At 36.2% G+C, this 71,612-nt stretch overlaps 4 protein-coding genes across 9 annotated transcripts; 3 read left to right on the top strand and 1 right to left on the bottom strand.

Annotated features, from left to right (window-relative positions):
• The first annotated feature begins 14,457 nt into the window (after positions 1–14,457).
• Positions 14,458–20,912, top strand: LOC142627629 (putative alpha,alpha-trehalose-phosphate synthase [UDP-forming] 10). Of its 2 annotated transcripts, none has more exons than XM_075801506.1 (5): positions 14,458–14,737; positions 15,034–15,091; positions 17,619–19,679; positions 19,767–20,040; positions 20,148–20,912. In XM_075801506.1, exons 3-5 carry the CDS (start codon positions 17,704–17,706, stop codon positions 20,469–20,471), a joined length of 2,574 nt encoding a protein of 857 aa, XP_075657621.1. In that variant the 5' UTR covers positions 14,458–14,737; positions 15,034–15,091; positions 17,619–17,703; the 3' UTR covers positions 20,472–20,912. The 2 variants fall into 2 exon arrangements, with proteins under 2 accessions (XP_075657621.1, XP_075657622.1); XM_075801507.1 differs by having other exon boundaries at positions 14,670–14,737; positions 15,008–15,091.
• Positions 20,913–29,826: 8,914 nt separating this feature from the next.
• On the top strand, positions 29,827–30,435 carry LOC142629093 (uncharacterized protein At4g02000-like). The gene has a single exon (XM_075803081.1). It carries the CDS (start codon positions 29,827–29,829, stop codon positions 30,433–30,435), a length of 609 nt encoding a protein of 202 aa, XP_075659196.1.
• A 5,251-nt stretch (positions 30,436–35,686) lies between these two features.
• On the top strand, positions 35,687–39,873 carry LOC142629828 (uncharacterized). 4 transcript variants are annotated; one of them, XM_075803866.1, is made up of 8 exons: positions 35,756–36,154; positions 36,275–36,355; positions 36,475–36,651; positions 37,705–37,875; positions 37,996–38,208; positions 38,288–38,376; positions 38,911–39,398; positions 39,473–39,873. In XM_075803866.1, exons 1-8 carry the CDS (start codon positions 36,067–36,069, stop codon positions 39,495–39,497), a joined length of 1,332 nt encoding a protein of 443 aa, XP_075659981.1. In that variant the 5' UTR covers positions 35,756–36,066; the 3' UTR covers positions 39,498–39,873. The 4 variants fall into 4 exon arrangements, with proteins under 4 accessions (XP_075659978.1, XP_075659981.1, XP_075659980.1 ...); XM_075803865.1 differs by having other exon boundaries at positions 39,478–39,873; XM_075803863.1 differs by having other exon boundaries at positions 35,687–36,154; positions 38,911–39,873.
• Positions 39,874–49,593: 9,720 nt separating this feature from the next.
• LOC142628191 (uncharacterized) lies at positions 49,594–54,861 on the bottom strand. 2 transcript variants are annotated; one of them, XM_075802232.1, is made up of 6 exons: positions 54,715–54,861; positions 54,374–54,550; positions 52,802–52,978; positions 51,245–51,442; positions 50,382–50,479; positions 49,594–50,306 (listed from the first exon to the last, which is right to left on the bottom strand). In XM_075802232.1, exons 1-6 carry the CDS (start codon positions 54,776–54,778, stop codon positions 50,199–50,201), a joined length of 822 nt encoding a protein of 273 aa, XP_075658347.1. In that variant the 5' UTR covers positions 54,779–54,861; the 3' UTR covers positions 49,594–50,198. The 2 variants fall into 2 exon arrangements, with proteins under 2 accessions (XP_075658347.1, XP_075658346.1); XM_075802231.1 differs by having other exon boundaries at positions 49,594–50,302; positions 54,715–54,859.
• Positions 54,862–71,612: the final 16,751 nt, after the last annotated feature.

Genomic DNA, 71,612 nt, shown 5'->3' on the forward strand with positions numbered 1-71,612 from the left:
TGTTTACAAAAATTTATTAACAATATTTATATACTCGCTTGTTCATAAATAAGTTTTCCAAAATTAAAATTAGTAAAACCCTACCTAAAATCTACTATATCACAAGAAATATTAATTTGTTTTGTAAAAAATAATGTTAGCAAAATTTGATACAAACACTTTATTATTAAATTTGCATCCCAAAAAAAATGATAAAATGGATTTTAATTAAAATTAAAATATAATAAATTAAATATATATGTTCTATAATTATTTAAAATAAGTAAAAATCTAACTTGTTTCAAAACAAGTCTTGCTTAAAATATTTGTCTTAAATCTCAAATTATACCGAGTCCATTGTATCATTGATGTCTCCATTGAAAAAGTTAAGAAATACCACTTAACCTAAAGGTCATTAACTGTTACGAATAATTAAGGGTGACATTACCATGTTTTGAAGTTTTTTTTTTTTAATGGTTTGAGAATTATGTTTTGAAGTTTTAAAAACACATTGCAAGTTCACCATAAATAAAGAAATAGGTTAAAATGCAAAAATACCCTTTATGGTTTGGATCAGTTGCAGAAACACCCATTTTTATTTCAATTCTTCCTTATAACTTCTTGGGATTTTCATATCGGCCAAATTATACATGATACACACTTTTGTTAGCTCTTATAGATGAAAAAAATCATATAACCATCACACGATTACATTAAAAAGACTCACACACACACACACACATATATATATATATTCATACCACTAGTTATGTGATTGTTATATGATTATTTTGTCCATAAAAACTAACAAAATTTTATTACATTGGTCAATTTAGCGGATATGAAAATCTGGGCATTTTTGCATCTAGGCCTAAAGAAAATATGAAATTTTTTTTTTTTTGTTGAAAAAATGTGCAATTATAAACCATAAATTAATGACCAAGCACATCATATGAACCCATTAAACCACCATGCACAGAAAGGAATATTCCCAAATGCCAAATGCTTATTCGCCATTTGGCAAAATGGGTAGGTAAACAGAACTTGCTTTTTATAGTGGCCCAACCCAAACACCAATTTACAATACACGTTCCAACCCCAATTCTAAATCGTGGACCAACTTTTCATTCCCAAAAAAAAAAAAAAAAAAAAAATCATGGTGGAGTACTATTCAAAGTTTTATTTTGAAGCATGCTTTCATTTTTTATTTTTTTTTCAATTCTTTAGTTATTTATTTTGTGATTGGTGGAGAAGGGTGGTTGATTATTTATTCAAAATATATATATTTTTTTTAAAACACATCCAAACCAAAAAGATAAATAAATAAAAATTTGCAAAGCAAAAGAAATATCATCAATATTCGTGAAAGATACGTTTTGAACATTCTGATTGGGCACTGTGGGTCCCACTCAATAGTTTTTGGATAAGGACGAGAGCTCTCAAACCCTCCCCTGTCCAATGCCTTCTTTCTTTTTCTTTTTCTTTTTTTCTTTTTTTTTTCTCGACCCCGCCAAACGCGGCGACCAGATAAATACAGGCACACACGTGGGTCCTACTTTCTTGTTAGGATTTAGAAAACAATTATACTACGTATTAAAATAGTCATGGGAATGGTATAGAAAAAAGGGATCCGGTTGTTAGAAAAAAAATATATAGTTATTTTTTTCATCTTCTCTTAAAAAAATTTATAAAATTGTGAAGTCATAAAAAAAAAATAATAATAATAATTAATTCATGTAAAAGTAGTGGGCTAAAAGAGTTGACCAATTTGGCATATTGTAAAATTATATAGCTTAATTTGGTTGATAATTTTTAATATTTGTAATAAAGATATCTATAGTTCAAGTCTTCTTAGTTAATACCGAGCTTTAGATTGAGCCAAGTTAAAACTCACATATAATCTAACTTGTGTATACCAGAAACCCATCAACACTATCAAATTATAATAAATAAAGAGTCATGTTAATTAGTGGGTCGAGATGAGAATCCGTATAAACTTGTTTACTTAAATTATGTAAAAAAATGTGGGTTTCAGTTAACTCAATTAGTAAAGTCTCTGATGGTTGAATAAGAGATTTGAGATTCAATTCCCGTCTACACCAAAAACTAATTGATATCTTGATCTGATAATAAAAAAATATCACCAAGAACAAATGCTATAAGTTGAAATTTTCTCTTAAAAAAAAAAATTTACGTAAAAAAATGTTAAATTTTTCGTTTGCATATCAATTTTTTAAGGTGATCCGTAGATTTTTTGTATAGATTTTTTTATTTTGGAGCTAAAATATAGTTTAGAAAAAAGAAAAAGAAAAAGTATCTTTCATTATCTCTCACGTGGTTATCACGTGGAGTAAAAGGGGATCAGGGTCAAGATCGGATGACGTGGATAAGTAGGGGTGGGGGAGAAAGAAGAGAAAGTGTTAACTGTTAACACGTGTTACAAATGTCCGTACAGGGTGGGTTCGTTGGGACGAGGAAAATGGTGGGAGAGAATTGAAAGGAAAAGTAAATTAAAGTCCGCAAATCCTTGTCTTGTCCCAACGAAGTTCGATTTTATCCACTTTGAAGAGTGTGATCGCAAAACAACCCTCCTCTGTTCCATTCAATCACAATCCCATGCCACTACTTACTTATTAATTGATTTATTACCTCAATGACCCTTCTTTTTATTTTCTCAAGCAACCATAATTTACTATTAAAATAAAGATTAAATGGAGTAATGAAATAATTGATTAAAAAAAAAAAAGGAGTAATGAAATAATTGTGGGTTTTTTTTAATAAACATTTTTCGAGTAGTTAATTATTTTCTCGAGTGTATGTAGTCTTTCATTCTCATATGCACCAGATTATTATATAGAAAAGTTCTATGAGACATACACAGAGAAGGGAACTGTGTTGCCCATAAACTTGCTAGAATGGCTGTTAGAAGTCCTTTTCTTGCTTGGATGGAATATGTTCCTCCTGATGTCCTTGATGTTTACCAACTTGATCTTTTAAGGCTGCAATAATATACTATTTACCCCGGTGGGGATTTCTTTCAAAAAAGAAAAGAAAAGTTCTATGAGAGTGACATCAAGATGTTGGTCAGAGCAAAAAGTTTCGGACCCAAAATGTGGTTGTTTCTATCTTTGTATAAAAATGTCATTGCTAAGAAAAGTGTAGATGATGACCCAAAATGTGGTTGTTTCTATCTTTGTATAAAAATGTCAATGCTAAGAAAAGTGTAGATGATAGGCATGAAATAGTAGTTCAATTGATTAGAATTTAGATTGCGGAATCTTTATTCAAACTCCATGTTGATTAATTACCCACAAACCCATCTCTACTCCACCGCAATGAGAGATAATTCCATGGCGTATCTACTCATACATGGTACTCCTACATAGTTATAATTATACAAGAAGGAAAATAAAAGACATTATGATAACATCATCGTTATTTTATCAAACCTTGGACTGTTCTTGAAACCAAACACATCAAGCTTTTTTTCTTTTTCTTTTTCCTTTTGTGAAGTTAAATCAAGCATTTGATCCCCTTTAAATGGTTAGATTGGACTTCACCTTTAACAAGGGTTCATTTATCCCTTATTGCTTAACTATTTAGAATAAACAAACAAAACGAAAAAAAAAAAAAAAAAAGGAAAAGGTGTCTACAAATATGACATATGAATTTTGGACATGATTGTCAATTTAGTTACTACTTTTTGATTTGAACAACTTAACCTATAAAATTAAGTTTATGAAAAACTAACCATTGGTTTATTATTTCCTAATATTAAAGTCTAAGAAATTTAATCATGCAATGTGTATGTAGTTTATAATATATCATTAATAATTTTGAATCACAATGTGACATATAATCACCTATAACTAGATTCTCAAAAAAAAAAAAATCTACCTATAATTAAGAGCTAGTTTGGCCTCATTAAACTAAGAGAGTCAATCTCGTACTAGAGGTTGTACCGGTTTGACCAGTGGAATGGTATATTTCGGTACCAATCAATACTGGTGTACCGTTTCGGGTTTATCGTTATTTTTTATATTTAAAAATATGTGTGTGTGTGTGTGTGTGTATTATAATAAATATAAAAGTTTACCATTAAACATTACCTCAATCCAGAACAAATTATTCATGGATTTAGATTTTAGCATCAATTAAAAGAAAAAAAATCACAATATAAAAAATAGAAAGCTTAATTGTTTATTGCATACTAAGAAAAAAAATAATATTAATAAGTTACCATTCTGCCCTTACAAAAATTCAAAAATTACAACACTATAAAAATAAAATAAAAAAACTTTTTTTTCTGTACCGCCAGAAATTGGCTAGTATGGCCGGTATTTAAACCGGTACAAAACGTTAGCATTTTGATACCGGTATACGTACCAGTACAGTATCAACTACACTGCATTAAACATATCACGCATGACTCACAAGGCAATAGAATTATGTGAGACAATTAAAAAAAAAGTGCATAAAGAGAGAGAGAGAACATCCTTGATAGTCACCAATTAGATTGAGCTAACTAGTGATAGTGGAGCCCCTCTAAGAGCATCAGCAGTGAGTGTGGTATATGCCAAATATAAGGTGCATTTGGCATTTAGACTCAAAAACTGCTCAGCAATGAAAATGGCAAATTGGCAAAGGCCAAAATTTTTTTGCCATATAGCTACAGTACCATCGTAAATGTAAGATGGTACTGTAGCTAAATGGGATAAAAAAATATAATTTTTTAATGCCCTCCTCCTATTTATTTACCCGGGAATTTCTCTCTCCTCTCTCATTCTTTCTTTTTTTTTTTCTCTCTCTTCCTTCTCTCTTTCTCATTTGCTCTCTACTCTCTTCAAACCCAAGACTCTCTCTGATGACCCTCTCTCTCGCCGATGACCCTCTCTCTCTGATAGTGATTTCGACGAGGCATCGGTGCTCCGATCCCTTTACCGATTCACTCAACCGACGAGGCATCGGTGCTCTGATGACCCTCTTCAAACCGACATTCTTGCATGTGTAGATGACCCTCTCTCTTCAAACCGACAAAATCAACTTCCTTCAAGCTTCCCAGTGGCGAATCTGCTTCCTTCAAGCTTCAACAAAATCGAGCTACCCAGTGGCGGTTGGGTTGCGTGGTTTGTGTGGGTCAGGTGGGTTGTGATTTGTGTGGGAGTGGGTTTCTGGCGGCGGTGGGTTTGTGACTGATGTGGGCATGGGTCAAGTGGTGCAGCGGCGGCATGGGTTTCTTGTTTTGATTTGGATCGGAGATCGGAGATCAGTGAGTGATTTGGGTTTTTACTGGTGGAGATCGGCGAGTTGTGTGGGTTTTTGGCGGTGGTGGGTTTGTGACTGATGTGGGCGTGGGTCAGTGGTGCAACGGCGGCGTGGGTCGGTAAGTGGGTTTTCGGTTTTAATTTTGATTTTTGATTTAGATTTAGAACGATGGTTTCTAGTTTGTGAATGATTTTTGGTTTCTGGTTTCTGGGTAGTGTGACTGAGAAGGTGGATGGTGGACGGTGGACGGTGGACGGTGGTGGTGTGACTGAGAGAAGGTGGACGGTGGTGGTGGTGTGACTGAGAGAAGGTGGATGGTGGTGGTGGTGTAACTGAAAGAAGTTTGACAGAGTAATTGAGAAATATTTTTATATTATTATTTTTATATTATTTTAATGTGTAGTATGGTAAAATAGAAGATTGGATGTTGAGGAATTGTAAAATTGTATTGTATAATTGATAAAGTAACTTTTTGAATGGTAAAATAGGATAGAATTAGGAAAAATGAATATGGATGCTCTAAGAGCCCATGTGTGTCATGCTAGGAACCTAAAATCCAAGTTGGTGCTTGAAATCTTGACCCTAACTCAAAAGTACTATGTCTCACTTGTTTGCCATCTATATGAATTTTTAACTAAAACTTTAACATAATTAACTCTCTAAACCTCGATAAATTATATGGTATTTATGGTGTACTACATTATTTGTCCACCATTTCACTCAATTTATGATAAAAAAAAATTTAACAAAAACTAACTTCCTTGTTAGACTAACTCGGTAATTTTAAGTAGGTGATAATTTTTTAATAGAATAGTAGACAAGTAACGTGATCCACAATAATTTCTCCAAAAACTCACAACTTAATAGGATTTACCTTTAGATGCATACCAAAGTGTTTCCTGTCAGATTGGTAAAGAATTGGTGTCACAAGTTGTCATACACGCCTAGTGCAGGTTCTTAGACAATCTAGGGTTTGTTGGACTTTTCCTCAAAGACAAGTGAGAAGGAAGATGAATGCCGTAGAAGGTGATTAGATACGACCACCCTCTCACCTGAGTAAAGCAATGACCACAATATATACCTCCACCCTAAAACAATGTTTAATATATATATATATATATATAATATACTAAGTTGACATTTACATCAAAATCTAAATACAATATTTATAAAAACTAATTATGTGTATAAAACTACCATAATAATAAGTATATATTATATTTTAGGTGACATCGTACAAATGTTTTTAATACTACTTTTGGAAGAAAGTTCAAAAATATCCTATGATTATATCCTCGTGATAAATTAAATTAAATTCTTATAAATATGTCACTTTGAATATTATATTTTCGTTTATGTGCTAAATAAAACCTTATATTATATTTGCATTTGTGTGCTAAAGAAAACCTTAGAGCATTAGCATTGGGGGTGTTACACCGCTCCAAATTGTAATTTTAGAACGTCCAGTAGCCCCCAAAATCATGTTTATTTTTTTACTATTATTTTTTGTTGTTGAGAAAATCATGTTTATTTGGATAGGTACAACTTTGCTATAATTACTTCTTAATTTTAGAAGTTATCGTAGCAGCTGTTACTTCTTTTTCTATTACTTTTTTTTTTGTTCTCTCTCAACCTCTCTCACTCTCTCTTCTATATCTTGTGCCTCTCTCTCTTCATCAGAACACCATATCAAAGCAAGCCATCAGAGCACCAATAGATTGGGTCACCTTTATTGGATCAGTTCACCGGATCAACCACTTTAGTGGTTTTAGACCAAGAGAAAGAGATAAATAGATTTGGGGAGAGAGAGAGCAAAGTTTGTCTCCAAACTAGTTTAGAGAGAAACCCTACAAACTCATCATATATATTTATATTGAGTGTGAATTTTGAAAATTTAACTGTTAGATTGCATGTTCTTATTACATGCATAATGCTTACAAAATTTCAAGAAAATCAAAAATCAATTGCTATGTCATCAAATAAATATTATAATTTCAAGATTTTGTAATCTAAAGTTGTATATAAAAATTAAGTTAATTGATCAAATAGTAAATAATATCCGATTTGAACGAAATTTGATATGTATGTTAAGAACGTAAGGAACATGAAATTCAACGGTTAGATTTTCAAAATTCACACTCAAAAAAGAAATATATTAGAAGTTTGAAGAGTTTCTCTCCAAACTAGTTTGGAGAGAAACTTTATTCAGAGAGAGAGAGAGAGAGAAATTACTCCCTCCGTCCTATTTTTTTTGTCCTGTTTGAAAAAACAAACTTTTTAAGAGAATATCATTTATTGTCTTGTCTGCCTTATAGAAATGAATAAACTTACACAACTACCCTTAAATAAATTTATTAGTTTTTTTTAATGAGTTATTCTTAATAAAGCAACTAAAAAGGTGCCCCAATTAGATTGATTTTTTTAAATATTTGTTAGTTTTCTTTTCAAATAGTTTTGAAAATAAAGTAGGGATATAATAGGAACATTAGTAAATTAATGACTTTTATTTCTAAAAACAAGACAATATTTTGGGATATCCTAAAATGGAATAGAGGACAAACAAACTCAGACGGAGAGAGTAATAGATAAATGAGATGTTTGGTGAATTGTAAAGTTGTATTATAAAATAAATAAAATAGTTTTTTAGAGTAAAAAATGAAAAAAAATCATATACTAATGCTCTTAGATACAATTGTACTATACTATATAAAGTGATAAATTTGAAATTATGATGTTTAATTTGTCTATAATATTTTTTTTTCAATTTTTTTTGTATTTTTAAATTTATTCTTAAAAAAATAATCAAACAATTATGTGGGGGCAAGACTAAGGGTCCGTTTGGTTGGAGGAGTGGAAAAGTGAGAGGATGGAAAATTGTGAGAGGATGGAAAAGTGGAATGATAGAAAAATATTTGGTTTTTCCTCTTGTATGTTTGGTTGGAGGGGTGAAAAAATAGAAGAGTGGATAACTCTTTTGTTTGGTTGGAGAGAAAAATTGAAGGATGGAAAATGTAATTTATATAAATTGACTATTATACCCTTGTTACATAATATGTGAGGGGTAGGTGAGAGGGCATTTGTATAAAATGGATTTCTCATCACTTTTCCCTCCTCATTTTCCTCCCAATTTGGGATAATAAAAAAAGTGGGTCCAGGGGGGAAAACTTTCTCCCATCTTTTCTGTCTCTTCTATTTTCCTTCTTTAATCAAACAGTAAAAAAAAACATTTTTCATCATATTTTCCTCTTCCTATTTTCTATCCTCTCTATTTTCATCCCAACCAAACATTCCCTAACTATAATTTTGTAAAAAGAAAGTTGTTAAAGATAAGATAGAGAGTGAGTGTAAGATAGAGGGTGGAAAACTCTTTTGTTTGGTTGGAGAGAAAAATTGAAGGATGGAAAATGTAATTTACATAAATTGATTATTATACCCTTATTACATAATATGTGAGGGGTAAGTGAGAGGGTATTTGTGTAAAATGGATTTCTTATCACTTTTTCTTTTTCATTTCCCTCCTAATTTGGGATAATAAAAAAAAGTGGGTCCAGGATGTAAAACTTTCTCTCATCTTTTCTGTCTCTCCTATTTTCCTTCCTTAATCAAACAGTAAAAAATAACATTTTTCATCATATTTTCCTCTTCTTATTTTCTATCATCTCTATTTTCATCTCAACCAAACATTCCTTAACGATAATTTTGTAAAAAGAAAGTTGTTAAAGATAAGATAGAGAGTGTGTGTAAGATAGAGGGTGGAAAACTCTTTTGTTTGGTTGGAGAAAAAAATTGAAGGATGGAAAATGTAATTTATATAAATTGACTATTATACCCTTGTTACATAATATGTGAGAAGTAGGTGAGAGGGTATTTGTGTAAAATGGATTTCTCATCACTTTTTCCTTTTCATTTTCCTCACAATTTGGGATAATAAAAAAAGTGGGTCCAAGAGAGAAAACTTTCTCTCCTCTTTTCTGTCTCCCCTATTTTCTTTCCTTAATCAAACAATAAAAAACAGTACTTTTCATCCTATTTTCCTCTTCCTATTTTCTATCTTCCCTATTTTCATCCCAACCAAACACCCAACGGTAATTTTGTAAAAAGAAAGTTGTTAAAGATAAGATAGAGAGTGTGTGTAACATAGATGGTAGAAAACTCTTTTGTTTGGTTGGAGAGAAAAATTGAAGGATGAAAAATGTAATTTATATAAATTGACTATTATACTCTTGTTACATAATATATGAGGGGTAGGTGAGAGAGTATTTGTGTAAAATGAATTTTTTATCACTTTTCCCTCTTCATTTTCCTCCCAATTTGGGATAATTAAAAAAAAAAAAAGGTTTAAGAGGGAAAACTTTCTCCCCTCTTTTCTGTCCCTCCTATTTTCCTTCTTTAATCAAACAGTAAAAACCAATATTTTTCATTCTATTTTCCCCTTCCTATTTTTTATCCTCCTTATATTCCTCCCAATCAAACACTCCCTAACGGTAATTTTGTAAAAAGAAAGTTGTTAAAAACAAGATTGAGGGTGTGTGTAATAATTCGATGAGATAAGAGACTCCAAAATGTGAACACGCTAAAGCTAAATGCATACATATCCACTTGAGAGTTGAGAGAGAGGGAGTGTTGACAGCTAGGAATTGCTGCGGTCGGACAGCACCGTGCTGTCCGGATCCCGCTTGCCCAGTTATCAACTTTTCATTACTTTCATTATTTATCTCTCTCTCTATTTGAATTTTTGTTTTATTCTTTTATTAATTGTTATAGACTTTGGGTTTGAGGGTTCAAATTCAATGTCTCCAAAAAGTACAAAAAAAAAATAAATAATAATAATAATAAATAATAGTGAAAAATTCTTTCACGTTTGTTGGGAAAACCAAATTCGTACCTTAACTTTACCTAGCTGTCACTTACTATCACACAGCTCATCTTATCCACTTCAAATTTTTTTATTATTATTTTAATTTAATATTATTATCCACTTCACTCTATTACCCCTACTGTTCTTATCTATTTACATTTTTATAATTTATAGCATCTTCCTTTCGAGGGCTTTGGTATATTCCTTTTTTTGGGCCAAAGTTAAGGCTAACCTAATTAAGAAACGTATATTCTATAGCTTATCCATAAAGTAGCACACATTTTAAATATATTTTTTTATGAATTAAAATATTTGATCTACTTGATTTTTTTCTTATTAAACTAATTTGAAAAAAAGCTGCTTTGGAACTTATCTTTTGATGTTAGGCTTACAACTTGCAATGCACATTAACAACATTCGTGTGCAAATCTCTTTAAAAGTTTCTTACCTAGGAAATTCTTTGGAAATTTTTTTAGAAACGGAAAAATGATAAAACAGTTTATATTTTTGAAATCAAAGACACGTTTGATTAGATGAAATTAAAAATATAGTTTTTTGAAGAAAAAAATTAGAAAATTCTAAAATATGTTATTATTCAGATTTGAACTCTAATGCTAACTCATTAAATAAGACAGATTCATTAAATTAAATGTGTGTTTTCATTAACTTTTGAAAATTAGAACCTGAAAACAGTCTTTTGCATATTTTCAGTTTCCTTTACAAATTGAGTTTTGAAAATAGTTTTGTTTTTTGTCCATTTTGAGTTACCTAACAAGTTTTTTAGTCTCAAAATTAGAAAATTATTTTTGGAAACAAAAAATAAGGGGAAAAACAGTTACCAAACATACCTAAAGAAAATTGTTTTTTCTTTATATTCCCAAAAACAAGTTTTTGAAAATAGAAAACAAAAACTGTTACCAAACATATCCTTAATTTTTTGACAAATTTTTTTATATTTTCTGCAAAAGTAGTGTCAAGATTTTTCTAATATAGTTTATTAATAATTGTTTGAAAAACATTTGTTAATATCACGCAGATGATCTATTTATTTTTTAAACAAACGGTTTCTTAAAAAACATATTTCATATATATTTTTTTTTGGTGTATGATAGGATGAAACACGTTTTATGTGGTCAACGAAAAAAACCCAATAACGAGGAAAACATTTCCTATTTTTTTAAGAACAGACAAACTTTTTTGAAACGTCACATACTCACCTTCATTGTCACACCCCCAATTATGTTAAAAAGCTAGGTGTGGTGATTGTAAATTATATGCTATAATGTACTAATATTTAAAGAAAGAAACAAACATTATCACTATTTGATATAACGTAGCTATCAATGTTATTGTTAAACCGTCAAGTTAAGAAACAGAAACCATGATAAACTTGTGAACGTCATGAATTGATGAGCTTTTCAGTTATATATAGTGTTTTTTCCCGAGGAATATTGTCGAGTATAAATGCGGAAAAATGGTGAATTCCTTTTTAAAATTTGCAATTTGTAAATGTTTGATGTATTATTAATATTGTCATTGTCATTGACATGAGACATGACATAGTAATTTCCTTTTATAATTTGTTATAAAACACATAATATTCTTAATAATAAATACTATTCCGTTTTTGAAGGAGTTGTTTGAATAATAAAGTGTCTCCATGCATAAAGCATTACCATTCAAAGGGTCACTGATAGTGATGGCGTGCGCATGGTCTAGCTAGAATTTCCTATCATGTGCTAATAAATTAATATACCAATATTATAAGATACCTAGCTATATCTCTTTCCAAAAAAAAAATCTATACACTTTTCTTCACTATTGCAGATCAAAGATATATATTTCTCTCCCCCCCCCCCCCCCCAAAAAGATAAAATATACATAGGCTTGAGCTAGGGTTAGGTAAGAGTAATATAATAAAAAAAAAAGTTTAAAAGAAAAACTTGTTGTGTATTTGTATTAGTTTAATTTCTTGTTAGTTTGTTTTATTAATTTTTTTTATACGATACCATTTCAACTTTTGACATCCACTCCACGATAATTACTCTTTATTATCAGTTCTAAAATACCAATTGATTTTGAGTGTATGCAGGTTTAAACTCTGTATCTTTTATTCAATAATTAAAAATTTGACTAGTTAAATTATCTAGAGTCCACTTACTTAAAAAATAAGTTGAGTAAAAATTTGACTATACCTATGAAGAAAATAATAATAAGTTATACATTCGTAACCGAGTCAAATATAAAAATACTACAGCTACTACAAATTTTACTATATAAATCTTATAGATTGATATGTCAATTTTTGAATTAAAAATTGTATTTATTATATCATTTATGTGATATCAACAATATTTATTATCATATCAATTTGTAGTTGTTAACCAAATCAGCTAAGGCCTAAGGGAAAAAAAAGAAGTAAAAAACTAATTAACCTAAACACATCCATAGGAGGGCTAATAATCTCTGCCTATTCGTATTTGACCAAAAGTTTGTTGACTATCCAATTAAATATATATACGTAGGAATACACTAACAAATAGCAATTAAAAAAGTAAAATATTGGAGGATAACGTTATTTAATTATAAAACTCATCTCACCATTTAAAATATTAGGTAAATTAGGTTAAGCCAACCACCCTCATCACACCACGAGTTTTCTCATAATTTCCTCTTATAGCTAAACAAAATTACACTAATTCAGCAACACTTAACTTTACATTCTCTCTCTCTCTCTCTCTCTCTCTCTATATATATATATATATATATATATATATATATATATATATTTTTTTTTTTTTTAACTTTACATTCTCTAGCCTAACTTTTAACTACAATAGGCCCTTCCTAAAAAATAAAAAAATACAACAACAATCTTGTAACTAAATTAGTTAGTATTTGTTGGCATTTTCAATAGTAATATTCATTATTCAAATTCTCATTTTCCAATGATTAAAAAAAAAAACATTATCTTCTACATTTGTCCGTAAAATTATGCCCATTACGTTTCCATAACATCTTGTTACTTTGAACCCAAAAGTAGTAACAAACAATAAATGTTGCCTGAATTTGCTTACTGTCTACTTTTATATACTAAAACATGCAAAATATAAGTAATTTATCTTCGATCATACCCATATTGATTCTTTCTTATCTAATTATCCACGAAAGTGTATTGATTCCATTTTACATAGTTGACTTTTAAAACATATATTTAATAAGATTTGTATCTATATAGATTGTAAATAGATTTGAATGTGTTACTATCAAACCAAAAGAAAATGTTAGAGATATAATTTTTTTTACACAAACTTTTATAAACTGATGATGTGATGAATGATTATTGGTAAATAAAAAAATGATGTTATTAGTTTAAAATAAAAAAATGATGTTATTGGTAAACCTAGATGAGAACTACTAAGAAATTGGCTACAACAACAATTTGTAAAAATGTTGTAAAATAGTTTGTAACTGCAGCATTATTTCAAATCAAAACACTATCTTAGATTAGATTTCACCATGTATATCACATGTAAGGTATTGATTTAAATTATTAATACAATGACAAAATAAAATTTAATCATTTCAAAATTAATAGATAAGATATTTTTTTATTGTGTTTAGATAAAATATTAAGAATTATTCAATGTAATTATCTTAATAATTCTAAAGGATTTTAAATTTAATCCAATGTTTCAAACCTAAATTCCTTATTTGATGAAAAAAGTTTTATTAGTTGAATTGATCAAATGGTCTTGTTAATAGGTACACTTAGAGTAATTGTTAAATAAATCATGTTAAGAAAGTCTTGACCATAATTTTACAGAAAATAGAAAAAATTGTAAAAAAATTTAATTATTATTTTTTAATAAATTTTTTTAACAATATATTCTAATGTTCTTAAAAAATTCGTTAACTTGCCTCAAAATCGAAATTCACAAACACATTAGAGTGGTAACGAGATTCAAAGACATAACTTTTCAAGTCTTGAAGACATGCTTATAGTCCATTATTCCAAGATTAAAGACAAAGACCAATTAAACAATGGACACAAGTCAAGGCCCCCAACTTAAAAATAAAAAAGAAAAAAGAAAAAAAGGGCATTATAGTAATTTCAACAAACAAGTTGGGAAAACAAATCCGGAAACTTCTCCGAAACCGAAAAGCCAAAAACTCAAAAAGAAAAAAAAAAAAGAAAAAAAAGAAAAAACCCAAAAGTATTTGCGGTAAAGCTTATCCCAATTCCCAAACCCTCCCCAATAGAAAATTAGCAAGTAAAACCTTTTCCCATATATATATATATATACACACACACACACACACACACACACACACTCACACATAAACGTATAAAATTTCATTTTCCACATTTACTCTCTCTCTCTCTCTCACTTTCTATTTATATAACAAAACAAAAAACAAAAACAAAAACAATCCAACGCAGCCTCCATTCTCTTCTTCTCAAACCCAAAAAAAAAACCTCTTTAAAAAAAACAACACTCTCATATCCAAAATCGCCGATTATTTTTTTAACCGTCTTTCTCCGATCGCCGATTTTCTAACCGCTTCTCCATTTCTTTTTGTTGTTGTTTCGCGTGCGTTAAACCGTTGAAAGAAGCTCGCCTTTATTTTTTGGTACGTGTTTTTTTTTTTTTTGTTGTGTTTTTGAGTTTGGAAATTTTTCTTAAGGACTTGTTTGGTTGTCGAGAAATATGTTTTTAGAAAAGAAAAGGAGGAACAATAAGGAGAAGAAATTTGACTATTTGATCTCAGCTGTTTTTAACTGAGAACAAAGAGTGACAAGAGACTTTCACTTCGTTTTGTTTTTTTTTTTTCTTGGCAACCAAACATGGCTTTTGGAGCGATATTCTAAGTGTTTTTACATATTGATATGTATATATATAGTTTTCTCTGTGGTGTAATTTTGGCAGGAATTTTGATCAAATTAAAGGCTTGAGAAAATTCGAGAGCGGCTTGAATTTGTTTCAGGTTAGGATCTTTGGATTTTTCAACACCGTAACGTATTTTTTCTTTTAGATCTAGAAGGTTTTTTTTTTTTCTTTTTTTGGTGGTGAATTGCTCTCACAGTAAAAAAAAAAAAAAAACTGTGCTATTTATTTCTGTATTTTTAGTTGAGAGATTTATCGTATTTCTGTATTTATTTCTTGTACTTAGAGACACTGTTTGTTTGGACGGAAAATACTTTCCGAGAAAACTAAATATTTCTTATTGCTTCACAAAAGACTTAATTTTGTGAAAGATTTCAAATAAGGCTTCTCTTTATTTGAATTGAGCCATAATTCAAATTTAGGACTTTCAAAAGTGAACATGAACCTTAGAAGATTCTCTTGTCCTTCCTTTTTTTTTTTTCTTAAAAAAAAATTATTAAGTTCAATTTGGGTGAGGAATTGTTTTTGTGTTTCTGTTTTTAAAAATTTGTTAATAATGGTTAAAATCACTGTTATGGTCACATATGTTAGTCTGATTACTGTGTAACACTCTCAAGATTGCTTGTTTTGAAGCATTGGTATTTTGTTTGTTTGTCATCAGGGATGATTAGGGTTGATGATAAAAATAGTAAATTTTGAGTTTTAATACTCGTGCGCAATTGGGTATATTATCGATAGTAGATTGTTATGCTTCATACCCAAGTAAATGTAGAAGTAGTTTTAATTGGATGCATTATTGCATTTATGAAATACTACCTAATGATAACATTTGGCTGCCTTTTAAAACCTTCTGCTATATATTTGTATGAATTTTGTGCCTTTTTTATTCACAGTTTAGCTTTGTTTCACATATTTTGAGGTTATCATACTTGTTTCTTTCCACTCTTCAAATTATACAGTGGGGGGTGCTAATATATGCAATGGGTTCTCAGTGATCATTATACACCTTTCTCTGTCCCTCTCTCACACGCATACGCATGCTCCTATCTCCCCCCCCCCCCCCCCCCCAAAACCCAATTTTTGAGTATGCCAAAGTTCTTTAGAGGAAGAGTGATATCTATTTTTGGTTTACACTGTATTAGAAGTAACACTACATCTCTAATTTAATTTTGTTATTATTAGAAATTTGGATCGTATTTAACATGGTAGAGTGTATAAGCAAGCTTCTAATTCTATATGCATTGCTATGGAAGTTAGAATCTATCAGTTTGTCATCATTGTGATAGATGTATGGTTTAACTCTTATGTATGGATATCATTTAAGTCAGGAATTATTCAGGAACTTGTTAGGATTATACTGGAGAAGATTTTAGCATGAATTTGATAAGCAAAAGGGATGCCAATAAATAGGGGTATGATTTATGCAAGCTAGTGTAGACCAACCGAATCCTACTCAGACTTTGGACAAGCTTGGGTTGGGCCTAGGCACAAACAACCCAACGGGCTAGGGTTGTGGTCCACACAACCCAACCCTAGCCCAACCCTTAAGTCCAGCCCATAACCCAATATACCAGCCTATAATTTAGATGACACAGGTTTTTAGATGTACCTCATATTTGTAATAATTAAAAAAAAGTTGTGTTTGATGAACACAATTTTAGTTCCATATCTTCGTAGCTCTTTGATATGATTGAAAATTTTCTATTATAATAATTTTATGGGATTAAAAAATTAATGATAATTAATGTCATTTTAAGTTAATTTTCAGCTATGCACTAACCTACTTGCCTTAGCCTGATAAGATCGAAGATCAACCCAACCCAATCCAACATTACAGTCTGGCCCAATCCTAGTCTAGTCCAACCTGAGCCCAAAATTTCTCAATGTAAGCTGGTTATGGGCTGAATTCTACAGGCTGAAGGCTGGGTTGTGTTATGGCTTGAGGTTATGGGTTGTGATTTGGCTTAGAATCATATGGTTAGGACCATCTAGATTTGTGGTTATTTCTCTGACTTTACTTTTAAGTTTCAAGAAATTAATGAAGATGTTATGGCTTGCTCATGAGTTCTCTCTCATATTCTTTTTTCACCTTTTTTTTTTTTTTTTAATATAAGTATCTCAAATTCTATTTCTATTGTGCTTAAACATGTGTGCTTTTGATAAATAGGTTGAATGCCCCTCTGTTTTTATTTATATTAACATCTCTCTGTCAGACTCATGTTCATAATTGGTTAAGCAAATTGCATTATACCCTATTCGTTTTGAGATGATTTGTCTGCTTCTGATGGAAAGTCTATATATGCTTTAAATACTTCTAGACCATCTAATTACTTTTCCTTCTTTCCTGAAGTCAAATGGAATTTCTCTGTGTGATACTCCGCATGTTAGCCTTTTAGCAACTAAAGCTCCATATAAATATATATAAAAGTTTTTATTAAATGTAATCTCTGGAAGTACATTATTGGATGCTGCCAGTAAATGATTAAAAAGAAAGCTCTTGTTTGAAATGAGCAGCCATGCAAAGTGTGAAACCAATTTCAGCATGGCATTCAAATTATTTTGATGTTTTTATGGAGTTGTATTTCCAACAATTTACTGATGTGGTCAAACCCATTCCTCTTTTATAGGTTTGTGGACAGCTGAGCCAAAAGTCTCTGTTGGGAAGTGTTGTTCTGCATGAGTTAGTAGAAAGGACTCTCTCACTTGTCATTAATGGCATCAAGATCATGTTCAAACTTTTTTGATTTGGCTTCTGGAGACCTATTGGATATTCCTCATACCCCTAGAGTTCTTCCACGGGTAATGACTGTTCCAGGAATCATATCTGATGTGGATGGTTATGGCAGTACTGATGGAGATTCAGATGTGTGCCGTGAGAGGAAAATCATAGTAGCGAATATGCTACCTTTGCATGCCAAAAGGGATGCAGAAACTGACAAATGGTGCTTCAGTTTGGATGAGGATTCTCCTTATTTACAGTTGAAGGATGGCTTCTCTCCTGAAACAGAAGTACTTTATGTGGGTTCTCTTAAGGTTGAAATAGATGCTACTGAACAAGACGAAGTTGCACAAAAACTGCTGGATGATTTCAAGTGTGTGCCTACATTTCTGCCCCATGACCTTCAGAAAAAGTTTTACCTTGGGTTCTGTAAACAGCAACTTTGGCCTCTTTTTCATTATATGCTACCCATGTGCCCAGACCATGGTGATCGCTTTGACCGCTCGGTTTGGCAGGCCTATGTTTCTGCAAACAAAATATTTGCCGACAAGGTTATGGAAATAATTAATCCTGAGGATGATTGTGTTTGGGTTCATGATTATCACTTAATGGTTTTACCAACATTTTTGAGAAAGCGGTCTACTCGAGTTAGGCTTGGATTCTTTCTCCACAGCCCATTTCCATCATCAGAGATATACAGAACTTTGCCTGTTCGGGATGAAATTTTGAGGGGACTGCTAAATTGTGATCTAATTGGTTTCCATACATTTGATTATGCACGCCACTTCCTCTCATGCTGCAGCAGAATGTTAGGCCTGGACTATGAATCAAAGCGGGGACACATTGGACTTGATTACTTTGGCCGCACAGTTTATATTAAAATTCTTCCTGTGGGCGTTCATATGGGACGGCTTGAATCTGTGCTGAATCTTGCTTCAACATCTGCCAAAATTAAAGAAATTCAAGAACAATTTAAGGGGAAAAAGGTGATTCTTGGTGTTGATGACATGGATATATTTAAAGGCATCAGTCTGAAACTTCTTGCCTTAGAACAGCTATTGGAGCACCATACAGAGCTGCAGGGTAAGATTGTTCTGGTTCAAATAGTCAATCCTGCTAGGGGCTCTGGGAAAGATGTCCAGGAAGCAAAGAGAGAGACGTATTTAACCGCCCAAAGGATCAATGAGGTTTATGGTTCACCTAATTATGAGCCAGTGATTCTAATCGACCGTCATGTTCCACGTTTTGAGAAGTCTGCCTATTATGCTGTAGCAGAATGTTGCATAGTGAATGCTGTGAGGGACGGTATGAACTTGGTCCCTTACAAGTATATTGTTTGCAGACAAGGTACTCCAGTTATGGATGAGGCTATGGGTAGAAAATCAGATTCTCCTCGAACAAGCATGCTTGTTGTGTCTGAGTTCATTGGCTGCTCACCTTCTTTAAGTGGAGCAATCAGGGTTAACCCTTGGGACATTGATGCTGTGGCTGATGCCTTGGAATCAGCCATCACCATGCGCGATTCTGAGAAGCAGTTGCGGCATGAGAAACACTATCGTTATGTCAGTTCTCATGATGTAGCTTATTGGGCTCGCAGCTTTATGCAGGATTTAGAGAGAGCATGCAAGGATCATTACACTAAACGATGCTGGGGGATTGGCTTGGGTCTGAGATTTAGAGTAGTTTCTCTTTCTCATGGATTTAGGAAGTTGTCTATTGAACACATTGTTTCAGCATATAGAAGAACAAACAGAAGAGCAATATTTCTTGACTATGATGGTACTGTTGTTCCCCAAAACTCTATTATTAAAACCCCCAGCCCTGAAGTCACCTCTGTTCTGAATGTTCTGTGCAATGATCCCAAGAACACTGTATTTATTGTTAGCGGAAGGGGGCGGGATTCTCTGAGTGAGTGGTTTGCTCCATGTGACATGCTGGGAATAGCAGCTGAACATGGTTACTTCTTGAGGTACGTTAACAATAACATGCTTTGAATGTTCATCTTGCTTCTTGACTTACTTTTCTACAGAAGCTAAGGTTCTTTTGCTTGGTGCAGGTGGAATCAATCATCCAAGTGGGAAACCAGTCCAGTGGCTGCAGATCTTGATTGGAAAAATATTGTGGAACCTGTGATGAGATTATATACAGAGGCCACTGATGGCTCCAACATAGAGGTTAAAGAGAGTGCTTTGGTATGGCACCATCAAGATGCAGACCCTGACTTTGGATCTTGCCAATCGAAGGAGTTGGTGGATCATCTGGAAAATGTACTTGCTAATGAACCAGCAGTTGTTAACAGGGGAAATCTTATTGTCGAAGTCAAGCCACAGGTATATATTCCTTCCCCAACCCCAAAAAAAGAACTTCCCTTTCTCTTGATTTTTTCTCACATATGAATCTGGGGTGAAATTTCTCATTAATGTTTTGTTGAATATAGGGAGTAAGCAAAGGGTTAGTTGCGGAAAAGGTTCTTTCAAGAATGGTGCACAGTGGGAATGCACCGGATTTTGTAATGTGCATTGGAGATGATAGATCTGATGAAGATATGTTTGAGAGCATATTAAGCACAGTCTCTAGTCCATCCTTGCCTGCAGCTCCAGAGATCTTTGCTTGCACCGTTGGCCAAAAACCAAGCAAGGCTAAGTATTATCTCGAGGATAATACTGAAGTTGTGAAATTACTTCAAGGGCTTGCTTCTGCTTCAAACCCAAAGCCGAGGAATCTTCCCCATATCCAGGTTTCTTTTGAGAGTACCGTTTGAGTTAGAGCCGAGTGACTGGCACAGATATACAAGTTCCATATACTTGAACCATTGTTTTGTTCATAGGGATTCTTTCCTGTAAAGCAGGAAAAAAGTTTTGGCTATTGCTCTTAAAACTTGATACATGGTGGGGCTTTGCAGATGCGGTTCTGATCCTTGTGAGCTCCTAAACCAGTTTGCTGGGTTAGAGTTGAATTTTGGTGAGCTTGTCAAGGATCACATAGAACTTGCTATACTTTTTCTCTGTATATGGTGTCAAACCTTGTATCTACGCCAGTTGCCCTCAGGATTACACTCCAGTTGTCTATAATGGCTTTTTGTTTTGTTTTGTTTTTTTTTTTTTTTTTTTTTTATATAGGGCATCATTACCTTGTATAGGCACACTGCTCTTGTCACAATACAAAATTTCAGTTTGATCAGAGATATTTATTGGTATCCTAACGGCTAAATTTAATCATTTCAGTATCTTTTTTTTTTAGGATAAGTTATTTATTTTAGTATATTTGGTGTATGGTGATCTAAACTCATCTGAGTTAGCACTGAATTAGCATGTCAGATAAATACTTATGTTGAATTAAATTCTGATTGGTTTTGTTTTGCATTTTTGAGGGAAATAGGTTATGTTTTCTCTAGTAAACTTGGGTGTGTGGTTTACTTCCTGATTTGTTCCACTTCCACATGAAAATGGGATTATGTATATCCCTAGAAAGACTACCTAAACGAAATATATTTGGTTCCTCCTTCTCCTTATGATGTGTTTTATGTTTCTTGAATTAGTTGAACTAGTTGCAGACCCACGGTTAAACCCACGTATAAGAAGAGAGGACTTGTGATGGAAAACTCAATAAAACGTACTTGTGATGGAAAACTCAATAAAACGTTACTAAAACATATCAATACAAAGTAGAGATTTTAAAAACATAAAAATTCATTAACCTAAAGTAGAGTTGCAAGAAATAATGAAAAATTGAGAGAGAGAGAGAAGAATATTCAAAATAAAATGTATAGTTGAAAACACCAAATTATTCAAATCATGCTACGTAATAGAATAATATTATATCATTATATACTATATTTATAATAAAATAGGAATATAGAATCACATCTAACAATCAAATAAAAATAGATAACAACTTATAACAACCAAATTAAATCAATTTAAATTATAGTTCAACACAAAAATTTGAACTTAAAGTAGAGATGCAAGATTAAATCAAAAATCCACCAAAAGAAAAAAAAATATTGAGAGAGAGAGAGAGAGCACCTTTTTGTATGCGAGAGAAGTTCCAAAAAAAAATTCATTAACATAAAGTAGAGATCTAAAAAGGAATTATAAATCCACTAAAAGGGGAAAAAATAGAGAGAGAGAGAGAGAGAGAGAGGTGAATCACCTTCTTGTTTGGGGAAAAATATGAATAGAATGTGAGAGAATGATATATTTATAGTAAAGAAGATGGAAATAAGAGGGATTAGAATAAAATGAAGAGTATCGGTATGGCAAGGAGTAAGGGGAAGATAAAAATGTAAAAGAGATGAGAAAACATTGAAGGAAGTGGAAAATTAATGAATAGAGGAAGAATTAAAAATGAGAGTAAGAGTTGAAAATACATGAATGACATGGCACATTGAGAAAGTAGTAACATTAAATTCTATTCTTTGAATTTTATATATTATTATTACTAGTTGCAAACTCATGCAATGCACGAAAAAATTTAACAATTTGTTTTTTTGTTAAGTGAAAAATGAAAATAGTATATAAGACTTATAAATGTTAGTCCTAAATCCTTTTGTGAAATATTTTGTAAATAATGTAATATATGGTTGAAATTTGTTTATAGTGCTCATTACAAATGGTTCATCCTCTATATGATTTGAATGACCTCAAGATGAAACAAATATAACTAAATCCATCACATGTGCTAGGAGGGAAAAACAACTTTAATAACATAAGAAAAATGTGATTTTATCAAGAACTTATCAACATTACACGGAAAATGTGATATAATTGTTAATGAAGCAATTCATCTTTTTACACAAATCAATCCTCCAAAGCATCATTGAATTGGATTGAAATAGATTGGAAATGGACCAAAGTAGACCGAAAGGGACCAAAGTGGACTAAAATGGACCAAAGTAGACCAAGTTGGACCGAAGTTGACGATGTAAGCCAAATTGGATCAAAGTGATCGGAAATTGACCAAAATGGACCGAAGTGCTATGCTAATGTGGTTCAATATGAGTGTGCAACAATAAATACTACGTTTAAGTTTTTAAATATTATATAGACGTGGCTAATGTATCTATAAAAGTTTATCAAATAACTTGGTTGATGTATCTATAGAAGTGTATCAAATGACATTCCCATGACTTGTCAAAAATGATTTAATGAATGGACAGTTTTCTTCCAAACAAGGTGGGAAGATGCTTCTACAACTCTTTATATAACAGTTTATAAGACTATTCATGTGTATTAAATCACATGATTCATTAAATTATTTAAACAACTTACATGACTATTAAGTAAGTCATGTGACTAAAAATACAAGTGAATACTTTTAAAATTGTTATAAAGTGGCCATGAGCTATATAGTTAAATTGGTTGACTCTTCTTGGTGTGTCCATGACATTTAAGGTTTAGATCTCCCTCCCAATTGTAACTATTGAATTTTATATATAAAAAATTTTAAAAAAAAGTTGTTAGGTAGTGTTTTGAAAGAAAATCCTATCTTCAAAAATTAATGACCAAATATTATTTTGACCTTTTGGGGTTTGTGAGTAGCATTCGGATTCCAATTTCTTAATAAAGTAAATGTTGCTATGTTTTGAACTACATTTGGAGGTTCTTTTACTGAGGTAGACTTCTTAAATCAGTATTATTGGATTCAAAAATAAAATTTGCCATAAGTGGATAGGAGATAAGATGCAACAGAAAACCCCATAATAGAGAAAAAAGAGAATGAGATAGTCATCAATATCAGATGGTTCTCTTTCAAGTTTCAAAACAAACAGCAGACAGAAAAGTAAGCTGTTACATCATTTCCATGAGTGGTTTATTCACACCAGTATTGGAATTGTCTTCAAAACATTTTTTTGAAAACATATTGGTTAAAACTTTAATACAATGCCAGTAGATGTTGGCTACTTTATTTATAGCTGCAATGTAGTAATTTTAGATGACCAAAATAAGAAAATTGAAAAAGATGTTTTTGTAGAATAGGACCAATGGGTTACAGAACGTGTAGTTGATTTCTCAATACATCAATTATTGGAGAATCACTTGCATGGAAGAAAACCATCATTCAAATGCATCACAATAATTGATGTACTTATTTTGGTTTTCAATATTTTCACAAAAAAAAAATATATATATATGTGTGTGCGCGCGCACGCGTGTATGTGTGTAGAAAGCAAGCAAATTGCATTTATCTTACTAAAAACAAACAAAACATTTATACTGCATCATTCTTCCACTTGAAGACAGACTAGTTAACTAGCCATTTGTTTCCATTGACAGATTCAAAATAAAATAGTTTACAAGCTAAAGTTGTAAAGTGAAATGAGATATATTCACTCAGTTTTCAAGCTTAAATCACAAATTTGTCAATTCTCTCCCATGGAGATATCATATAATATATTGATGATGACCCAATTCATTTTGGAGCTATTTGTGTTGTGATGTGGCATAAATGATTAAAGTGCCAACTTGGTATGGGTTGGAAGTTGCCATTGTCAGGCCCAGACTGGCATCAGCAGTCATTATGGTTACTGGAACTGTCCTAAGTTCAGACCAAGTTGACTGGCTTGCTGGGTCAGGCCCAGGCCCTGTACAGTCTTCCTTTTTAATTACTGTAATTTTGTAGGTACAACCTCCTACATACAGTTGCTGACCTTTTCTTCCTCTTCTTCTACAGTTGCTGACCTTTATTTCAGATTCTTTAATTAAATATTCATTGATGCAGTATTTTTTTTAAAGATAATTTTATTTGTGTTCTACTTAGGTGGGCTCTTAGAATATACATTAATAAACTATTTTAAAAAAATTTATGAAAAAATGAAAAAGTGATAAATTTTTTTGTCAATTTTTTCAATTTCTCATAAAAAGTTTCTTAAAATAAATGGTTAATATGTGTCCTAAAGGCATATCTTAACCAGATTTATTTTATTTTTGTTATATTAGTTAATATAACTATATATGGTTTAATTTAATGAAGAAACCTAAGATACAACACAGTCTTATAATTTGGTCTTAATTTGGTAGGACTCAACTTGTCTTTTGCATATATTTAGGATGGTAGTAAATTTTATTTCAATTCTAAAATGTATTGTTGCTTTAACTTTCAATATACTCATTTCTCAAAAAAAATTCTTTCAATATACTCTTCTCTTACAGAATATGATCCTCTTCATTTCAAGTCACGTCTATTTCATGATTTAGATTAAAATTTTCAAATTTGAAGCTGTACTTACTGTCACGTCATTTTTGAAATTTGTAAGTGTAAAATTTAGATACAGTACCTTAAGTGATTTTGAATTTAATCGTTCTTTAAAAAAAGGTAATACTATTTGTTTCTCATTAGTTAACTCAATTAAGTATTTGAATTCAATTGAGAAACCTAATATACTATATTGAATTATGAAATGAACGAAATAAATACGGTTTGTTGAAATGAAAAATTGTGGCAGCAAAATTGAGTTTTAGTATGAGGGGACAAATCTTACAACCTCTACTGAGTAGTTTTGCTGGTAAGGGAGAAAAACACAGAACAGTTTTCTGGACCACAGACCACAGACCATTTTCTGGAAAGATGTAATAAAAGGCATGACAAGTGAGCGGCTAAATGTATTCAAGATCACTGGTGAATGGGGCTTTTGCTCTCATTGGCCATCACATTTGTTACCCTTTCACCTGAATAGTACCTTGTTGATTTCTATATGACAAGTTGCTGTCTAGGATACAATTTTTTTTATTGGCTAGGAGGCAGTTTGTTGTTTCACATTCAACTTGCTGAATGAAATTCAGGATATAAGTTTATTAGTTATACCATACATACATATTTTAAAAGGCAATTTTTTTTTTTTTTAATTAATGAGAACCATTGAGTAGCCACTCCAATAAGGGGTGTACATTTAATCCACTAATCTAACGAATTCTTCCTAATCTAACTCGATACCTTAGGTTTGTTTTTCAAAGTTGATTAATTGGGTTGATTCTTTCAACCATAAAAAACTTGGATTGGATTGGGTTTGAATTGACACAATTTTCAATCAAAGTAATTTGATGTGTCAACCCAACCTATCCTATCAATAGTTTATCATTTATGACTAATACTAAGGGGGGACAATGAAAACAAAGGGAAAAATTAATTATAATTTTAAAAACAGAATATTTAAGACTAATACAAACTGTAATTGTCATCTTTTTTTTTTTTTTTTTATATATAGTTAAAACATTACTTGAAATTCAGATTCATTTATCCCCTACTCTCAAAGAATTTAATTTCTCTGCATACTTTTCTGCTCCATATATATATAATCCAATTCTTTTCAAGCATAATGGCTGACATCAATTACAGTAAATGAATTAAGCTATAAATTATTAAGTTCTAAGATGAAACTAGATGAGTCTGAGCCTCTGAGGTCATACTATAATCAACCCACTTGTAATCTATTTGGTTTGGTTTATTTTTTTTAGCCAATTATGTATATTCTGTTAAAGTTTCTCTTTTTCTAAATACAATTGTGTTTCTTGTCTAATCTACTTTTTAAGCAGAATAAACTATTGAATAAATTATCTCAAACATGTACTTGAAAGGGGAATGTACGAATCCCTCACTTGTTACCCTTCCTTGTGGACCTATATATTCTTTTTTGTTCCACTAGGTTCAACTTATTATTTTTTTCTTTAAAAAAAAAAGGTTCAACTTATTTTTATCATAAAAGGGAATGTATAATTTTGTTTTGTTTTGTTTTTTGTTTTAAGATACAAGTGTTAGTGTTATACATTAAACAAAAGGAAAATTACACTAACTTCCAGCAAAGTTTATTGAAATGACACTATCATCCCATTGTTTCAAATTATTCACATTCCTACAGCTTAATATGAAGATTGAAAAAAATGATTAAAAAATCTTATATTTTTACTTTTACCTTCATTTTTTCAAGCGTAACTATTACGACCTATATTTTCACTTTCATCCTTTCAATATTTATTCAGAATAATAATGTGTTTGCTTGTTACACAAGAGTTCAAAATGAAAATTATTTATTTTGGGAATTTGTAAAACTTTTGTGGCGGGCAAAAAGTAAAAACGAGTTTAAGGTTAGATATTGTTACTATTTGCTTACATAATTAATTTGTAGAGATGGAATGCAAAGTCAACCTTTAAGTACCGTTATAAAACAAAAGTTGGAAGTCATAGTGCAGTGATTAATATTCAGTTGGGAATTGCTCAAAATTGGCTTAGTGTTCGTCCTAAAGCTTAGTCCGAGGATGATGTTACAGATGGATGACTTCTCTCCCTCTCCTTTTCTTTTTCCCCCTTTTGATCCAGGTGCTTCTTGGTTTTATATAACTTAGCCAAGAGACATCTGGATCTTACATTTGGAAGGTCATAATCAAACTACCTTGATACTTGTCCCATCAAGATCTTACTAAAAGGTTTTTACATAAAGGCATTAATTGTGAGAACAATATTCAAGGTCATTTCTCCATTAATGTGGTCAGTTAATTGGTTGCAGTGCATTTAATGTGGAAGAGACGGCCGCATTATCCTTCATTTTTCTTCTCTTCCTTGTTTAGTACCAAGTTACCCTTGTTCCCCTTCAGATTGCCTTGTGTCCTCTTTGACTCGGCCCCTTGACCTTCTAAGGTTAGGCAAATGTCCTTGGCGCCCTCATCAACTATGGTTGTGCAGCCCAAGCAAAGTGTATACTTTCAGAGGACAATTCGCCTACGTTTCCCGGGGTTGACCTCTATACGAGCTTTGTCAGTTATTTGGGTCCTTGTCCCCCAGCAACTTTAATATGCATTTACTAAACTTAATAAGAGCCACATTTCAATAAAACTTGAGCATTTAACTCTGAAATTTCAGTTATAAAATGTTGATTATTTCATGTTGTCCTTATAAATTACCAATGTTATACTTAATTAGCTTCTCATTCAAAAAATAATTATATAAAGCTCATTTTAGAAAGGAAAAAAAAAATGTCTATACTTCACGTAAAACTAAATTTATCAATGTTTAAGATTTTTTTATTTATTTAAAACAATATTTACAATGGTCAAATTATTTCACCCATTAGCTTGATCTTTTATTTTTGTCTCTCTTTCTTGTTATAAGTGAGGGTAAAAATGAAAAAAAAAAGAAAAAAAAAAAGAGGAAGAAGAAGAGTGAAAATGAGGTAATAGTAGTTATTTTATTTCACTTGGAAATAGGAGGGCAAAAGTCGAAATATAAGATTTTGGCTAATTGCAAGCTAGACCTTTAAAGTTTGGGGGTGTTTGGATTTTACATTTTAAAATTTTAGAATTTGGATTTTATTCATGAAGTTCTATTCCATTTGCATCAGTTCTCTTCTATCCATATTTTTAGTTAAGTGCTACATAAAATTGCTACATGTGTTTTGTTAGTCTAATAAAATGATGTCACATTACTTTTATAGCTTAAAAAAGTAAATAATTAAAAATGACATGACATAATAAAAATGACTTAAAATTATTTTATTGGATGAATTAAACACTCGTGGCAAGCTTATATGACACTTAACGAAAAATATGAATGGAGGGTTTGCTTGCTGATGCATACAAAATAGAACTTTAGAAGTAAAACCTAAAATTTGAAAGATAAGGGAGGTTTTAAACAATTCAAAGTAAGAGAAATGTTAGTATAATTTGAGTAAACCTCAGTAAAATTTAATTTAATTTTTCCTAAGTAAAATAAACTCATCAAAGGTGAGATTCTTGAAGAATTATTATGGGCATGTTTGGATAAGCTGTTTTAAAAAGTGCGTTTTTAAACATAAGCATTTTTAAAATGTGTGTTTTTAAAACACAATTTTTAAAACCATTTTTAAGCATTTGGCAAAACTTATGAGAATATTGAGAAAGAAGTTTTTTATTGTCAATTAAGCATTTGATCTATATTTGTCTAAAAATATTATTTGAGCGTAAATTACAAAAATAGGACACAACTCTAACACCAAAGTAGTGAAAGTACACTCATAAAATAATTTTAGTCAGACACCCCAGCTGTTCATCAATACAGTCACCTCACGTCCTCACCACTATAGCTGTTCACCACTCAATAATAATAAATTACTTTCCCAAGTCAGGCCTACCATCTATTCTAAACCACAAAAACAAAATAAAGTTGAAAAGTTGAAACCCAAATCACAAAGTAACGTAGTGAAAAGCTAACGGGAGAGGGAGAAAGAAAGGGCCTGCAGCAATGGCGTTCTCTATTTGTGGTGATTGAGCTTGCAGATGGTGCAATTGAGGCTCTGCCAGTGCGTCTTCTTTCTACTTCCAATATATGATGCTGCATACGATTTGGGTACACTAGGACTAGAAGCCTCTACCTAGTGTGTCTTAGCTACCATTGGAGCTATGCTGTGATGTTGTTCTGCAACTTGCATAGAGAACAATGAGAAGTAGCAAGTACAAGTTGTCATTAAACAATAATTTCGTCATTAAGCAAACTTTTGAGGATATTTTAGGTATTGACACCCTTCAAATTTGGATTGTGATGAGTTTTTAAAATTGCGGTTTCGAAAAAGTTCGATTGTATTTCATTTCCAAAACGCCAAATTTTGCATTTTTGAAAATGCAATTGCTAAAAAATCGCAATGCCAAACGATGGAAATTTTGTGTTTTGATTAAAAAACGTGCGTTTGTGTGGTGCAAACGCTTATCCAAACGGGCTCTATGGTTCATAGCCAACTTGCATTGTTTAGAGAGATGAGCAAAATAGCAGCCAAGTCAAGAAAGAAGGATGCTGAACTTCAACGGAGCACAAAGAAGGTTAAGGAAGACCATAGGGGGGGAGCTCAACACTCTTTTTCTCCTGCCTTTGGTGAAGGTAGTTCTATGTCATATAAAGAGAAACTTGTAGAAGAAATCCTAGGGGCCTTTGAACAGGCCTTCGCTTTTGATAACAACATGGACGTGGAGGTAGAGTCGGATGATGAGTTCACTAACCTACCACCGGGCAAAGTGGCAGTGAAGTTATCTAGTGCGAGGAAAGGGAAGATGCGTGCCCCCTAGATAAACGCTCTCATTGTGAAGGTGTTTGGAAAGAACGTGGGCTATCACTACCTTCATACCAAGCTTTTGGGCATGTGGAAACCAGTTGGCAAGATGGATTGCATGGACCTTGGCCATGACTTCTTCCTTACAAAATTCTCAGCCAAGGAAGATCATTTGAAGGTTCTTAGAGGGGGCCCGTGGTTTGTAGGAGGCCGTTATCTATCCATTCGATGCTGGGAACCAAACTTCAGGTCGTCTATGGTGAATGTATCTGCGGTGGCAGTTTGGATTCGGCTCCTAGAGCTTTCCATTGAATATTACGAACCTTCGGTGTTAAGGGATATCGGGATAGCCATTGGTCTAGTCTTGCAAATAAACACACATATGGCCACCGAGTCTAGGGGACGGTTTACCAAGTTGTGTGTCCAAATTTATCTTGATAAACCTTTGGTTAGAAACATCAAGGTTGGCGGGCTCAACCATGTAGTTCCATATGAAGGCATTACCGCGCTGTGCTTCTCGTGCAAAAGAGTTGGTCACAAGGAGGAGGGCTGTCCTTACAAAACCAAGGTTCTGGAGAAAGTTGATAGCATAGAAGAGGCGGGAAAAAACCAGGTTTCGCAAAGTCAGGATTTGATAGAGAAAGAGGCTTTTGGGTCGTGGACCCATGTTGCACAAAAAAAGCAACATCATAGGAAGATTCGTAAAGAGCCGAAGTAGTTTCCACTTCTAGTGTTTGCGAATCACGGGCCTAAAAAAACTATTGACAATGGGCTTTCTAATGAGGCTTTAGGTGTGACTAATATGGGCTTGGGTAACAATGCTAGGAAACGAAAGCTAAAGGCCAAAGATTTCTCGTTGGGTAGTGGATTTGTTGCAGATCGCACTACAGATTCCTCTTCACTAAACAAGACAAAAAATGCCTCTGCTAAGGTTAGAGAGAGTGGTACTACCCGTGGTCAAAAGTCAAGGAAATCACCTCATGATTCAAAAAAAAAAAAATCACAGCCAATCTTGAAGAACGACTGGCCAAAGCGTGAGCAATTCGGGGGGCAAAAATTATTTCGCTTATGTTGAGGATCTAGGCAAAGCAACACTCCTTGCGGTGTTCAAGGCAGGAGGATCGCCCTCCTCCGGACCTAGCTGCACAATTGAGAGCTTCACCATGGAGATGCTTGACACAGAGATTGGGGATGTAACACTGGTTCAAGTCGATACAAGTGTGGAAGAAAGATCACATGAGTCCAAAAATTTCTAACTGTCCATTTATTGATGATGAAAAGGGTGGGTTCAGTGTCACCGTCGCCTGTGATGGCATTTCTAGAGCTCCATTGAAGCGTGTTGATCCAGTTCTTTGGCCAAAGAATATAAGCTCAGTAGGCGAGGATTGCCCGCAAGGGCATGCTAATTTGCTCGCAGATGGGCTTGGGTCCTTGGTTGATGTGGAGGACGATATGCAATGTGAGGTTGAAGGAAACAACTCTGTTCCTTCCTGATTAGATTCTAATTTAATTCCCAATTGTTGAAATGAATATGCGTATTTGGAATTGTCGAGGTGCCCTTAACCCAAAATTTCATAGTTTTGTTTTTGATTTGATTCACAAGCATTCTCCTACAATTCTAGTCATCATGGAAACTAAGGTTAGCGGAGACAGAGCAAAAAGTATTGCAGATAGGCTCCCCTTGGATGGGGCTTTTTTTGTTAATAATTTTGGGTTGTCTATTGGTCTCTAGGTTCTTTGGGATTCTAGTCGAGTAGAATCTGTTAAGCTCTCCACTACAAAACAAGAGGTACATGCTTTGGTGATCCTTTCCTCTCCTAATTTATCTCAGGGTCCCTAGCTTCTCTCTGTAGTCCATGCTAGTCCGAGATACGTAGAGAGAAGGCTTCTATGGGATAACTTAGCCATTGTGTCTAAACTTCATGGCCTCCCCTGGGTTATTGCGAGGGATCTCAATGAAGTATTGATTGGGGATGACAAGTTTGGCGGAAGGGCAGTTAGCACTTATAGAGCTCTCCAATTTCAAGAGTGCCTTGACACATGCAAGATGATTGACATTGGTTTTTCTGGGGTGCACTATACGTGTTCTAATAATAGACCTATGGGGCAACTTGTTCTAGAGAGGATAGATTAGGTCTTTGTCAATGCTGAATGGAATGCCCTATTTCTAGAAGCTTGGGTGGAGCACCTTGAAAGAGGCCATTCTGATCACTGTCTAGTCAAGCTCCACTAGGATAGAGCTCAAATTTACGGACATGATCGGCCTTTTTGATTTCAGCCAATGTGGCTTTCCCGCCCTTCCTTTCCGGGAATAGCGAGAGACGCCTAGGCAAATCCTAGCTCCTTGTCACATGTTGTCTCTAAATTCACTGATAAAGTGAAGATCTGGAATCGGAGCATGTTTGGTAATTTGTTTCACTGGAAAAAAACGTATTCTCACTGGATTTAAAGGTGTCCAAATGGGCCTCTCCAATAGACCTGATGATTTTTTGGTCTGCATTGAAAAGGATTTGCACGCCAAATTAGCTCTGATCTCGGCTTTAGAAGAAAAATACTGGGCCATGAAGTTTCGTATAACCTAGTTGGTTAAGGGGGACAAAAACACTGCCTTCTACCATACCTCTGCTTTGGTTTGTCGAAACAGAACCCGTGTTTCCTGTATGAAAGATCACTTGGGTAACTGGATGAATGAGGAGAGGGAAATTGCCGATTTTATTAGGAATGGTTATTCAGAGATTTTTATGTCCAGTCACAAATTTTCTACTCTCCTACCTTGGGACCCCCTTTGCTGGAATTCATGCCTGAAGGAAGATGAGATTGTTAAACTTTCGACCCCGATATCTGATGAGGAAATCTTAAGCGCCCTCTGATTTCTCAAAACTTTCAAAGTCCCGAGCCCGAATGGCTTTCATGCAGGGTTCTTTCAACGATTTTGGCTGCTTGTCGGGGAATCAGTAAAAAGGAAGTGAAACAAATTTTCACCTCCCTTACTATGCCAGAGTATCTGAATAGGATCCTCATTACTCTTATTCCCAAGTGCAGCCGCCCTGAGTCCATCAGCAACTACTGTCCTATTAGTATATGTAATACTGTGTATAAGGTTGTAACTAAGTTGATTGTGGCTAGGATCCGGCCCATGCTCTCGGACCTCATATCTTCGTACCAAACAGCTTTTGTTCCTAGTTGAAAAGGAGTTGACAACGCAATAATTGTCTAGGAGGTTATTCATTCTATGTCAAGGAAAAAAGGAAGAGGAGGGATCGTGACAATAAAAATTAGTTTGGAGCAAGCTTATGACCGCCTTGAATGGAGTTTTATTCGTGACACCTTAGGTCTCTTTAAACTCCCTAACCATTTGATCTCTCTGATAATGAGCTGTGTGTCTACATCTTTCATCTCCATTCTCTATAATGGTAGAGCTCTTGAGTCTTTTCTTCCTTCAAGAGGCATTAGACAGGGGGACCCCCTGTCCCCCTACCTTTTTATCCTCTATATGGAAGTTTTGGGAGTGCTCATCACTGAAAAATGCGATGCTGAGTTGTGGGACCCGATAAGAGCCTCAAGGGGAGGGCTAGCTTTCTCTCATCTTTTTTTTTTTTTGCGTTTTTTTTTTCGGACAACCTTGTCTTGTTTGCAAAAGCGTATAGGAAGAATTGTGTGGCTATTAGAGACGCTCTTGACTCCTTTTGCTCATTGTCGGGCCAAAAAGTAAGTAATGCGAAATCCAGGGCGTTCTTTTCTCCTAAAGTCAGTGCTGAATCGAGTGCCGAGCTATGTGAAATTTTGGGATTCAAGTCCACTCCGATGTTGGGGAAGTATTTGGGGTTTGCTATAAAACATTTAGGTATGAATCAAGATTTTGGGTTCATTATTAAGCGAATCCAAAACCGCCTCACTAGATGGAAGACGAATTTGTTATCTTTTGCTGGCCGGCCAGTACTCACTCAATCTGTTATTACCATTGTTCCTGATTATGCGATGCAGTGTGTGGCTCTTCCTGCAAAAGTTCTCAGTAATGTGGACAAACTGAGTCGAAATTTCCTTTAGGGCTTAACTGAAAATAAAAAGAAGTTTCATCTTGTTAGTTGGCAGAAAATTACAAAGTCCAAATCAGAGGGTGGCCTTGGTATTCATGCAACCAAACCCAAGAACATTGCCCTCTTAGCTAAGCTCAATTGGCGGCTAAAGACTGAGACATCTTTGCTTTGGAGTAGGGTTCTAAATCATATGTATAGGAAGGATAGAAGACCGGCTCCTGCTATTTTGAAGCTTCAGACCTATTTCAACACTCGGTCGGCAATAAGGAAAGGCGAGGTTGTTTTCAAGAAGGGGGGCAAATAGGTTGTTGGCAATAACAACTAGCTCTCCTTATGGAATGATAAATGGTTGGACAAGAGACCTTTGAGAAGCCTCATTTCAGGACCTTTCAATCAAGGGGAAGAAAATACTCGATTAAAGGAGGTTCCAAGCTACCATGGGTGGAGTTGGCATAACATTTCCTTCTCTCTTCTTAACCAATTGTTGGCTGCCATCAAAGCCACTCTGATATCCTCCTTAGCCTTGTATGAAGATCGTCTAACTTGGTCTTCTTCCCCGAGTGGTGCATTTGAGCTTAAAGAGGCGTATAGGCTAGCTAGATTAGAAGGCATTGATGATCAAGCTAGACCCTTTGAAGGTGAGTGGATTTGGAAGACCCCCACCATTCCAAAGATAAAATGTTTTCTCTGGCAATGTCATCACAATAGCATTCCGGTCCATGCCATCTTCGCTTCTCGAGGCATGGATATCCTATCTTCTTGCCCCATTTGTAATGATGCACCGGAGACTATATTGCATGTTTTAAGGGACTACCCTTTTGCTCATCGCTTCTGGAATTCTTTCCCTCCTCCTATGCAAGAAGCGCTGTTTTATGGGGCTAGTATTGTGGACTGGATGAGATTGAATTGTCGTAGCACTAAGTGCACCTCTTTCTCGAGGATCAGTTAGGGTAATATCTTTCCTTTTGGTCTGTGGGAATTGTGGCTTCACCGCAATAGTGTAGTGTTTGGTTGAGAAGGGGTCCGGAATGACCTGAAGCAGGATCTGGTGGCTAAAGTGATTGAATTTTCTCTACTTGGAGACAATGCTAAAACTAGGGGCCTTTGCACAACTATTAAGATCCATTGGTAGTGTCCCCCAAAGAACTGGATTAAATTAAACATTGATGGATCGTCTCTTGGAAATCCTAGTTTAGCAGGAGGTGGGGGGCTGTTGCGTAATACCAATGGGGATTGGATGAAAGGCTTTGCAAGGGGTCACAACCAATGCTGCTGCTGAGCTCTGGGCTCTGCACAATGGAATCCGACTATGCATAGCTTTAAAAATCCCTGCTGTGATCATAGAATTGGATGTGAAGATCGTGGTGGACTTACTACAAAAAGAGACTCGCAATCAGAATGGTCTTGATGCTATCCTTAGAGATTGCAGGGCGGGGCTTGAGAGAAATCCCGAGGGTTGAGATCCTACATTGTTATAGGGAGGCCAATAAATGCGTCGATGCCTTAGCGAGGAGGGGTGCTTTGCTTCCTCAAGATTTTGTAGTTTTCCTGGAACCCCCTTCTGGTGTTGCCTTGCTGATTTGTCTAAATAAGGCTGGGGTTACCTCTGATCAGATTGTCTACCTCTGATCAGATTGTCAATGTTCCTAGTGTTGATGTTGTTTAGTTTTAAATGAAATTGCCTTTTTACCCCAAAAAAATTATGGTTCACAGCGAGTAAAATTATACTATTGTTCTATCCTTTGCTCTCTATTATTATTTATTTTTTTCATTCAGGGTTAAAAATCTAAAAGGAGAATCTTAATCTTAGTGCCTAAAAAAAAGGCCCATGTTTGAAAACCACGGCAGAATATAATATAGGTAAAGTAGTAGATACTATAGGTAGAGAATAATAATGCAGAAACATATATTCAGGACATTAATCGCAGGCTCACAGCATTTGATACTCTCTTACTCTCACACTCTCTTTACTCTCTCAGACTCACTAGTCCCTATAAGCACTGTCCCCACTCAGCCACATTTGCTTTTCCCCTTTCTCTTTTTTCTCTCTTTTAATTTTTTTCTCTTCTCTTTCTCTCCTTGTCTCTTTCTTCTTTCCAAATCTTTTTTTTCACACTCAAAACGCAGTGCTTTTACTGCTTTTTTCACACCACACTGTACTACTACAACCTCTCTCTCTCTTCGCACTTTCATATCAGACCCAGTGCTGGTTTTGCACCAGGGTTTCTGGTAATGCTGAGAGCTTAGTAAATCTTTGCACTTTTTTTATAGCTGTTCTTGTAATCTTGGGTTTCGCCTTGAGCACACAAGTAATGGGCAAGAATGTGCTGGTCTTGGGTCTCACCCTTTTGGTTCTATTTGGAGCTGTATCGTCAGCTTCTACATCTGCTTCTCCAGCAAGTGAGTACTGGGTATAGTTTGTAATGTGTGTTTTGTAAGTGTTTATGAGCTAAAAATGCTTGCTTTTACATGATCTGAATTTGATGTGTATCTTTTTTTTTGTGTGTGTTGTGGGTGCAGAGATTATTAATGGGATTTTCTCAAATGCTGTGTCTTTCTGTATGAAATGGTTGTGGTCACTCAAATCAACCACCAAAACAGGTATGGCATAGATCTCTGGTACTAGGCACATTTTTCTTTGTTTTTCTGTTATGGGTTTTTCTGTTTTTGTTTGATAGTAATCTGAAATGGTGGGTTTCATGGGACTTTAATGTGTACAGCAATTTCTGGGCGTCCAATGATGAAGTTTGAAAGTGGGTATACTGTGGAGACTGTGTTTGATGGAAGCAAGCTTGGTATTGAGCCTTACTCGGTTGAGGTGTTGCCTGGTGGAGAGCTTTTGGTTCTGGACTCTGCTAATAGTAACCTCTATAGGATCTCTGCGTCTCTTTCTCTATGTGAGTGTTTGTTTTGTTTTGTTTATGTAATGGATTGGAAATATTGCTTGCTTGGCTCATCTTCTCCTTATTGAGTTCCATTTCTATTTTGTTTTGAAAATTGTTGATTTGGGTGTGTCTGGCTGTTTTCTGTTAAATTTCTGCATCTATTGGCCAATCTATTCTGAGAAGTGTAATGGGTTTGCTTTCTGTGTATAAAATTAATCATAAGCCTTTCTTGTTGATTGTGGTATCTTGCCGCGTATTGTATCAACTTGTGTTTAAATTATTGTCTATTATGTAGAACAAATGGTTGGTGAATTAGTTTATTTGGAAGTAGAATGTGTATAATGTGCCAAGTTCCTATTAAAATTACACTCCACTCCACTCTTCCTCAATTTGGTAATTCTATATATTTCTGAAGCCAGTTGTCTCAAGTAATACTTAAAATACAGTTTCAATCACATTCATTTTAGCTTTGGGAAGATGTAGCATGGAAGTTTTGTTAGCAAAGAAGAAGTATGTGCTGTGAATGCAATGCTAGCACAGGTTTATATCATCGGCAAATAAATAAAGAATTACATTCTTTTTTGGAGTATTGTAAACTTTTTTATGTAAAATTGGACAAAGTTGAGCCTAAAATATGTTTCTTATACTATATTTTACTTGTAATTCCTACACTGTCACACTACACTTTAATGTATAAGACTCACACTGCAACTTTTTCAAATTTTATTTTTCTGATATCTTGAGAAAGTGAACAATTGTTAAAGCGAATGGCTATCTGGGATGTCTCTTTTTTTTTTCTTTTTTCTTTTTTGCATAATTAAAATATGGAAAACTGCAGACATGACCCCCTAAAGGTTACACTCCATTCTCACACTCTTTTGTTATGATTGACCTTTTCATGTGTGTGCATTTTCTTTACTTATTATCATAAATACATTGGAAAGCTGCAGACATGACCCCCCTAAAGGTTACACTCCATTCTCACATACTCTTTTGTTAAGATTGACCTTTTCATGTGTGTGCATTTTCTTTACTTATGATCATAAATACATTGGAAAACTGCAGACAGCAGACCGAAGCTAGTCACAGGATCCCCTGAAGGTTATTCTGGACATGTAGATGGGAGAACTAGAGAAGCGAGGATGAACCACCCAAAGGGGCTTACAGTTGATGACAGAGGAAATATTTATATTGCAGACACTATGAATATGGCTATCAGGAAGATAAGTGAAGCTGGTATATGCTATATATGATTTTCTTGTTAATAAAAAAATCACTCTAAAACTATTCTTTGTTTTGGTGTTACAGTTGTGAATTTCTATTTGTTTCTAACATGGTTGGAATTTCTACCTGCAGGTGTTACAACAATTGCAGGAGGGAGATTGGGCCGTGGAGGGGGTCATGTCGATGGACCAAGTGAAGATGCAAAATTTTCAGACGACTTTGATGTGGTTTACATTGGTAGCAGTTGCTCCCTACTAGTCATAGACAGAGGAAACCAAGCTATCAGGGAGATCCAACTCCACTTTGATGATTGTGCTTATCAATATGGAAGTGGTTTTCCTCTTGGTAAACAACTTAGTCCAAATTGTATCCTTTATATTTTTCTATGCTATTGACCAATATGTACTATTTTTCATCGTTGCAGGAATTGCAATGCTTGTTGCAGCTGGCTTCTTTGGGTACATGTTGGCATTGCTGCAACGTAGAGTGGGTACAATTATGTCTTCCCAGGAAGTGAGTAATCTCGTCTTCTGCACTCTACAAGATAAATATCTGCTCATTTGATGGTGTATAATTTATGCTTGATTATAGAATTACCCACCGTAATTATGTTAGAATCTAGATCAGTCTGAAATGTCATTCAAAAGAGTGAGTTATTCATCAATTCTTTTGCCATGCACGTGTTTGGAAATTGAAAAATTAGATCCAGGAATACTTTCCGGTCTAATCTTATATCTTGTACTGAAGGAAAATTTATAATTGAAAACAAATGTTGTCTGGCAAGCTGTAGCCAAGTTATTCTTTTTCTTTTTCTTTTTTTCCTTTCTTTCTAATGAAATCACTGCATGAAAAAGCACCGAGTATTCACCCTCAGTATTTTGTACTATGTATTAGCCATATGCTAAGAGCAACTTTAACATGAGATGATGCAGATATCATTTTTTGTAGTTCAAAATGCTGCTTATTTGCTGTAGCATGAATAAAGTTTCTAGTGTCTTTTGTGAAAAAATGAAACCTTCATTCATCTTTTATCTCATGCTTTTAAAGGATCAGGGTCCAACAAAGACAAGCATTCCATCAAACCCGTATCAGAAGCCTCCAAAGTCTGTCAGGCCACCATTAATCCCAGCAGAAGATGAACAGGAGAAGCAAGAAGAAGGCTTCTTTGGATCCATTGGAAAGCTTCTTGTCAACACTTGGGCATCAGTAGTGGAGATTCTGGGAGCAATATTTCCTGTGTTTAGAAAGAAGGAGCCACTAGACTATGAATATCAAAACCAGCAGTATCAGCAGCAACAAAAGCACTCAAATGTTTGGCCTATGCAAGAGAGCTTTGTGATACCCGATGAAGATGAGCCCCCTTCAATTGAAACCAGAACCTCGACTCCACGTAAAACCTACCCTTTCATGTCCAAGGATGCTGAAAAGATACACCAATTGCGTCAAAGTCGAGTTTTCTATAACGGTGGGTGGGATGGCGATCTTCAGCAGCAGCAGCAGCAGCATAAGCAGAAACAGCAGCATCATCATCATAGGTATTATTCGTCCATCCCACATACTTACTATGAGCAGAGCTGTGAGCAAACCAATGAAGTTGTTTTTGGGGCAGTTCAGGAACAGGATGGAAAGCGTGAACCAGTGGTGATAAAGCCTGTTGATTATGGAAATCCCATGTTTGATCATCACAACATTCGCTCTCGAAGTAATTATATGGGATATCACCATGGCTATTGATCATATACATATAAGAGATCTCTTAGTTTTGACCTTGTTCCTTATTGTTCGTCCTTTAAAATTTAGGTTATAGGTGGTACCAAGATTTCTTTCTGGGAAAAAAAAAAAGAAAAAAAGAAAAAGAAAAAAGAGGAGTGTATGTGGGAAGCTTTGCAAATATGAGATTTACTGATTCTGGCAAAAACATCAGAGGCACACTGGCCCTTCTATCAATGGTACTGAAATTGAAGGATGAGCTAAGATTTTTCCCTACTCTATTTAATTTCCATTGAAAATTTACTTCCATAGTTCCATTATCTCTTATTCGGAAAGCCAATGTTTTAAAATAGTTTCTACATTCTTCAAAGAAGAGAACACCACTCACCACAAGAAATTGTGTTGTACTGATGACAGTGGCTCTAAGTTCTTGTAAACATATCTCTGTGTCATCTACAATTCTACAGACATCTGAGCTCACTATGATTACCCAATGCCTCCCCAGGGTCCAATAATGTGTATTCTAGGAGATGAGGTGATGGGAGGTGAGAGGACATGGAAGGGAAAGGGTGATTGTTGGAATATGCTGTACTAAAGTGATGGCTCAATGCCTTCCCAAGTGCCCAATGACATGTGCAGACGTTTGGAATTTTGGAAGGAGACAAATGAGCAGGGAATGTTGACATTTAGGAGTGATCACACCATAACGGTCTAATTACCTATTTTTCCTAAAGCTTAAGAGATGGTAAATTAACCCAGGTGGGTTGGCCAAGTGGTTGGGCACTTGGTCTCAAAGTACTTGTCCCAGGTTCGACTGGGTGTGCTCTTCGGTTTGAGTCTAGGTACCTGCACTTTGAAAAAAAAAAACCCTTAGGCTAGCGATTTACCCCCCCCCCCCCCCCCACTAGGGTCTATCAGTTGTGAACAGTGGAAAACCGGAAAAAAAAAAAGAAAAAAAAAAAAAGAAAAAAAAAAAGAAAGATGGTAAATTTACTTATTTAATCTGACAATAACAATGATGCACCCCTCACACTATATATTTCCCACTTTGACTCGTAGAAAAGTTGGTGGTAACATATTTTCCATGCAGTTAGTTTCTCTAGTAGATGGACATGATTCTTACAAAGGGTTTGTTTGTTTCTATAGTTACAATCCTTCAAGAGGGGTGTAAGGGTGGTTTTGAATAAATTCCAAATCTCCAGGCCATCTTATCCTTGCCCTCTCTCATTTTTAGACAAACTCTTTGCATGTGATTTCTATCCTTACAGGACTTCTAGGACCAACAAGGAGAGAGGAAGAGTGACTGGGGGAATGTCTCTCTCTCTCTCTCGTCATTCCAAACATATTCGATTAGACATGTACACATTTCTGAATGAAGAGAAATGAGAGGAAGGGTAGTTGGAATAAACCGTAGGCATAGGCATTTTGTACCAGACGTGCAATTTATATCCAACATTTTTTTTTTGGGAAAGAATTTATATCCAACATAACTGTATTACTTCTAACTTGTGCAAAACTTATCCAGAGTGGAGGTCAATAACATTATATTTTTTTTACAAAGGATGATCAATGATAATTTTTTAATGCAATATGTCTCTCTTGAAAACACCAAGAAATCTTAGTTGACTTAAAGGCTCTTGGCTATAATGATTTTAACCATATTTTAATTATTTTATCTCAATATAAATTTCAATGAATTTACAAATTCATCCACCAAATTTCCTTGCTACAAGGTTAGGCTTGACACCAATGCACAAGAGTTGACACGATTCAAACATGTGACAAACATTAGACATGTGTTCGTATTGTGTCATGCTATCAACTCTATTGTATTGGAGCACTGGAGGTAAGCTGAGTCTTTTATTGTAAGAAAATAGAGTACATACCTCTATAAGATCATGTATTCGCTTGTTCCACGTTATAAATCATGCCTTCATACCTTGAACAATCTATTGCTTATGGTGGTGCTTACTACTAGAGCAAGTCACGCAATATTCACAGTCTAATTAAGAACCATAAAATAAAATCCAAAACTAGAGAGAATGGTGGAGAGGAAAAGATTTTATTTTCATGAGTTACACAAATTAGAGAGGTTACACCCTTAAGTAACCCACTCCCATGTAACGTGTAACGTTACATGGGAATTAATCCCATTAATTGTGGCCAGCCTACGGTCATGTCGACTAATGGGTGAACCTGACATGGGTGGCTCTAGATACGCTCCAGGGGTTCAAAAGACCCCCTTGAGCTGGGCCAAAAAAAAAATTATATATAATTTTTTTAATTTCTTTCATTTGACCCTTCTAAAATAAAATTTTGAACCCCTAAAATGAATTTGAATACGATCATCTTCAAAAGATCTTTGTTTTTTTAAACACAAAAAAAAAAAAAAAAAAGGAGGATCAGGATCCTAGTACAAATTATTTTCTTCTGCCATCAATGCCATTCACAAAACAAAAACATGTCCGTTTACGTTGTCACGGTTTTCTGGCATGAAGAGTACTGATTTATCAAAATAAGCCACAACAACAATCCAGAGAAAGATCTCATGCTTCATAGCATCAACGTCACATCATTTGAGAATGAGGGAAAAGCATTTTAAAGTCGCTCACTTTGTCACTTGGTTAGTGAAAAGGCACCACATTTGCTGGCTTCAATTAGGAATTTAGGTGCTTTCTTTTGCATGGTAGGGCTGTATGTGATCAAAGATGTATCATTGCATGCATATATTTTTGATAATCGCATGCATATCTTTGTGGTACCATAGACTAATTCAGAAGCTAATAGCCTACCAAGCTTTTATCAGGTGCATAATAAAGATTGAGACTATGTTTCTTGCTTTGGTTAGAGCAGCAGCTCATCTTCTTGACAGACTTTGCAAGCTCCCCATGGATATGCAAAAGTCTCATGCATATGCAAAAGTCTTTGCATTTTGTGAGAAGGTGTGTACATTACGCGGGATAGTTTTATTACATTTTGTAGGAAAATTTGAATATTACGAGGGAGAGTGTGTACATTTTGTGAGAAAGCTTATACATTGCATGGAAAAGTGTGTATATTTTGTGGAAAAGTCTTTACATTTTATACATTATAATTATATACATTTTTTGAAAATTTTGATACGTTGAATGTTTAAATTATGTACATTAGTAAAATTGTATACATTTAATATATAGAATTGTTTATTTTATTGAGAAATTATGTGCGTTAAATATACATAATTGTGTAAATTCTTTAATTGTTTGGATCTTGAATGTGCAAAGATTATACTCTCAATAATTTGTGCAGAATAATGTCTATACATCAAAACATTTTGAATGTTAAATATATAAAATTGTGTACTTTGTATGAAAAATGTGAACGTTAAATATATAAAATTTTGTATATTTTTAAGGTATTGCACTTGATGCAATTACCCAAGTCTCTCTCATAATTTTTTATTTATCTTTTTAATTTGCAACTTTTCCTTTTTTCAAATATTTTTATATTATTATTTAATACTAATTAAGATTGAAAGTTATTTTTTTTCGACTCTCATACAATTGCATGAGTGAGGTGGAAAGGCCACCTGTGAGTGTGAGGTAAATACCTAAAACAATGTGGGGAATTCGTCTGTAATGAGATACTATCATAGCACACACCTCACCGCTACCCCACAATACATAACCAAAAATATCAGTTTTTTCCTTTATTATCACACTGAATCAAATCAAACATGCATTTGATGATGTATTTTGTTTGAATATTTGCTTTATGTCTTTTAATTCCAATTGCATGCTTTATAATTTTATGATTGCCATGATACCTTGCTACCATGATTAAGTTGCTGCATTTGTTTGAGATGAATGGTACGATAGGGTTCCACATGCTAGGGTTTCTCTTGTGTGTATGGGTTTGGCTCTCTTTTATTTAAGGGTAGATATGTATGTGTTTTGGGATAATGATGCCATGTTATATGCTTAGATGTATGCTAGTATATGTGAGTTAGAATACAAGTGTTGAACATGCTTTTAATAAAGATAAGATATAAGACACAATGATAAGAGGCCAACCTTAGAGTTGGGCGGTCTTGGGTGCCTAACACCTTCCCAAGAACGTACCTAAACTCCAAACTTATTCTCTGGTAGTAAGATTAATGGTTCTTTCTCGAAAGGACACTATACTCATGGTTCCTAAACCATATAACTAGGTAGCGACTCTAACACTTTCTGTAGTGTCCACAGCACAAGTTCATCATGAGCAACAAGAGCATGCTCATGTTCATCATGAGCATCAAGTGCACACTCATATTCATCATGTGCATCATGAGGATGAGGATGAACCAGAGACTCCCAATCATGTGCGGTGGCTTTGGATTTTTTTACTATTGCTCATGATACTCATCATATTCATGGGGCGATGGATGTTGTTCTTACTCTTTGAAAGCTCAATTAGTGTGAAAACACTAATACTTGTTTAGACCCCCAATTTTAAATTACGACTTAATTGCTTTTACTCTAACTTATCTAAGTATGAAACAAAAGTAAATGAAGTGCAATAAACCAAAACACTACTCTAAGCCATAAGTAAGTACAATAAGCAATAAATTTAAAGCTCAAAGAGTAGGGAAGAGAGATGCAAACACAAGATAACACTGAAACGTGTTATTGAAAAGGAAACCAAAGTACTCGGCAAAAAACCTCTCCGCGACACTCCAAGCCAAAATCAATCCACTAGTGAATAAGTTGGAGTACATGAATATCAAAAAGACCCTCCAAGCCTAATCTACCTAATGCACTTGGGCTCTCCAAGCTCCTGCTACCAATGGACTTCTCAGAGTCTTGTCTTCACTAGTTATCCAGATCTTGCAATTTTGTCTGATTGCATATATCACTCAATAGCTTCTTCCAATGCTTTCCATAGGCACCAAAACTTCTCTCAACGCTCAAAATGGATGAGGTAAGTGTTTGGGCTAAGAACCTCTCAAAGATGTGTAGATGGAGAGGTAGGAGTAAATGGAAACTCTAGAGAAATGATGTTGAGGATTTTGGGTAAAAAATCTCTAACTCTCAAGTGTTTGGCTAGGGTTTTCTCTCTCAAAAGTTTCTTGTAACAAATCCTTCAACATCTTATATTTCGTGGGTAATGAGGGTTTATATAATGTTGGTAAAGGAATGAGAAAAGGCACACTAAAAAATAATCAGGCAAAGAGTTTCGCAGGTCACTCGCGACTTAGCTTATGTCGCGAATGACTCGTGAAATCCAGCTTGTCAATGACTCTTCAAATTCCAGCATGTGTTTCTCACGTGACCTGTTTCGCGGGTCAGCAGTTGCAAGCCAATCGTGAAAGCCTCATCTTCACAAATTCTTCACTAAACTCTCACACGCAACCCTTATATTAAATCTCGTAAAAATTCAGGAAAATGATTAAACAGAATTACAATCAAATTTGACATAGAATTAAAGCCAACATAAAACATAGTTGTAAATCACAACTTTACACTTTTCATGATTCTCCTGTGGTCGTGGTTCTTCTTCCCTGGCTGATCCCACTCCCATTCTGACCTGAAGGTATTTTTTCTAATGCCATTATTCTTTTAGTTCTTTTTAGAAGCATTAAGTTATAAATCTAATATTATTACATGCTTTCTTTAATTTTCCTACTTTCCAATGATTGTTTCTGATCTGTACAAGGATAATGTGCACACTTCAAAAAATACAAGTGATTGAATCGCTATTTTTCTGCCCCTGTTTCAATGGTTAACTCACTAATAAATGGATGTACTCTCTTGTTTTTTATAATTTTTGCCTGGTTAAATGATTTGGTAGTTAAGTTTGCTAATATGTCACTCTTGGCCTAGGGATTTAGATAGGCATTTCAACCTCGAGTTCAGGAATAGTTTTGATAATATATTTGACATAAATGAGATAAAACATGACCCTTTTGTGGTGAGTGTTTTATGTTGTCATTGGAAAGCTGCTGAAGAATTGTTATCGTATGAAAGCTCGTGTTTAAAACGAAGTTGTTATTATGTTGTCTTTCTTTCTTCATGCTGTTGTCATGAAACTATTGCTGTGACGTGGAAAACTACATTTATCCAACAAAGAGAAAGAGAAATCCTTTGGAGTTTATGATTCTTATTTATTTAATTGACAACTATTGTCTGAGGATTATGCATATTACTTTTTTTTTTTTTAGAGATAATTATAACGTGCTACTAAATCCGCAGCTCAAACTCTTTCCCTCTTGAACCCCCGAACACTTTGTACATGGGGAGGTGTCAATTCAGCTATAAGAACGTATGCTTATTACTTGACATGGCAATGTCATAGACAGGAACATATGCTTAGCAAAAATAATTTTGTTTCATTTTTGTCCTGTTATTAGGTTGTTACTCTCGATTTACAGTTTCTGAGAGACCATTTTAACCTTTGGTCCTTCTAAATAATTTCAATTGATACTCCCTTAAGATTTGTGAAGTGCTGTCATTTGTAACTTCCAACTTTAAGTGAAATCAAAGATACTTATCAATATGATTAGATAGTAGCTATTCTATAACCTGTCATATTCCCTTTGATTATGTGGTTATTCATCCAGCCCAAGTTGATGTTATTCTAAATTCAATAATTGTAGACAAATGCTTCTAGTGGATTTAGAACTATGTCTTTATTTTAATGCGCTGATTCTTATTAAAAAAAATTATTATTTAATTTGCATTTTCTGGACTTCTCATTTTGTATATGATATATTTAATTTGCTTGGGATAAACTATTGAATGAGTTTCGATGGCGACTTGAGAACATGTTTCTTGTTGTGAGGTTTGTGTGAGACTAGCCTCTTTAGTATGCACAATGAATTATTCTTCTTTTTAGGTTACTAGTAGTATTTGGTAGACAGGTAGGTTTTATTTATGTAGGTTTAGTATCTTGTTCCGCCCACATGTTGCTTTAGTTTGGGTTCTGTAATCTGGTGCAAAAAAAGGAGAAAGGTGAATGTTTATAGTATCAGTACTGCTTGACTCTCTTATATGTTTTGTTCTGCTCATACTCTGTTCTGCTCTGCTCACTGAAACATGTCTTCCAGCTCAAAATATACACACACAAGAGAAGCAAGATCACGAGGCAGGACCCTAATTGTTCTCTTTTTATAAGTAACTTTTGGATTGAACTGTAAACTCTTGGATGAATTTTTGTGCTTCTGATATTGTAAAAAGGTGACATCCTTGGTCTCTTGGTTTCAGCATTTTGTTATTTGATTGTACTGGTTTTATAAGTATTAGAAGAAGTCCTGTGATTTTTTTTAAAATTCTCGAACTCTCTAATCCAAAGGGGGTGTGATAGGCATTGGCAAGGCCATAGCTAACTTGCTCGTGGGTATTAAATGGAATGATATATTAATGCTTTTCTTTACTAGGATTAGATATCAAAATAAATAAACAAATAAGGTTTGTGTGCTCTTCAGGCTAAAGCACACTTACATATGATTTATATTTTTCACTACTGTTTTATCTGTTATCCGAACTTTAGAATCATTTTTCCCATACCTACACTATTCGAGAAAGACAACCTTCTACATTTTTTGAGACATTTGAGCACAAAAGAAAACAATAAGTTGGGCTTTCTCTAGGTTCTTATGTAATAGGGATTGCGTGGGTTGAGTTTTGTGGGCTTTTGAGAAATGGGCTTTTTACATTTTCAAATTACCCATAGTTTGGCAAGAATTTGGGTTTTATATCTTAGAGTTTAAATACATGATTCAACCGCATCTAAGGCGGATTGATACCTCCACAAGTGCTAACTTACTAAAATGCTTGAGGAGGGGGAGTGAGTTTAAGCTATGGTGCCAGTGTGGCAATGAATGTAAACGGTGGCACTTCAAGAAGATACTTCATGATATAAGGGATATTATAAATTTTACAACATTAAGCTTACAGATTATGTATAACTAACCACTAAACCAATTTTATTAACTAGTTTCTAGATATTGAAGTTTAGGTTAACTCAATTTGATTTGACCTTTTATAACTTGATGTGTGAGAAGATAAATGGGTTATTTGGGACGAGTTTGGATTTTTCAAATATTAATGGAATTAATTTTGGATTGTAGAAGAAATTACTTGTGTTTAAATTTTATTAATTAGTTTCTAGATATTCAAAGTTTAGGTTAACTTCATATGATTTGACTTGTTATATCCTAATTCTTGAGAAGATAAATGGGTCTTATCTCTAAAATTTATCCTTTTTTATTTGTTTGAAAAATAAAATATATAGGGGTGTTTGAAAACATGTGTTTTGTTGTTTGAAAACATGTGTGAAAATACGTATAGGTGAAAAAATGTATAAAAATGAGTGTAATATGGTTTAAAAATTGAAAATGTGTTTTTGAGTAGGTGTACCAAACACCCTCATATATTTTTAAATTATAAAAGAAGTAAATTATTAACCTTTACCAAAAATCAATATAAATGGCAACCATCACCAACATCCATCACATAATAATAACCCTAGAAACTTGAGTATTGGTGATTAGGGCCCACCCAAATAAATACATCTCCTCCGGCCCAATTCAATGCTTCAAGAAACGCCAATCAATTCCTCTAAATAACATCCCTCTCCAAACCAATGTAGGATCTTGAGGAATTTCAAGGATTGCTATTCTGTAGTCCATACCTTAGCAAAATGCTATCATTATGTGTGGCCCTGTAGCTTATTCTCATTTTTGCATCACTTCCCTCTTCTTGTGTTGTTTTCTATTTGGTTTAATGAAAGGTTTTTTGGGTCTTAGCCAACCCAAAAAAGAAAAAGCAAAGAGATCACAATGTCCACTAAAAAAAATCAAATATTGGAAATTTAACTACATTCCAACTTCGGCTCAGTCTAATATTGAAGCTACAATTTAAGAATTAGTGTCACACGCTCATGAGCTAAGCTCAGCCAACCATAAGGCACCTTACACCTTATGGGCCATTTACATACAATCAGTATTTGTCAGCCTCAAAACCAAACTACAACCACAATAGAAACTACAAGAAAATCTGTAACAAACTCCCAAGATTTCTGGCTGAGGCTCAATAAACTCGATTAATTTTACAAGGAAGAACGACGATACTCATACAACACTTTCCTTTTACTTTATACAGATGAATACAGTAGCTATCAACAACAATCACATATTCCGATTCAAACCACTAGAACTTAAATGATGCCTTGTAGAGGCAAGAGGCAAAAGAATAAAACAAAATTAAAAAGCACCTAGGGTCGGAAAGCTCCATTGCTTCTATGACAAGTGAAGATTCTTAGATAAAATCCGAGTATCTTTGAGGAGGGTTTTCACAAGATCAAAATCTGGGTGTCTCAACCTTCTGTTAGGCCTCCCATTTTGAAAAATTGTATATAAAAAATTGTTTACATTAGTTAAAAAATTATATATGTTAAATATACGTAATTATGTACATTCTTTAAAAGTTTGGATATGAAATGTACTTCTTTACATTCTCATTCTCAGTAATCTATGAAGAGAAATGCTTGTAAATAAAAAAAGTAATGTACTTTGAATTTACAGAATTGTGTGTAATTTTTTTCAAAAACTACGTATTTTATTTGAAAAAATTATGTACATTTTCCCCCCAACTCCGACATTCTGTATATTATGTGAAAAAGGGTGTACATTTTATCAAAAAGCCTTTGCATTATATGAGAAAATGTGTATATCATGCAAACATCTAACATATAAATCATCCCCCTTAGTAAAATGTGAACTCCATGGAGTACATAGTTGTAAGACCTATATACTGTGAGAAAGATTAAGCACATACTTATGCATCATATAATTATTATACAAAATAGGGAAGAGAGATCTAACACAGTACCACAAGAGACAAGGATACACCCCCAAAATTCAAATTTGCCAAGTGCACAATTTAATCAATAATGAAACAAACAATTCTACGGTCGATCAATCAGACCAAATCTCTGTTATGAAACCTCAAATATAAAACCACAACATATTAGGCCCAGAGAGAGAGAGAGAGAGAGAGAGAATGAAGCATAGGAAAATTAAGTATTGCTAGCAAGAGTCATCAAGAAGTCACTAGTACTACATACTTATAAACCCCATAATAGAACAAGTTATATAACAAGGATATTGCCCAATCAACAAGTCACTAGTACTAAATGCTTATAAACCTCACAATAGAAGAACAAATTATATAACAAGGAAATCGCCTTTTGATTACTTGCATCTTTGCTTAACCAAACCTGAAATGGTGGGTTATCAAAAACCCCTCCATTGTTCTTCAGCCGGCTCAGCAAAACCCATGATATTAGCCTGTATCATAGCATCTACCTTTCCATGGCTGTCAGTCAAAGTGTCGTCACTTCCCTCCTTATCATCATCACTGTGGTTGACAATTTTGTCAGCCATGTTTAACAAATCCAGGCCTCCATCAATAGTCATCAGATCCTTCAACTGATCAGCATACATCTCTGACTGTGTTAATTTAGAACTACTTATGTCATCACAATCTATCAAAGATACATATTCCTTATGCGAAATAGGAGATTTTACTTTGTACATTCTAAACATAAGAGAAAGATGAGAGAGGCTCAACCAAAAGAGTCTCCTCAAAAGTGTGAAATATGAGGATCTAGCAACTGCGCTTCTGATGTCGAAGCAGAGTATCAGTACTTGTTTCCCCAGACGGATTAGGCAATGCATCCAGGTCTTGAAAAAGAGGGGGCTGAAGCCTTTCTGTCTACAAAGTTCAGTTAGAGAAGGTGTAAGCAATTGTTTGTTGTATAAAATATCAGAAAGATGCAAAGACACTTACACGACGAAAGATATAAGGCTGAACTGCAATCCCCACAATCAAGCCAAGTAAACATGAGAGTCCCAGTCCCAGAACCCAAATTGAAACTGCTCCCAATGCTGGAAAATATGTAAATGAAATCTTATTTTCTTATAACAGAATTAGAACCACTATTAAAAAGCTACTAAATAGAGGTAAAGAATAAATTTCATGAGGGAAGAGACAAATGCACCGAAAGTCGTCATAATATCTTTTGGGGAGGGGGATCAAAGATACAACTAATAAAGATGAAACCAAAAGGCACAACAGAGCCTCAACCAAAGAAAAGAGAGAACTCCAAATCTGTATAACTAAAATCTGCTCAAATAATGTGAGAAATCCCAATCTGTGACTCGGAAATGGAAAATAGGCAGATATACAAACCCTTACAAAACATCATAAGAAACACTCCAGTGTTTGTAAGGGTTTGTAAAGCACATGTTTCTAGCATAAAACATTTGATATATCCAGATTTTCTAAAGAAAATAAATTGGAAAAAGAAAAGGAAAAAAAAAGGTGTATAGTATTTTTTCTTGATAATCACACACACACACACACACAGACGGTTGGTCATGAACCCAAAATCTCACCCTCCACCCTACTCTTACAAGAGGAAATGTCATCTGAACTAAAAATTATTGGTTTTTTTTTTTAATTGTTTAGAAACTTGTGCTATTAAGAGACTCAATATGCAAATATCAGAATTCAGGACCCCTGGCCCAAACCCACCCAAATCAACCCCCCCCCCCCCCCAAAAAAAAGAAAAAGAAAAAGAAAAATCATAAATGTAAAATATGGTTCTCATCCATATATTGTGCATACATTAATGATTTTCAAAACCTCACCAAATTGAGAACCCCTGACACAATCCTCAGACTTGAGACTAATCAGGCGGACCAATTGATTCCCATGATCTGAAATCAGTAAGGCACATTTTTCAGGAACAAAAGATATCTCAAAATCATCTGAGAATGTCGCATTCTTTGCAGGTCCATCTTGATGGCCTGGATTCTTTGAGTATCCTCCAGCAATTGTCTTCACACCTAAACATGCATCATTAAAAAAACAGAGACTGGAAGTCATAATACACCCATGGAAGATATGCCTACTGTTCTAAATAAACCAGTTCCCTCAGAAAAGATCGTTGAGTAGAACAACTAAGTGTGTCAACATCAGCTTCTGGTACAAAATAGAAAGTTTGAGTACCCACTAATCACTTAATGCAGTGAAAGGTAATTTAAGTGAATAATTGGACCCTGAAGATATACCTGCAGTATGCTTCCAATCCAACCTCCTATAGGAGAAAAAATGCGAAAACAGAAAATGAAGCACAAGAAGATATACTACTAGTCCCTACATATATAACTAAAAAAAATGTCTTCATTTTCCTTTTTTACTACTTTTGCCTGCAGACCACGCCCAACCAAGTTTACATGCACATACATACATATATGTATATACACTCACATGTATGATGCATATATCTTTGTACACACAGGTGGAAGGAAGGGGAGTGAAATTGCCCCTTAAGAAAGGTCTTGCCTTACCCCAACAAATGCCAAGAGTCATGTTCCCCCATCACCATTACCCACATTAAAATGGTCATTTAAACTTCAAAAGAAAGAGTTAAGAAAAAATAATGGAAAGAATATTTCTAATAACTTCCAGGTATATTATCATATTTTACAATTTTTATAATGATTTGTTCTTAGTTAATGAGTAAATTTTCTATGCAATAAGTTACTCTTTTCTATTTGCTCTTAAAGTTTGACCCAATTACATGTCTAAAAGATTTATAATTATATCAAATATAGATTTTTGTTTGTGCCCATGATTAATAAAATTAAACTACTAAAGGATTATTGAGATCATATGGAATCCTAGCACAATGAAAACCATATGAAGTCACAATTGAACCCTAAACAATTCATATCAATGTGAAAAATACATTATGTCTTGTATCAAAATTAAATTGTACTTTTTAATTATTTTGAGTTTATATTACATTGATCAATGTTTGCCGAATCAATTTTATGTTTCAATTTCCCCCCTCCCCAAACTAAAATTCTGGCCAGCCACTGTTTACACAAATGCACATGTACATAACATCTTTTTTCTTTTGTTTTCTATTGGAAAGTTAACATTTTTGGGCAAGTCTTGAACCCACCACGTCACCCACACATTAATGTATGTATGTATGTTTTAGTGACACGTGTATTAATGCATCTAGTTATATAATCAAACACATAAATACATAAGTACATGGTTTATGTATGTATAAAATCACATACTACATGGCCACATGACAAGTCCATACAAAACCAATAGATAAAGCTTTAATTAATTATAATTAAAACAAGAACACCAACAACAACATCAGAAAGAGAGTTGGGAATTGGGACCTGTGTTGCTAATCTTTCGAATGGCATGGTTAGTCTTATCAGCAACATAAACATTTCCTTTTAGATCAACCGCAAAGCTCCGAGGCTTATTGAACCGAGCCGAATCCAATTCCCCATCTGCATACCCGCCATTCCTATCACTAGCTCCAGCTAACCGGTTCACTTTAACCTTACTCTCTGCAATTATCAAACTAAAAATATAACTCTTATCCTTGAACTTTTTAACACCCATCAATTCCTTCCTCGACAAGCATAGTGACACAAAAAAATTCCACAATTTTTTTCATAACTATGTATAATAACACTACTTATGTGCTGCAAGGTAGTCAAAGGTGAAAGGCGACTTTAAGGCGCCAAGGCCTTGTATCCCCAAGGCGTAAGGCGACAAAAAGGTGCTAGCCCAAGTAAAGCGAGGCGCCAAATTCTTAATATATTTATTATACTTATAGAGCTTAAATCATATGTACTTAGTGTATTATAATTTTATAATGAAGTTTTTTCAATGTGAAGCATGAAGAAATTCGGTCTATAAAATTATTTCAAAATAGGATTAGCATGGTTTAGGCTCTATTAGTTAATTCTAACAATATGTATTACAAGCAACTTCTATATAACAATAAGTTTCACAATACAAATTTGTAAATTAATTTAACTAACAATAGGTTTTATAACATGCCTTTTGAAATTAATAATCTAAAATAGGTTTCACAACAAACTTCTATAGAAAAAAAAATTAATAAAAATAAAAAAAAAATAAAAAAACTTGAGGCTCTTGCCTTAGCACCTTTTTCTTGGCTTAAGGCGGTCGCCTTGCTCACCTAGGCTCTAAAGGCGAGCGCCTCAGTAAAGGTGCCTCGCCTTAGAGCCTTTAAGGCGCCTTAGTGGCGCCTCGCCTCGCCTCGCCTCGCCTAGGCACCTCGGCAAGCGCCTAACTCGCCTTTGACTACACTGATATGGTGAATCCATGTAAAAGTGATGAAAAACCAAATACAAATAGACACCTTAGAAATTTTTTTTTTTTTTTTTTTTTAAGTTGCATCCTTAGCATTGTCAAATATTTAACCAAATCCAATGCAACTTTTTTCACAAAATGTTGATGCATCAAGTTGTGAGTGATGCATCATCATTTCCACATGTCCACCGCTAATATCACTTTTATCATGCACCAATCACAACATGTCACCTCAACTATTATGCATGTGTTAGGTACCACGAATATATACATAACTTAAACCAAATTCCATTTCGGAAAAAGTTGAGCTCCAAACTGATTTATAGAGCTATGTTCCTCCAATCCATTATCTAACGACTGAAAAAACCATCCATATGTAGTTTTAATCACACGATTTTTTTTTTTTTTTTAATGTGTTACGTGTTTAAATAATACACTTTAATAGTACGGTAAATTGCTATATCAAAAATATCGCTACAAATTCGAAGTTAAACTTTTTCATATACTTGTTAAATTATCAATTATCCCAAAAGTCATAATTCTAAAGCTCTTAAATTTTATTTTTTGGAATCACAAACATACACAAACTTTGGCCAAATAAAGGTTAGTGTTTTTAGAACCTTTGGATGTGGGAAAAGATAGAGTGTAGACGATACTACTGACGGAATCAAGGAGTAGGAGATCGGACGATCCAGGTTTAGGGAGAATCGAGCGTGGGTTGATGCCAAGCTTGTGGCCGTCGATCAGTGTGGTTACTGTGTACCCTTCTTCGATTTCCACTACGTCCCTGGCTAAAACTGAAAATACAGAACAATCTTAAGGGTTATTTCTTACTATTTAATAATAAGAAATTAATATTAAATTTAAAAGCCGTTGGAAATAGACTGTAAAAGAAAAAAAAAAAAATTACTGGCAAAGTGAAAAACCAGAAATGAGAGTTACTGTTATGGAATTTATTTACCGTGATGATGAAGTGAAGCGAGGTTGAAGAGGAGGAAGAAGGAGGTAGCGAAGGCAGAGGCCATGATCGCAAAGCTTTTTGAGAGTTGCGTTTGTGTTTTGAGTGGATTGGGAAGTGTTTTTGTGTGTTCTTTTTTTACTTGTAATTGCAATTGCTACTTGCTTGCGAAGGCAACTTATTAAAGTTTGGTAATGGAACCGTGTACCTTCGATCTTCCAACACGTGGCGGCTAAGACATCGATAACCGTTGGATTAAAAGTTGGAAGGAATCTTCTTTTTGCGAGCTTTTTTTAATTTAAAAATAAATAAATATTTTATGCGGGGAATTACACTAAAGAGTAAAGACTTTCCTTACATGTGAGATTTGTTGGGATGGGCTGAAATTTTCATCTTATTTGTAATTTTAATTTTTTTTTTACTAAATTTTTTTGTAGAAATAATTTTTTTTTCTATTATTAATAGGTATTACTACACTTTTTAATATTATTTATTAATCTCAGTATATTATTCAGCTTATTTTTTAACTTTTTTTTTATAATTTCAACAAAAAAGTTTTCAACTTCAACTAAATAAGTTGTTCTCAAACGGATACTATATTTAAAATTACCACTTTACCACATGAGGTAAGCTTTATTTGTCTCCTATTACCCGCTTCTATTAAAAATATTAGTAAATTTGTATTTTTGTTACCCTTTTATATCTTGATAGGGGAATGACTTAGCCCATCTCCAAGTCGTCCATACAGGTCGTCCATAGCCCACCTACCACTGTAAACACCCTCAGAAACTTACCTACAAGTGCCTCGTCCAGGGAAGAAGAGCTAAAGACGAGGTAAGCACCATCAGAGTGATGCACTCGTCCAGAGTGTCGACATCCTCGTCTTGAAGAAATTCACCCGTTAGACGAAACAGCCCCCGCGCGTGAAACAAAGCACGCCCAACTGAGGAACTCAAGGACGAGGGTATCACACTTAGGAAAATCTCCAAATGAGATATGATAATCCCTTATCCCACGCATAACCGCCAGGTATCCGTTGTGAAATAAGAGCATAACTTCCAAACGGTTATGCAAGTTACGTTTGATTTCTATTTCTCCTTGAAGCCAGGAGAAGTTCCAATTTTGGTAACCGCCTATGAGAACACTATATAAAGGCTGTTTCGGACAAAACCCAGGTATGTTCGAGTTTTTACTCCAAAAAAGTTGGAACTCAGATAACATAGAGGGAAAAACTAACTTTGCCATCGGAGGATTTTTGGCCGGCAGCCCCGGTCGCCTTTGATTCGTTTTTCTTTCTTTTTCAGGCCGTGGAGAGAACCAGTAGTCCATTGAAGTCCGAAGCATCCAGCCTACTGATCTTCTTTGCATCATCAGTTGGCGCTGTCTGTGGGAACATTGTTATTCTATCCCAGACAAAAGGTTGAATGGTTCGAATAAGATCAAGGGCTACCAGCCCAGGCCACCAGGAGAGTAGGGATGCCTCCAGCAATCCCCTTCGCGATCGCAGATCAGCACCTGTAATGCAACCGCCTTCTATTCAGCACATACAATCCATGGCTGCCGCTATGGCGGGCGACGCGTCGAGCCGGGAGTTGAATAAGGAGATCAACCTTAGGAGGCAGCGTCAAGGACACATGGAGGGAAGGGCCCCAAGTCAGGAAGGAGGAGGGGAAAATGTAGAGTCCGAAGATCAAACAAGGGGTACCGCTTCAAGAAGGGTGCCGCACTTGGAAAAAGAAATGGACCAGATGAGAAAAGCCATGGAGGAAATGAGGGAAAATATGAGGCGAGCAAACCCGGTAGATGATATGGTCCACCGAACGGATTCCCCTTTCACGGCTTCCATCAACGGTCACCCTCTGCCCCGAAGTTCAAAATGCCTTCTCTAGACTCGTACGATGGAAATCGCGACCCTTGCGATCACATTGCAACTTTTAAGACGACCATGCACCTGCGGGGGTCCCGAGCGAGATCATGTGCGAGCTTTTCCCACCACACTCGAGGACCGGCGCGAGTGTGGTTCGCAAGATTCCCCCAAACTCGGTGGGATCGTTTGAAGAGCGAGTAATTGTTTGTCAACAACTTCATTGGAGGACGGCGTCATAAACGTTCCTCCTCTAGCACAAGCGACTATAGAGCAAGGGGATAATGAAAGTTCTGATCTTTTATCACCCGGTTTAACGAGAGAAGCCTTAACGGTGGACGAGATGGATGACAAGCTATTCTTGGCCGCTTTCCACAATGGGGTCAATTCGACTTGTTCATTCATAAGCTCTACGAGCGGGGAACCACAGTAACATGGTGAGCTTGTCCATTCGGCCCGAATTTTATGAATGCGAAGACGCCATCATAGCCAAGAAAAGAAAAAGGGCGAGCACTCGAAGTGGGCCACCATCGCTGCCGGACCGGGGACCTCGTCCGACGAAAGCTCGGATAGACGAGAGAAAAGATAAGGATGGTAAGAAGGCCAGGTTCTCTGCAAGGAATAGCCACGCCACGACTATGCCATTAGAGCGGGTTCTTATGCGGATCAAGGATGATCCGTCCTTGGAAGTGGCCGGACAAATTGAAGGGAGACCCCAAACAAGCGTAATAGGAGCAATCTTAGTTTTCATAGGGACCATGGGCATGATACGGACGAGTGCTTTGACTTGAAGCGAGGATAGAAAATCTCATTAGACAGGGGGAAATTGAGGAACTTCCTTAGACGAGACCGGAGAGATGAGAAAATGAAGGCCAAGGTGGAAGAATCATCACGCCCCCACTAGGAGAAATAAGGGTAATTATAGGAGGAAGCTCGACGGCGCGGTCGTCCAGGTCGAAAGACATGCTGAAGGTGGTGCGAACATCCCAACGGTCTGGACGACCTCCGGGACGAGGGAAGTGGACCAGGCGGGCGTACTTTCACGGACAAGGAGCGAGGACGAATTCACCACCCACGCGATGACGCGATAGTCATCACCCTACTCATCTCCGACTACACGACCGGGGAGGTGCCGATAGACAATGGCGGCTCCGCGAGACATTCTTTACTACCCGCATTCCAACAAATGAGACTAGGACGAGATCGAGCCTTCGACCCGATGAACTCGCCGTTGGTAGGATTCGGAGGAATGAAGGTGCAACGTGTCGGCACCATCACGTTGCCGGTGGTCGTCGGAACATATCCGCGAGATAGCCAAGGAGGTGAATTTCCTTGTTGTTGATTGTGCGTCGTCATACAATGCGATTATTGGAAGGCCAACTTTGAACGGTGGAAAGCGGTAACCTCTACCTACCACCTGTCCATCAAATTCCCGACCGAGCACGGAGTAGGCCGTACAAGGAGACCGATTGTTTGCCGGGGAATGCTCTTAGCTATGCTTGGCCATGGACGAGCACATGCGGGCGATGAGTATAGACGGAAGAAGGGTTGTGGCGAGCCCGGCTGAAGCCTTTGGAGGACGTCCGCTTTGGACGATAACCAGCCCGAGAAGTCTACCGAGTTGGGGCGAGCATGGAAGAGGGGGCAAGCACGCTTTGATTCGGTTTCTGAAGAAAAACCTCGATGTCTTTGCATGGAGTCATGAGGACATGTCTGGCATCGATCCGAGCGTCATTACCCATAGCCTGAATGTGTGCCCCTATTCGAAACCAGTGCGTCATAAGAGAAGAGTTTTCGCTCACCGGCGAGACAATGCCATTAAGGAAGAGGTGCGAGAAGTTGGTCGCTAGTGAAGTTTATCCGAGAAGTTCATTACCCGGACGGTTGGCGAACGTAGTCATGGTCAAGAAAGCCAATGGCAAGTGGCGGATGTGCGTGGACTTCACTGATCTAAACAAAGCTTGCCCCAAGGATAGCTACCCATTGCCGCGCATTGACCAGTTGGTGGACTCGACGGCAGGTCACAGGATACTTAGCTTCATGGACGCTTTCTCAGGGTATAACCAGATTCACATGAATGAAGCGGATCAGGAGAAGACCTCATTCGTCACGAGCCAAGGGTTGTATTGCTACAATGTTATGCCCTTCGGTTTGAAGAATGCGGGGGCGACCTACCAAAGGCTGGTTAACCATATGTTTCGTCCTCAAATCGGGCGAAATGTGGAGGTTTATGTGGACGACATGCTGGTGAAGAGCCAGGACGAGGATAAACATCTTAACGACTTTCAAGAGACTTTTGATACATTGCGGCGTTACCACATGAAATTAAATCCGAGCAAGTGTGCTTTCGGGGTTTCATCGGGTAAATTCTTGGGGTTCATGGTGTCGCACAGAGGAATTGAGGTGAATCCGGATAAAATCCAGGCGATACTGAACATGGAGCCGCCGAAAAATATCAAGGAAGTCCAGTCTCTTACTGGACGAGTCGCCGCCCTCAACAGGTTTGTATCGAAAGCTACTGACAAATGTTTACCTTTCTTTAAAGTCCTTAGGAAGGCTTTTGAATGGACGGACGAGTGTCAGAAGGCCTTCCAAGACTTGAAGACGTATCTAATGACGGCACCCACTTGTTGAGTCCGTACGGTACACGGGGAAGAGTTGTACTTGTACTTGGCGATGTCCCCACACGCGTAAGCTTCGGCGTTAGTCGAGGAGAAGAGGGAGAATCCGGGAAGCCGGTCTATTACACAAGCCACGCGATGAGAGGGTAGTAGAAGGACGATACCCGATGATGGAGAAACTAGCCTTCGCACTAATCACGGCTTCCGGGAAGCTAAGACATTATTTTCGGGCACATGTCATCAACGTCCGACGGAGACCATCCCATAAGAAAGGCGATGAGCAAGTTGGAAGGCTGGACCGGCTGGTACGGTGGGCCGTTGAGCTCGAGCGAGTTTGATGTCGGTACCTCCCGAGGAGCGCGATAAAAGCGCGGCGTTGGTAGATTTCATTACGAAATTCACCCCTGGGCCGGGACGACTGAACAAGGACGAAGGAAATGAAATGTGGGTGGTTAATGTAGATGGATCGTCCACACTGTATGCGGGGAGGGATTGGAATTGTGCGAGAATCCCCGAGGGCGACAAGCGGAGTATGCGGCCCGTGCGGTATCCAACTACCAACAACGAGGGGCGAGTACGAAGCTCTACTCGAAAGGGTTGGAATTGGCCAAGTCCTTAGGGGCGGAGTCGTTAACAATCAGAGGAGACTCTCAACTGGTCATTAACCAAGTAAATGGGATGTGTGATGTCAAAGAGGATCGAATGAAGAAGTACCTTAACAAAGTGAAACGCCTTGCCTGGAAATTTTCAGCCATAAGTTTTATTCAACTTCCCAGGGAGGAGAATGCTGAAGCAGACGCCTTGGCAAAAGCCACCTCGGCAGGAGTCATAGACGAGTTCGGCGACATCCAGTACATGCCGAGCATAGACATCCCTGACATACAGCAGATAGGAGGCGGAGAAAATTGGATGAGTCCGATAATAATCTACCTCAAAGACGGGAGGCTTCCAGAAGACAAGGATGAAGCGAGAAAGTTAAGGGTCAGGTCGGCTAAATATGTCCTCATAAATGAGGTGTTGTACAAGCGAGGCTTTTCCCAACCCTACTTAAGATGCCTAGCTCCTGACGAGTCAAACTATGTTCTGAGGGAAGTTCATGAAGGATCGTGTGGAAATCATTCAGGGGCAAGGTCCCTTGTCCATAAGATCGTCCGTGCCGGCTACTATTGGCCAACAATGCAGGCAGACGCTAAAGCCTATGTCAAGGTATGTGACCAATGCTAGCGTTATAGCAATGTGCCCGAGCCGGCGTCGAGTATCGGAACCCCAATGACGGCCCCATGGCCCTTCGCACGATGGGGCCCGGATATCTGGGTCCTTTTCCCATAGGAGTCCGGCAGAATGAAGTTTTTGGTGGTAGGGATAGATTACTTTACCAAGTGGGTAGACAGGAGCCTCTTGCGGCAATCACTCGGCGAGAATGTGAAGAGTTTTGTATGGAAGAATATCCTATGCGGGTTCGGGGTACCCGGGGTATTAGTATACGACAACGGACGTCAATTTGACAACGCACCCTTCGGGGACTTGCAATCATTTTAGAATCAAGAATCACTATTCTTCACCCTCCCATCCACGAATGACGGAATGGGTAAGCGGAAGTAGCAAACCGATCCCTGCTGAAAATCATCAAGACTCGGCTTGAGGGGGCAAAAGGGATATGGCCAGACGAGCTACCAGGAGTTCTTTGGGCCTATAGGACGACCGCACGAACTCCGACAAGAGAGACCCCTTTTAAACTAGCCTATGGGAGTGAAGCTGTCATACCAACGAAGGTCCATATGGCAAGTCACCGAGTGATGGAGTATCAGGAGAAAGATAACGGGGAACAACTTCGCCTTGACCTCGATCTTATTGACGAGGTAAGAATGGATGCAGAGCAAAGGATGGCAAGGTACAAAAATCTCATGGCCAGACAGCATGATGCCATGGTAAAACCCAGACGGTTCGGTGTGGGGGACCTTGTCCTCAAAAAGGTCTCCTTGGCAACCAGGAACCCAGCTCATGGAAAACTGGGACCCAATTGGGAAGGACCCTACAGGGTAATCAATTGCAAAAGGCAGGGGTCCTACTACCTGGAAGCCCTGGACGGGAGGAAGTTAGAGCATCCTTGGAACGTGGAACATCTGCAAAGGTACTATCGGTGATGAGCAAGGACGAGGGAAGTCAGTAATTCGCGTGTTTACCTATATTTACTTTTGCTTTTACTACCGTTATGGTGTGTTATGAATAAAAGTGCACTAGTTCTCGAACTTTTGCACTACCTACAAACTAGCTTATGAAAGACGATGCTATGTACTTATCTTAATAAGGCACTAGCTTATAAGCATGTGCCAAGTTTGTGAACAATGTTCATGTAATAATATGGTTTTCTTATATGTTTGAATTCCAGTTTCCCTGATAATACCCACGGACGAGGCAAAAGCCTTACGCAAGTAAAATCTCTGGACGAAGACTAACTCGTCCAAGCTTTCCTTTAAACGAGGATAAAGCAAAGAAAAAAATGCTAAGGCATGCTCGTCCAGGCTTTCCTTAGAAAAGAATGAGGATAAAGCAAAGAGAAAAAAATGCTAAGGCATGCTCGTCCAAGCTTTCCTTAGAAAAGAATGAGGATAAATCAAATAAAAAATGCTAAGGCATGCTCGTCCAAGCTTTCCTTAGTCAAAGCCCACTCGTCTAAGAAGGGAAGTAGGCATTAACACATGACATCCCAACGACGAGCATATGGTCAAGACGATTATAAACTCGAAAATACGAGTAATAATAGCCTAGAGAGCAGGCAAAATAATCATCATCGTCCTAAGCGAGTCGTCCATAAGAGAATTGTGTAAACGATCACCCAACACTTGGGAATATTGCTTAAAAGGCGATGGAATAAAACATAAAAAATGCATAAGCTCGTCCATGGAACAACAATAATAATCGAAAATAAACATTCATTAAACGTTAAAGGGTGGACATCCATCGTCCAAAAACCCTTAAGAAATAAGCCTTGAAAGGCAATTGTTTATAAACTCATTAAAAGTACTCCAGACGAGATAAATGTGTTATAAAACTCAAAAAAAAAAAAAACAGACAAGCAAAACACTTGGACAAATAGTGATAAAATTTTTCAACAGCAAAGGGCATTAGGCATCAGGGTCGTCTTGAGCAGGCTTGGTTGAGACATCGTCTTCAACATTGACATCTTCAGAATTAGCCTGAAGAAAAGAACTGGTAGCACCTCCCAGTTGAAGGACGATGGGGTTGAAATCAACTTCTGGAAACCTTTCTTTCGCCTCCATGCGAAAGTCTTCAAATCCAACCGCATAGTTGGCGTCCAGAAGGTCAGTAAATTGCTTCGAAGCCCTAAATTCCTCCACGGCCTCGTCCTTAGCCCTCACAAGGGAATTGCTTAGCTCGTCGATCTTCCCCTGAAAGTGGTCAAGACGAGAGTCTTTTTCCACTATATCAGCCTTTAGTTCCTCGACGAGGTTCAGCAAACCCTTGGCCGCGTCCTTCGCCTCGGCGGCCGTCTCGGCCAGCCCTTGCACTCATCCTTGACTTCACGGATCCTCCTTTCCAACGGACAGCCTCGTCTGTCCGGCTCGAGCTTTGCCGCACGGGACGCAGCTATAAACTTGGACATGGCCTGCACAAGCAAATAAAAGTTTCCGTATTAAACAAAGTCGACAAGCATAAAAGCAAAGCTAGTGACGAGAATAAATTCACATCACTTACCTTGAAAAGATCGTGGACACCTGAGTGTTCAAAATCCTTCAAGGACATGTTATAGCATGCAGCCACGTCCTCGTCGGACATTGCTTGTTGGAACCTCTCCCAAGCCAACCTTCACTCTCAAGGAGGTTAGGCACCACGTCAACGGGAGGCTGGGACGAGGCAGGAACGCCGATCTTGGACGGTGGAGTGGGAGCAGGTTCAGACGACTCCACGTCGAAGATCTGGACGGACGGTGGTTGAGGAGAAGGAACGAGGGGAACGGGAGAGACGACCCCAGCCTTGGACGACTTTCTGTGCTTGGCTCTTCTGCTGGGGAGGTTTTCAAGATTGATGGCCTTTGACAGGCTCCTCTTATCCCCCACAGCAGGACGACCCCTAGCCTCTGTGTCTTGCTTGCCACGTTCGTCCACGACCCCTTTGCCTTTGTTTTCCTTCATTGTAGCCATTCCTAAAATAAATAACAATAATAAGTATAAAATAATAATAAATAAATAAATAAAAGAGAGAAAAAGGAAGAGAGAAAGTGCAAGACGAGAACTCACGTCGACGGACTGTAATTTCCTGGGCTAAGGCTTCTGTAGAGGGCTCGGGGCCAAGTCCCTAAGTCGCAAGACGCTGGAGAGTGACCAAGGTATGAAAGTCCCTCTCTGGGTGAAGACGAGCCTTCTGAACGCGTCCTAGATGGAACTTGCTCAACGACGGCCTCTTAACTCCTGCAACAAGGACGAAGAAATTAGCCCAGAAAGATATGTAATAAAGGCGATGCTACAGTAGTGGTGAGCATACCTTCAGGACGAAGGTTCCCTAACTCTCCTGTATATGGGAGAAATGAATCCCTGCCCACATCAGCAGGGCGTCACATGGCCCAAAAACCGAGACGAAGAAGAACTCCGTCTTCCAACTCCTATCCGAGGTAACCAAAGATTTAATTATCCTACGGTCTTTTCTCCGGCCGTGAATTGATAAAAGCCACGAGATTGACTAATTTCTGAGAGGGTTTATAGCAAAAAAGGAACTCGTCCACGGTAAGAGGACAGTCCCTTCGAAAACCTCTCTCCACAAAAATTTGCATAGAAACAACCAAGTCTCCATGCATTAGGATTTAATTGACATAAACCTATACCTAACCTAGTAAGCAACTCCACGGCAAAAGCATTGAGAGCGACTAAGACCCCACTAGAAGATAGGCTTCATAAACCCCAATGCCAAAATGAGGTTGGCAACACCACTCATCACGGACGGCCAATCTAGGATTTAGCTCGTCTCGGGATTTGGTACCAACTTCTAAGGGACGCTAATTTTCTCTCGTCGTCTTGGCCGTGGAACCCCAACAGCGCGAGAACGTATACGATCTCAACCTCGTCCCTTATAGTGGACGAGGCGCGCTAGAAGGACCAGCCCTAGACTCGGATGCTACCCTCGTCCTAAATTCTTCTGGAAAACTTCTAAGGGAACCCCGGGAACCCGAAACATACTCGTCGTGGTATTACCACTACTCCTCTCGTCACTACTAGAACCACTATAGCTAGTTGTGTTGCGATATTCATCTATCTCCCTATCAACGCTGTTGCTAGACGAAGAAAAACTTTCGGACATTTTGGAAATGTAAGGGAAGCCTAAAACGAGCGTAGAGAAAATACCTGGCTCTAGACGAAGGAAACTAAAGGACGCTGGAATACTCCTAGACGAGGCGATGGACGAGAGATGTCAAACGAGAGAATTTTAAAAATGAGGAGGGTAGGGGAGGAAATCCACTATTTATAGGCGTTGAAAAGTAAAACCCAGAACGAAATGACCGATCAGGAAGAACCACGTGGCAACCTCCTCGAAAACCCAAACCAACACAACGGTTAACCCGGGTAAGTAATGACACGTGACATGATCTGAAGCCTTTGCAACCTCGTCCCTTACTTTGAGACACGTGGAATAATATGTTGAAACGAGTCCAAGAAACAAAAGAACTTTGGACGACCTTAGAACAGGGGGCAACTGATAGGGGAATGACTTAGCCCATCTCCAAGTCGTCCATACAGGTCGTCCATAGCCCACCTACCACCGTAAACACCCTCAGAAACTTACCTATAAGTGCCTCGTCTAGGGAAGAAGAGCTAAAGACGAGGTAAGCACCATCAGAGTGATGCACTCGTCCAGAGTGTCGACATCCTCGTCTTGAAGAAATTCACCCGTTAGACGAAACAGCCCCCGCGCGTGAAACAAAGCACGCCCAACTGAGGAACTCAAGGACGAGGGTATCACACTTAGGAAAATCTCCAAATGAGATATGATAATCCCTTATCCCACACATAACCGTCAGGTATCCGTTGTGAAACAAGAGCATAACTTCCAAACGGTTATGCAAGTTACGTTTGATTTCTATTTCTCCTTGAAGCCAGGAGAAGTTCCAATTTTGGTAACCACCTATGAGAACACTATATAAAGGCTGTTTCAGACAAATCCAAGGTATGTTCAGTTTTTACTCCAAAAAAGTTGGAACTCAGATAACATAGAGGGAAAAACTAACTTTGCCATCGAAGGATTTTTGGCCGGCAGCCCCGGTCGCCTTTGATTCGCTTTTCTTTCTTTTTCAGGCCGTGGAGAGAACCAGTAGTCCATTGAAGTCCGAAGCATCCAGCCTACTGATCTTCTTTGCATCATCATATCTTTATCCTCTCAAAATATTTATAAAAAAAAAAAACTAAAAAATAAAGAGAAAAGAAGATTTAAAAGATAGGTTTTGTAAATTAAAAGCTAGGTTTTGAACATATTGGAAAATCTTTTCTGGTCTAAATTAAAAGCTAGGTTTTTATTTTTACAAAATCTAACTTTTAGATCTTCTTTTCTCTTGATTTTTTTATTTTTATGTTTTAAGAGGATAAAGACATAAAATGATAGTAAAAATATAAATTGACCCCTATTTTTAATTGAGGTGGGTAACAGGAGACAAACAGAGTTTACCTCAGATGAGTAAAATACCAATTTTTAAACCACAAGTAAGCAAAGTGTTTTTTGGGTAAACTATAGGTGGGCAAAGTGTAATTTATCTTTATTTTATTTACATCAACATCTCACAAACATTTTAGAATCCGAACGAAAAAAAAAAAAGGAAAGATAGAAAAGTTGAGAGATAAAAGGTATTTTAATTTTCATCATTTGTGTTTAGTTAGAGTATAGAAAAATGGAGTAATAAAAATAGAATTAGAATAAATTTGCTCTAATGTCTTTATTACGTAACTTTTTTATATATAAATATTTTTATAAAGGGAAAAAAATATTATTTTGAAATAAAATAAGTAATTCAACTGTGGAGCAAAGTACCCAGAAAAAGAAAGAAAAAATAAAAGAGTTTAACGTCGAATTTTGCTTGGGAGGAAGGGAAGTGGTAGATGAGTAATTTTCATCCAACCATTTTTCCTTCCCATTTTCTTTCGAATTTGGGGGGCTAAAAAGTGGTGGGCCTGGGGAGAAAAAAGCTGAACTCACTCAATTTTATCTCCCTCAAAATCACTCTAGCCAAACACCCCTCTTATCCAAATTTCTCTTATTTTCTTTTTCTCATTTTTCATCCTCTTTATTTTCACTCCAACCAAACGTAGCCTTAAAAATGACACTCTCGTTATTGAGGTTTTATAAATATATTTTTTTTTAAAAGTGCAACGAAAAAGTTTATACCCTCCCACAATGTTACTTTACTAACAAAATACTCCATTAGATGAAATTGACATATCAATTGCATAAACATTTGATAGAAATTCTCATTTCGTGAAACTTCAAGAGGAATTGGTGTATTTTATTTAAATTTTATTTTTTAAGACATGGTAGGCTCCACTCTTTGATGGTCTCCCTTTAATATTATATCAAGACATCAATTTGTTTTTAGAATAAGTAGAAACCTAATATAGGGGATAAGAGGAATATGAATAGGCCCATGGATATGGCAAGAAGCTCTATGTTGTGGTAATAAAGTTATCACCGTATAATACATGTTTATAGTCCCAAACAACAAAAGATTGAAGACAAGCCTTTACATTCTTAATTAAATTGGTTAATTCCCACTGAGCTTCACCTTCACCAGCCTCAATAGCTTTCACCACTCCTATGGAGTCCCCTTCAAAGTGCCAACAAAGCAACTTGAGCTTTAACCCAAATAGGAGAGCTAGATGGGAGCTATTTTATTCGTGAAAAAGGATAATTTACCTCATGGATCACTGCATACTGCTGCAAGATACATTGCACTAAAATCTACAACAGCTTCAAAGCTAAGTTTCCACCATCATTCCAAGGTGGGACTTGTAGGATCTGTTGATTTGGTGGGCTAATTGAACATGGCAAGCTAGAATGTTTTTTTTTATATTTTAAACATCATACACAATTAATAAGAATTGAAGCAAAAATGAAAATTTTCCATCCCTCATCTCTGCATTGCAAACTTGAGGGGAGTAAAAGCATGCGTAACTATTCATTGCATGGCAAGGGCTTATATGTGATACCCAAAATTGTATCGATTATTGTTTGGGTGTGTTGTATGAACGTGTACTAAGAGTGTGTTTGGATACCGCTGATTTTGCTAAAAACTGAAAACACTATAGCAAATAAGTGAAAAACGCTAACTAATTATTTTGGGGTTCGAGTACTGTAGCTTAGCTGAACGTATTTAAGGGCTGCGTTTACTTTTTTTTTTTTTTTTTTTTTTGCTTCTATGCACTCCTCACCCACCCTAACACCTATGTCTTCAAGAAGAGAGGTCCACGCCCACCAAAGAAATCCACGAGGAAGACCTACATTGGTCCGACACCAGCGAAGGGCTTAGAAGAGAAACCCACGAGGAAGAAACCCAATCCGATTCCGGTGAAGATCAAGTTCCCTCTGGTGTACTCTTCCTTCCATAAACCTGGGTTCACCCTTTTCCCCAATTTCATTCCTCTCCCACCGTAACACCTCTCTTCCCATAAACTCATTTCACCCTCTTCCAATTTCACTCATCTCCCACCGTAACACCTCTCTTCCCATAAACTCATTTCACCCTCTTCCAATTTCACTCCTCTCCCAGCCTAACACCTCTCTCCCGATAAGCCCATTTCACGGCTCTTCCAATTTCATTCGTTGACCCATTTGTTTAATTTAGGTTAGCTTTTGTTATTTTATGGCTTTCTTTTCTTTTGAATTGTTGGAATCTAACCCCAGTTGTTCTGCTTTGCTTTTAATTTCTATTCTAAAATGGCCTATTGAGGTTAAGAGCCTAATATGTTAAGCTTGTTTTATGCATATATGATTAGAAATGAGAATACAATGCAGAGGGTTTTTTAATTTCTGGGCCAATGGGTTTTTGAGTTTGTGAATTATGATGGTGTTTGATACTCCTTTCTTCCCTTTACTTTCCTTTTGTATAAGGGGCACAACGTTTTATATCATATTATTGGTAGTCTATTCTTTCCCTGAACAAATGAGTCTTTCTACACAAACACCAGTTTATGTTCGTTTTATTACTGCAAACATGAATCAAACACCAAATTAAGGGGAGGTTATTACACTACAAGTAGCTACCAAATTATAAAGGAGCCCTCTAATTCCCATGCTAGACATGCCTTACATGTCTTAGCATTGGTAAGAAATTAAACAAATTGAAAAAATGGTTCGTCATTTTATGATCAATGCAATTTGATTGTCCAAAAATGGCCAACCATTTTTTCAATTTGTTTGATTTCTTACCAATGCTAAGATGCATGCATGTAATTTTTCCCCATTATAGCATGTTTGTAATCTCTTGTCTGCCAAATTATGATTCTCATTTACCAACCTTGCTTGAAATTGTTGGGAGAGAAGCTATAAATTAAGAATTTCCTATTATCCATATGTATAGGATTATATCTATAAAATTGGCAAAATAAATTACCAATTACAGGTTATAATGCCGACACAATCCACATCAATTCATGACCCGAGTTGAGAGCCCATTATTGTAGTGACACAAGATTTAGACATCATAGAGGACAAATCTTTGTCATAATTATACTCATTTCCTTGTCTTGGACTATTAATCACCACTTCTCAAAGAACTGAAATAAATAATAAATGTTGAAGGGACTTGAGATTAATGTCATTGCATTGCTACCATGAAAGTACCAGTCAACTATCTACTACAGATAGAAAGATGGACACCGCTTGCCAAGCCTTTCCTCTTATTCACTGTCGGTCTTGCCCTCGATGATAATGGGTCTTCAACCTCCATTGGGTCAACATTCGCTGAGGATTGACATTAGGGGTCAACAAATTCTTTGCTGTCAGCGAAGTTCCCAGACCCTTCGGTGCATTCCTTTGGTATTTCACCATTCGTGCAGAATGCATTTTTCCCCATTGCTACCGTGCCTTCAAACATAATTTCCATAGACTGAACATTCGGCAAAAGTTTGTTTTTAAAGGTTAATGCCTTGGGACATGCCTACATGTGAAGAACCGGTAGTTAGAACACAATATAGTTGTAGACAGTTGAGTCTTTCATAATTATGAAAAGTGAACTAACCTGAAGCTTTCAAGTCCACCACTCATCACTGCCCACAAGGATCCCAGTTACAGGATCATAACCCAACCCAGTCTCATGCTTAAAACACTCCTTCCAAGCCTTCCACTATTTTCTCAGATGATCCCTTTTGTTTTTAAACTGCGCATGAGTCACCACTTTTCCCATTTCACCCAACTGCTCAATCACTGCATTAACCCCTTCCCTTTTAAAAAATCTTTCATTCCTCTTGCCATCTAGGACTTGAGCAGCACACAAATCACAAAAAACTTTTAGTTTTATTGGTTCTTTCCACCCAGTTCTCACTTCATTACCACCGTCCTTCAATTTTCCTTTACCTATTTTTGCTATAACTTCCTTCTATACTCATTTAGGCATTTCAACAAATAGTTCGTATACATATCATAATTGATTACGCATGCCCACATAAAAAATTCAAAGTAAACTCACATAATCCAAATACAACATAGGCAGGAAGAGAAACATGTAAAATTACACAAAGGAGAAAGAAACCCACATACTAGTTTCATGGAAAACACAAAAATCACACACAAACGTTGAACACAAATACCACATATAAACGCTGAACACAAAACCACAGATTGAAGCCCCATGGAAAATAATTTAACCACACACCAACAAATCAGAGAGTATAAGAAGTGACACAACTTACTCGTGAATGCAGAGACCCACAGTGGCGGCGACGATGTCCCAAGCAGAGAAAATATGAGCTTGAGCGAAGGAAGAACAAAGGGGATCAGGTTCATTTGTTCAACATAATGGGTTTGCAATTATCGTGTTTCCTCTGTTTTGATGGTTTATTGGTTGGTGGGTAGGTGCAATTCATTGAAGAGGAAGAGGAAGAGGACGAAGCATTGAAGAAAATCGAAGGCATCTCTGCCACGGCAGTTGAGAGGAAGAAACCTGAGAATGTAAAAATTAGCCGTTGGCCTGAACGCACCGTTTTGTGTATACTCTGCTTCATGGGTTAGATGAGTGAACAGTACACATTGTAGCAATGTGTTTCCTTTCAAGGTTGTGTCCATGAACAGTACACGTACACGCACAGCGTTAATGAAACAATGCGTTCAAGCTTTCATCCATGTGTTTCAGCTGGAACTTTTGCGCATTTATTTCGTGGCATTGTAGCCGTGGGTCCCACGGTGAGTAAAATGCAAACGCTGAGAGGAAACGCAATCCAAACGCTACCTAAGTCTCGTAATGGATGTTTATTAGGTGGATCTTAGGTTTATAATAATTACGAGGAATTCCAATTGCAACTTTACTTGTCCTTTTAGGGTGTAAGTGTAGACCTCGCTAGAATGTTCGTGGGTCATTACACGAAGTGTACTTTATGTTAAATTATGCATAACCATTCATTGCATGGCAAGGGCTTATATGTGATACCCAAAATTGTACTGATTTTATTGTTTGGGTGTGTTGTATGAATGTGTACTAAGTCTTATAATGGATGCTTATTAGGTGGAACTTAGGTTTATAAATAATTATGTGGAATTCCAATTGCAACTTTACTAGTCCTTTTAGGGTATAAGTGTAGACTTAGCTAGAATGTTCGTGGGTCATTACATGAAGTATACTTTATGTTAAATTACGCGTAATTATTCATTGCATAGCAAGGGCTTATATGTGATGCCCAAAATTGTACTGCTTTTATTGTTTGGGGTGTGTTATATGAACGTGTACTAAGTCTTATAATGGATGTTTATTAGGTGGATCTTAGGTTTATAAATAATTACGAGGAATTCCAATTGCAACTTTATTAGTCCTTTTAGGGTGTAAGTTGAGACTTGGCTAGAATGTTCGTGGGTTGTTACACAAAGTGTACTTTATGTTAAATTAGCCTATAATCATGCAAACACATGAATGCATTTAAGATTAAACATAAATTTTATTATAAAAATATAAATAATTAGTCAAATTATTGGAAAAATAGCCTGTAACACATGCATACGTATGGATAATGTAGGGATGAAGGGCCTAGATAAGGATATTGGGCCGTGGGCCGCACCCGAGGACGTCAAAAAACCTAAAGACAAGCACATATTAGTGAAGACAAGTAGATTACTAGGCCAAAAAAGAGATCTGATCATAATGAACAAATGACGTTTTTCGAAGAGCAATCCCTCCTCAGCCAACAGAGTGGAAGCCTAAAGTTCGACCACCC

Source organism: Castanea sativa, chromosome 3 (genome assembly GCF_040712315.1).
Source record: "Castanea sativa cultivar Marrone di Chiusa Pesio chromosome 3, ASM4071231v1".
NCBI lineage: Eukaryota > Viridiplantae > Streptophyta > Magnoliopsida > Fagales > Fagaceae > Castanea > Castanea sativa.

Excerpts from the sequence above, each read along its gene's own strand:
- LOC142628191 (XM_075802231.1), bottom strand. The coding sequence starts at position 54,778 with ATGGCCTCTGCCTTCGCTACCTCCTTCTTCCTCCTCTTCAACCTCGCT. Across the intron at positions 54,551-54,714 it reads CGCTTCACTTCATCATCACG|TTTTAGCCAGGGACGTAGTG; the intron begins GTAAATAAATTC and ends CTGTATTTTCAG. Across the intron at positions 51,443-52,801 it reads TCGAAAGATTAGCAACACAG|GTGTGAAGACAATTGCTGGA; the intron begins GTCCCAATTCCC and ends ATGCATGTTTAG.
- LOC142627629 (XM_075801506.1), top strand. The coding sequence starts at position 17,704 with ATGGCATCAAGATCATGTTCAAACTTTTTTGATTTGGCTTCTGGAGAC. Across the intron at positions 19,680-19,766 it reads GAACATGGTTACTTCTTGAG|GTGGAATCAATCATCCAAGT; the intron begins GTACGTTAACAA and ends TGCTTGGTGCAG. Across the intron at positions 20,041-20,147 it reads TTGTCGAAGTCAAGCCACAG|GGAGTAAGCAAAGGGTTAGT; the intron begins GTATATATTCCT and ends TGTTGAATATAG.
- LOC142629093 (XM_075803081.1), top strand. The coding sequence starts at position 29,827 with ATGGATTGCATGGACCTTGGCCATGACTTCTTCCTTACAAAATTCTCA.
- LOC142629828 (XM_075803863.1), top strand. The coding sequence starts at position 36,067 with ATGGGCAAGAATGTGCTGGTCTTGGGTCTCACCCTTTTGGTTCTATTT. Across the intron at positions 37,876-37,995 it reads CAGGAAGATAAGTGAAGCTG|GTGTTACAACAATTGCAGGA; the intron begins GTATATGCTATA and ends TTCTACCTGCAG. Across the intron at positions 38,377-38,910 it reads CAATTATGTCTTCCCAGGAA|GATCAGGGTCCAACAAAGAC; the intron begins GTGAGTAATCTC and ends ATGCTTTTAAAG.